Below are 72089 nucleotides of genomic sequence, written 5' to 3'. Positions count from 1 at the left end.
TTTTTACAGTCAAGCTTATCTCTTTTTGATTACAAGATGGCTGCTGCAGCTCCAAACATCACATCTGCATACAAGCAAGAAAGAAGAGACGGGATGAGAAACAGAAGTTATGTTGGTTGCCTTTTATCAAGAAAGCCTACGATTTATTAGACCTCCTCCCACTAGCAAACCTCTACTTAAATCTCATTGGCCAGAACGGTATTACAAAAGAAGAGGGTGGCGGAGAATGAGATGGTTAGATAGTATCACTGACCCAATGGACATGAATTTGAGCAAACTCTGAGAGATAGTGAAGGACAGGGAAGCCTGGTGTGCTGCAGTCCATGGGGTGCCAAAGAGTGGTACACGACTTAATGACTGAACAATAGCAACAACATCACGTGGCCACGTCCTACTGCCAGGGAGTTACAGAAACCTGCAAAAAAAGGGATTGACATCATTATTTAGATCAGTGGTTCTCAACATTAGCTGCGTACTAGAATCTTCTAGGGATATTTTAAGATGTAGTGATGTGTACATGGTCTTACCCTAGTTTAGTGGTTTCCAACCACTCCCCCATGGGACATTTGGCAATGTCTGGTGCTATATCTTATTGTCATGATTAGGGGTGCAGTGTTCCTGATATTTCATGGGGAAAGGCTAGAATACTGCTAAATATCCTACAATTCACAGTGCAGCCCCCCACAGCACAGACTTATTCAGTCCAAAATGTCAGTAGTGTCAAGATAAGAAACTTTACCTTAGGTCAATTAAATTATAACTGGTAGTTCCAGTATGCAACCAGTGTTGGAAGTCATTGCTTTGTGAATGACCCATGGCCTGTGGCTGGGCACACTGACACTGTGAATAAAATTGGTATTCTGTTACTAAGAAGCAGAGGGGAGTAGATATTGGTTGCAGGTCAGGAAGCAACAGTTAGAACTGGACATGGAACAACAGACTGGTTCCAAATAGGAAAAGGAGTTCGTCAAGGCTGTATATTGTCACCCTGTTTATTTAACTTATATGCAGAGTACATCATGAGAAACGCTGGACTGGAAGAAACACAAGCTGGAATCAAGATTGCCGGGAGAAATATCAATAACCTCAGATATGCAGATAACACCACCCTTATGGCAGAAAGTGAAGAGGAACTCAAAAGCCTCTTGATGAAAGTGAAAGTGGAGAGTAAAAAAGTTGGCTTAAAGCTCAACATTCAGAAAACGAAGATCATGGCATCCGGTCCCATCACTTCATGGGAAATAGATGGGGAAACAGTAGAAACAGTGTCAGACTTTATTTTTCTGGGCTCCAAAATCACTGCAGATGGTGATTATAGCCATGAAATTAAAAGACGCTTACTCCTTGGAAGGAAAGTTATGACCAACCTAGATAGCATATTCAAAAGCAGAGACATTACTTTGCCAACAAAGGTTCGTCTAGTCAAGGCTATGGTTTTTCCTGTGGTCATGTATGGATGTGAGAGTTGGACTGTGAAGAAGGCTGAGCGCCGAAGAATTGATGCTTTTGAACTGTGGTGTTGGAGAAGACTCTTGAGAGTCCCTTGGACTGCAAGGAGATCCAATCAGTCCATTCTGAAGGAGATCAGCCCTGGGATTTCTTTGGAAGGAATGATGCTAAAGCTGAAACTCCAGTACTTTGGCCACCTCATGTGAAGAGTTGACTCATTGGAAAAGACTCTGATGCTGGGAGGGATTGGGGGCAGGAGGAGAAGGGGACGACAGAGGATGAGATGGCTGGATGGCATCACTGACTAGATGGACGTGAGTCTGGGTGAACTCCGGGAGTTGGTGATGGACAGGGAGGCCTGGCGTGCTTCGATTCATGGGGTTGCAAAGAGTTGGACACAACTGAGCGACTGATGTGATCTGATCCGATGTCTTCTTTGGCAACTTTTAGTCCTATACTGACACTTTCACCTCTAATTCCATTAGTTACATAGTCACATTAGTTACATATCTTTTGGGTCTTTCTTTGTGAGATGAAGTTAGCCCCCTCACTTTGCATTCTTATTCCCCCTTCTGCCTTTCAAACTTCTATAATTTGTACTTTTACATTGACAGTATTAACAGCATTTATTGTCTTTTCTGTAATCAAATTTATATCTGTATGTTGTCTCTCTGTAGCTTCTAAACATTGAAATTTAATAAACGGGTTTATATTTTGACAATATGAAATTTCACTGAAGAATCAAGAAATGTTTTATAATAACTTTTTTCCTTTATCAGTTTTTGTTTTCCTGGAGTTTGTAGTTTCATTTTCCCCTTGCATCATTTAACTTAGGCTGTTTTAAAGGATTGTTCATATAACCCCATTTCTATCTGGTATTAAAAAAATGATCAAGGAAGAGATAAGCATGAAAACTGATCAAATTCCTTGAGAACAGAAAGATTTCACAATCAATCTCAACTTTCTATTACATGAAAAAAAATGACTTAGAAATCTAATTAATGTGAAGTTGGGGAATACAGAATTGAATGCTAATATGTATTTTATGTATCTTATGTTTAATCTTTAGGATTTGAAATAGCTCAGCTGGAATTCCATCACCTTTGCTAGCTTTGTTTGTAGTGATGCTTCCTAAGGCCCAGTTGACTTCACACTTCAGGATGTCTGGCTCTAGGTGAGTGATCACACCATTGTGGTTATCTGGGTCATTAAGATCTTTTTTGCATAATTCTTTTGTGTATTGTTGCCACCTTTTCTTATTATCTTCTGCTTCTGTTAGGTCCATACCGTTTCTGTCCTTTAGTGTGCCCATCTTTGCATGAAATGTTTCCTTGGTATCTCTAATTTTCTTGAAGAGATCTCTAGTCTTTCCCCTTCTATTGTTGTCTTCTGTTTCTTTGCATTGATCACTTAGGAAGGCTTTCTTATCTCCTTGTTATTCATTGGAACACGGCATTCAGATGGGTATATCTTTCCTTTTCTCCTTTGCCTTTCACTTTTCTTCTTTTCTTAGCCATTTGTAAGGCCTCCTCAGACAACCATTTTGCTTCTTTGCATTTCTTTTTCTTGGGTATGGTTTTGATCACTACCTCCTGTACAATGTTATGAACCTCCATCCATAGCTCTTCAGGTACTCTATCAGATCTAATACCTTGGCCACCTGATGCAAAGAACGAATTCATTGGAAAAGACCCCGTTGCTGGGAAAGATAGAAGGCAGGAGGAGAAGGGGATGACAGAAGATGAGATGATTGGATGGCAAAACTGACTCAATGGACATGAGTTTGAGCAAACTCCGGGGGATGGTGAAGGACAGGGAAGCCTGGTGTGCTGAAGTCCATGGGGTCACAAAGGGTCAGACACAACTGAGTGACTGAACAACAACAAATGTTTAATAAGTATTTGGTGAATGTTGTTAAATATTTGCATCCATTTAGAATGTCATGAATGCTTCTAATTAAATAGAAGGAAAATCTGTTAATGCATTTGTCAGAAATAATAACACATGCTTTTATATATCATGCAGGGTGACCTAAGGATATAGTGATGGATCAGCTAGCAGTGGAACAACCGCAAACATTCTTATCTGCAATGGTTATTTGTCATTACCGACTGCTGTACAGCTGACGAACTTTAAGTGAAATTACGTTCAGACTTCCTGTGGCCAGGAAGCAAGTTCCCTACTATTGTGAGTGTCTGCAGCAGGAACATGCTGTGACCTCCAGGCTGCTGACCGTCTACCCTGATTGCAATTCCACATGTGAATTCCTTCTGGACCTCAGTGGTCATTTAAATAACTTTATGATATACTTCCAAGAGCTCTACACAGCAGTGTAGATGAATATGTGGACTCCCAGAAGCTGTGTAATTTAACTTAGCCTATAGGTAGTGCAATATCACATTTCCATAGATTATTTTAGTATGCAGTACAGTTACATTTTTTTGTTACTACTGATTGGCTAATTTTTATTAAGATAAAGTTTACATACAGTGAAACACAGATATTAAGTACATTCAAGGGATTTTGACAAATGTGTACACTTGTGTTATCGACATCTTAATTGGCTAGTTTTCCCTTTGGTGAATTTAGGGTTATTTTGAAATAATGTCTAAAGATCTCTGAAAAGGATTTTTTTTCCTTTTGCTTTCTAGGACAGTTTTTTTTCAATTGTGTTAAAATATACATAACATAAACTTTATTATTGGTGACATTCAGTGCATTCACAGTGTTGTACAATCATCTCCACTATAAACTTCTAGATCATTTTCATCACCCAAAGAAAAACTGATACACATTAAACAGTTACTTCCTATTTCTCCCTCCCCCGGCCCCTTGTCAACCACTAATCTGCTTTCTGTCTCTATAGATTTGCCTCTTCTGGATATTTCATATGAATGGGATCATACAGTATATAGCCTTTCGTGTCTGGCTTTAAAAAAAATATATTAGTGTAAGTGGAATTCCCTGGTGGTCCAGTGGTTAGCCCTTTGATGTTTCATTGCCAAGGACGCAAGTTTAACCCCTGGTCAGGGAACTAAGACCCCACATGCCATGTGGCATGGCTATAATTAATTAATTAAAATAAAATTAGCATAAGGTTTCTAAGGTCATCCATTTTGTAGCATGTATCAGTGCTTCATTTCTTTTGATGCCTGAATAATATTCCCTTGTGTATATATACACCATAGTTTGTTTACCCGTTCATCTGTTGATGGACATTTGAGTTGTTAACACATTTTGGTTCTTGTGAATGGGACTGCTATAAACATTTGTGTATGAGTTTTGTTTAAACACTTGTTTTCAATTCTGAAAAAGGTATTTTATTTGTCGTCCAAGTAGCCCAGATCCAGTAAGTATCTTTAAGATAAAGAGAGGCACTGGGAGTAGGCTGTTTTGTTCTCTCACTGCCTGTTACTTCCGCTACAACAAAAGAAAACAAAATAAAAAGATCAAATCCGTGGTGAAACCACCAAAGAAGAAAAGGTTGCTGTTTGGTGTGATTTTTGACGACACCCTCGACCAGTGCACAGGAATGTGAGAGTCACAGGAATGTGTGAGTCACAGGAAAGGAGAACAGAAAGGAGGCATTGGTGTGCTTTTAGTTATCAAAGTCACAAGTTTTCCTAACATTTTGTGTGAAAGGTTTTGGTTCCCACACCTGCATCCAAAGGGGATTGCTGTCTGAACCACATGACTTCTTAGCAGCTAATTGTAAACCGAGTTGAAACGTGTGAAAACAGTAAAAGTTATTATTACTCAGCAGGTGGTCCTGGCAGTGGTTGTTAAGCTTGCACTGCAGTGTGGGGACATTAGGAAGGAGGGTGGAATGGGAGAGAACATTTGTTCAACCCTGTAAAAGTGTTACCCAAGGTGGGTGCACCCTGCAGGTTGAGAATACTATTAAGTTTCCCCTGCCCTCCAGCCTTCCAAACCAAAGTGATTCCCCCATCCTTGGCATCCAGGCAATTCTAGAGCCATGAGAAAGGGATAACCCCAAGTGCAATGACCCTGTTGGATCAGTACAGACAGTGGATGGGAGCTGGGGACTAGCTGAAGACCAGTAGCAGCTCAGCCCAGCATGCCCCAGGGTAAAAGTCCCAGGAACCTGATGGAGACCCAGCCAGACATTTTATTCTATTTCCATCAGCCTAGCAATGGCACCCCACTCCAGTACTCTTGCCTGGAAAATCCCATGGACGGAGGAGCCTGGTAGGCTACAGTCCATGGGTCGCTGAGTCGGACACGACTGAGCGACTTCCCTTTCACTTTTCACTTTCACGCACTGGAGAAGGAAATGGCAACCCACTCCAGTGTTCTTGCCTGGAGAATCTCAGGGACGGTGGAGCCTGGTGGGCTGCCATCTATGGGGTCGCACAGAGTTGGACACGACTGAAGCTACTTAGCAGTAGCAGCAGCAACCCACCAGAATTGGTCTGCCTTCCCTTGTCAGTGACTGCCTCGGGGTACATCAATTCCTTTACAACCTGCCTCTGACTCTGCGATCTTGGGTGAGTTAGTTCATACATCTCAGCTTAAGTTTCCTCAGTAAAGTGGTGTCCATCAAAGGGCCTACCATTTAGGATTGAAAGAATTGAATTAATCCAAATAAAGCACTGAGCAGAGTTTCAGGCAGATCACTCGTGGAAAAAAAATTATTCTGCTGACAGAATGAGAAGCACAGGAGCTCATCAGATGTGATACAAACTGCAGGGGCACCTGAGCCCCTCCTTAAGGGCCTAAAAATGGGAACAGGCTGGTAAGACAGAAGAGTATATCCAGATCTCCATATACCATGGACCAAGAGAAGCCAGCTCGGCACCTTGACTGCTGACTGTGACCCACAGCCTGTCCTGAAAACCACTGTGGTTCCGCCCGGGTGAACATGTTCAGCTGATTAAAGGCCTTGTGATTGTACTAATTCTGCAGGTACATTTAAATCTATAAAACTCCCTCTAATACACTCTTTCATTCACTCAGTAGCCATTCACTGATCTCCTCCTGTGTGTCAGCAACTGTCCTAGAACCTGGAGAAACAGCAACAAATAAGACAGATAAACATTTATGCTCTCATGGAGCTCTTGTTCCGGAAGGGCTTTTTGCCACATGATGCCGGCGTCCTTAGCTTCTTGTCAATGGACTTTTCTACGCTTCAATTTCCTAATCTGTAAAATGGAGATAATAATAATAGCTACCTCATAAAGCTGTCATGAGGCTTTTGGTCGGGGGTGGGGTGTTATTTGTCTTTATTGAAGTATACTCGACATATAACATTTTCTTAGTTTCAGATGTACCACATAATGATTCAATATTTGTATATATTGAGGAATGATCACTGCAAGAAGTGCAGTCAACATCTGTCACCAGAGGTAGTTTATATATATATTTTTTTCTTGTGATGAGAACTTTTAAGGTCTATTTGCTTACTAACTTTCAAATACACAATAGAGCACTATTAACTAAGGTCTTCATGCTACAAATTTCATCCCCATAAATTAGTCATTTTATAATTGGAAGTTTGTACCTTTTGATTCCCTTCACGCATTTCATACAAACCCCAACCCCTGCCTCTGGAAACCACTAATCCGTTCTCTGTATCTATGAGTCTGTGTTTTTTGTTGGTTGGTTGGTTAGTAGGTTGGTTTTATAATCCACATATGAATGAGATTGTATAGTATTTATATTTCTTTGTCTGATTTATTTCATTTTTTATAATGCTCTCAAGATTCATCTGTGCTGTTACAAATGACAAACTTTTTCTTTTTTATGGCTAATATTCATATATATCTAGGAGAAGGCAATGGCGACCCACTCCAGTGTTCTTGCCTGGAAAATCCCAGGGACGGAGGAGCCTTGTAGGCTGCTGTCTATGGGGTCACACAGAGTCGAACATGACTGAAGCGACATCGAAGCAGCAGCAGCATATGTATCTATCACATTTTTTTCATCCATTCATCCACAGATGGACAATTAGGTGGTTTTCATTATCATGATTCTTGTAAATAATGCTGCAGTGAACATGGGGATACAGATCTGTTTCAAGTTGGTGCTTTGCTTTCTTTGGATAAATACCCAGACGTACAATTGCTGGATCACATCATAGTTCTAGCTTTGAGTTTTTGAGGACACTCCGTACTGTTTTCTATAATGACTATACCAATTTACAATCTCAGCAACAGTGCACAAAGGTTCACTTGTCTCCACATCCTCACCAACACTTGTTATTCCTTGTCTTTTTGATAGTAGCCATTCTAACAAGTGGTACCTTATTGTGGTTTTGACTGGTATTTCCCTGATGATTAGTGATGTTAAACATCTTTTCATGTAGCTATTGGCCATTTGTATGTCATCTTTAGAAATATATTTATTTAGATCTACTTCCTATTTTTAATCAGGTTATTTGTTTCTCCTAATGGGTTAATATCATAAAGCACTTGGAACAGTGCAAAGCATAGAATAAGCACTGGGTAAGTGCTACCTACTATTATTTGGGTTAAGTTCGAAGGAAAAGCAGGTTTGGGAGAAGATCAGCAGTTTCTTTGGGGTGCTTGTTAATGCTGAGATGCCTGTTAAATATCCAAGAGAAGATTGTTGATCAGGAGCTCAGATATACACATCAAGATGTCAAGGGATGGGTCTGAGTTGAAGATGTAAATCTGGGGATAAGTGGCATAGAATTGATTCAGATCGGCAAAGGAGCAGAGATGAGACATCCCGAGGACCGAGCCATAGAGCACTCAAAGTTTGAGAGTTGAGGATCTGAGGAGGAATTAGCAAAGAATACTGAGAAGGGGCAATCAGAGAGGTAGGGGGAAATTGGGAGAGTGCAGAAACCCAGCACCCCAGTGAAGCAAGCCTTGCAAGCAAGGAAGAGGGAAGGTGTGCTGCGTATGGTCCTGGTGGGTCAGGTGAGATGAGGATTGTGAAGTGGTCATTCAATGGGGCCACGGGAAGGTCACAGGTAACCTTGCAACAGTTCTGTTGGAATGGTGGAGACAGATGTCATTTTAGAGTATGTTTCAGAGAGGATGGGAGGACATGAATTAAAGATCATGAGTATAGGTATTACTTCTGAAGATATTTCTGTAAAGAAGAACAAAGAAATGAGAAGAAAAAGGGAAAATGAGGTCAAGAACATTTTCTTGCTTGTCTTTATTTCTGTAATAGGCACTTTATTTGCAGTGATATGAAAATATATTTGAAGTATTCCTTTGTGATACTTTTTGGCTGCAGTATGTGGCTGTACTGTGTAGCTCCCTGACCAAGGATTGAACCTGGTCCCAGCAGTGAAAACACCAAGTTCTAACCACTGGCTGTTGTTGTTCAGTCAGTAAGTCATGTTCAACTCTTTGAGACCCCATGGACTGCAGCAGGTCATGCTCCTCTGTCCTCACCATCTCCAGAGTTTGCTCAAATTCATGTCCATTGAGTCAGTGATGCTATCTAGCCATCTCCTCCTCTGCCACTCCCTTCCCTTTTGGCCTTCGATCTTTCCCAGCATCAGGACCGTTTCCAATGAGCTGGCTCTTTACATCAAGTAGCCAAAGTAGTGGAGCTTCAGCTTTGGCATCAGTCTTTCCAATGAACATTCAGGCTTCCCTTGGGGCTCAACTGTTAAATAATCTGTCTGCAAGGCGGGAGGCCTGGGTTTGATCCCTCGGTTGGGAAGATCCCCTGGAGAAGGGAAAGGCTACCCACTCCAGTATTCTGGCCTGGAGAATTCCATGGACTGAACAGTCCATGGGGTCACAAAGAGTTAGACACAATTGAATGACTCACTTTTCATTTAGGATTGTCTCATTTAGGTTTGATCTCCTTGCAGTCCAAGGGACTCCAAAGAGTCTTCTCCAGCACCACAATTCAAAAGCCTCAATAATTCAGCACTCGGCCTTCTTTATGGTCCAACTCTCTCATCTGTACATGACTACTGGAAAACCATAGCTTTGAACTTTTTTGGCAAAGTGATGTCTCTGCTTTTTAATACACTGTGTACATTTGTCATAGCTTTCCTTCCAAGGGGCAATCATCTTTTAATTTCATGGTTGCAGTCACCATTTGCAGTGATTTTGGAGACCAAGAAAATTAAATCTGTCACTGCTTCCACTTTTCCCCCTTCTATTTGCCATGACATCATGGGACTGGATCCCATGATCTTAGTTTTTTTAATGTTGAGTTTCAAGCCAGCTTTTTCACTCTGCTCTTTCATTCTCATCAAGAGGCTCTTTAGCTCCTCTTCACTTTCTGCCATTAGAGTGGTATTATTTGCATATCTGAGGTTGTTGATATTTCTCCTGAAAATCTTGATTCCAGCTTGTGATTCACCCAGCCCAGCATTTCACATGATATACTCTGCTTATAAGTTAAACAAGCAGAGTAACAATATACAGCCTTGACGTACTCCTTTCCTGATTTGGAATCAGCCAGTTGTTCCATATCTGGTTCTAACTGTTGCTTTTTGACCTGCATACAGGTTTCTCAGGAGGCAGGTAAGGTGGTATGGTATTCCTATCTATTTCAGAATTTTCCACAGTTTGTTGTGATGCACATAGTCAAAAGCTTTAGTGTAGTCAATGAAATAGAGGTAGATGTTTTTCTGGAATTCCCTTGCTTTCTCCATGATCCAATGAATGTTGACAATTTGATCTCTGGTTTCTCTGCCTTTTCTAAATCCAGTTTGTACGTCTGGAAGTTCTCAGTTCATGTCCTGCTGAAGGCTTGCTTGAAGGGTTTGGGGCATAACCTTACCAGAATGAGAAATGAGTGCAATTGTGCAGTGGATTGAACACTCTTTGGCATTGCCCTTCTTTGGGATTGGAATGAAAACTGACCTTTTCCAGTTCTATGGCCACTGCTGAGTTTTCCAAATTTGCTGACATACTGAGTGCAGCACCTTAACAGCAGCATCTTTTAGGATTTGAAATAACTCAGCTGGAATTCCATCACCTCCACTCCACTAGCTTTGTAGTAATGCTTCCTAAGGCCCACTTGACTTCACACTCCAGTATGTCTAGCTCTAGATGAATGTCCACACTATTGTGGTTATCCAGGTCATTAAGACCTTTTTTCGTATAGATCTTGTATTCTTGCCACCTCTTCTTAATCTATTCTACTTCTGTTACATCCTTACTGTTTCTGTCCTTTATTGTGCCCCTGCTTGAGTGAGATGTTCCCTTGATATCTCCAATTTTCTTAAATATATCTCTAGTCTTTCCCATTCTATTGTTTTCCTCTATTTCTTTACACTGTTCATTGAAGAAGGCCTTCTTATCTTTCCTTGCCATTTGCTGGAATTCTACATTCAGTTGGGTATATCTTTCCCTTACTCCCTAGTCTTTTGCTTCTCTTCTTTCCTCAGCTTTTTTTTTTTAATGATTAATTTATTTTAATTGTAGGATAATTACAATATTGTGGTGGTTTTGGCCATGCATTAACATGAATCAGCCACAGGTGCACATGTGTCCCCCAAGCCTGAACCCCCCTCCCACCTCTCTCCACACCCCATCCCTCTGGGTTGTCCAAGAGCACCGGCTTTGAGTGCCCTGCTTCATGCATTGAACTTCACTGGTCATCTATTTTACATATGGTAATATACATGCTTCAATGTTATTCTCTCAAATCATCCCACCCTTGTCTTCTCTCACATAGTCCAAAAGTCTGTTCTTTATATCTGTGTCTCTTTTGCTGTCTGGCACATAGGTTTGTCATTACCATCTTTCTAAATTCCATATATATGCATTAATATACTGTATTGCTGTTTTTCTTTCTGACTTACTTCACTCTGTGTAATAGGCTCCAGTTTCGTCCACTTCATTAGAACTGACATTCCTTTTTATAGCTTTGTCATCTATTTGTAGAGTCCTCAGACAACCACTTTGCCTTCTTTCATTTCTTATTCTTTGGGATGGTTTTGGTCACTGCCTCCTGTACAATGTTACGAACCTCTGTCCATAGTTCTTCAGGCACTCTGTCTACCAGATCTAATCCCTTGAAGCTATTCATCACCTCCACTGCATAATCATAAGGTTTTTGATTTAGGTCATACCTGAATGGCCCAGTAATTTTCTCTACTTTCTTCAATTTAAGCCTGAATTTTGCAATAAGGAGTTCATGATCTGAGCCACAGTCAGCTCCAGGTCTTGTTTTTGCTGACTGTATAGAACTTCTCTGTCCTTAGTTGCAAAGAACATAGTCAATCTGATTTTGGTATTGACTGTGAAGAGTCATCTCTTGTGTTGCTATGCCAGTGTGTTCTCTTGACAGAATTCTGCTAGCCTTTGCCCTGCTTTGTTTTGTAGTCCTAGGCCAAACTTGTTGTTACTCCAGGTATCTCTTGATTCCTACTTTTGCTTTGTAATGCTCTATGATGAAAAGGACATCTATTTTTGGTGTTAGTTCTAGAAGATGTTGTAGGCCTTCACAGAACTAGTCAACTTCAGTTCTTTGGCATCAGTGGTTGGGGACTTGGATTACTGTGATATTGAATGGTTTGCCTTGGAAATGTACCAAGATCATTCTGTTGTTTTTGAGATTGCACCCAAGTACTGCATTTCAGACTGTTTTGTTGACTATGAGGATTATTCCATTTATTATAAGGAATTCTTGCCCACAGTAGTAGATATTTGAATTAGTAGTCAGCTGAATTAAATTTATCCATTCCATAAATGGACCACCAGGGAATTCCCTGTGAGACATTTTAATAGGATAGTTTTATCAAAGAAAGGCACAAAACCCTAGGAGAAATTGTCACTGTTCTATGTCACTGTTTCATGCATTTCTAATACACTGAGTAAAGTTCAGTTCAGTTCAGTTCAGTAGCTCAGTCGTGTCCGACTCTTTGCGACCCCATGAACCGCAGCACGCCAGGCCTCCCTGTCCATCACCAACTCCCGGAGTTCACTCAGACTCACGTCCATCGAGTCAGTGATGCCATCCAGCCATCTCATCCTCTGTCGTCCCCTTCTCCTCCTGCCCCCAATCCCTCCCAGCATCAGAGTCTTTTCCAATGAGTCAACTCTTCACATGAGGTGGCCAAAGTACTGGAGTTTCAGCTTCAGCATCATTCCCTCCAAAGAAATCCCAGGGCTGATCTCCTTCAGAATGGACTGGTTGGAACTCCTTGCAGTCCAAGAGACTCTCAAGAGTCTTCTCCATCACCACAGTTCAAAAGCATCCATTCTTCGGCGCTCAGCTTTCTTCACAGTCCAACTCTCACATTCATACATGACCACTGGGAAAAACCATGGCCTTAGGGATGTTAATTCAAGAGCTTGATAATAATATAAGCCATATGTGTATAATAACTGATGTTACAGAATCATTGCAGAGCCTTGTAACTAATACCCTGCATACAAGTAATTCAATGTGACATATACCATGGTATCTAAAGAGAAGAAGAAAGCTGGGAACATAGAAGGAAGAAATAAAACCTGAAAAGTTCTTATATAAAGTACAATGGGAAAGGCTTTAGTGAAACTCCTATACTGTCAATGAAATAAAGCTGTGTGGTGGCTCTGGGGTTACCCAGTCAGAGCAGATAACATAAGGTGCACCCCCAGGACCCAGAGTTTAGGCTTATAAACAAAAAACTTTTGCTGTAATTAAACCATCAGCCGCTGCAGCTATCTGCCACAGCATGGCCTGAGGGGAATTCAGGATGGAGAAAAACAGACTACTGGCCCTGAATAGTTATGATGCATATCAAAGCAATAATTTCAAGAAGCCTGGACCCTTGCATAGTGTTTTAGAAAAACACTAAAACTGTTGACTTGATATGTCTGTTTTTTATGATTAGCAATAATATTTTGATGTTCAGCAACATGATTGTTTTTGTTGTTGTTTTTCAGAAAAACTGTATCCTGGCTCCTCCCCTATCTTGTTGGAACAGTTTCTCAGAGCTATCTGAGAGGCTGATTCCCAGACTATAGTCCTCAGTAAGAGCCCTGAATACAACATAACTCTCAAAATTTAGGTTGTGCATTTTTTTAAAGTCCACAGGACTCTGATGCCATCTTTTGCCAAAAGGAATCAGAGCCTTCCTGATGGGAGGTGGGGGTGGATGGGACTTACCAGACAATTAGAAGGCTTGAAGCATCTTGTGGTGAAGAAGCAAGGATGCTTTCAAGACCCGAGGGTTCTGTGGAGCTAGGGAAAGAGGCCAGCCTGGGGGAGGACGCTCACTTGGAAGGGTAACCATGGAGTGAGGAGTTCAGAGGGAAAATTCATAATCTCAGCCTTTCTGAAGAAGCTGAGACTGTAAAAGTTATTGAGTCCTGAAAAGGAAATGTTAGCATGGTATGTTTTATAAGGTAGTTATAATGCCTATGTGAATTTTCAGCATTGTTTACTAGACAAAATGTTATATATTGATTGAACCAAAGTATGTACCCATGGAGATGTTGTCTACTAAGATAGAGGGCAATGGCAACTCACTCCAGTGTTTTTGCCTGGAGAATCCCAGGGACAGAGGAGCCTGGTGGGCTGCCGTCTATGGGGTCACACAGAGTCAGACAAGACTGAAGCGACTTAGCAGCAGCAGCAAGATTTTGTTCAATAAGGAAAGTAACAGACTAATTTATTTTGCCCTATATCATAATCAGTTTGGACTGCTATAACAAAAGCACCGTAGACTGGGTGGCTTATAAACAATAGAATTCGTTTCTCATAGTTCTGAAGGCTGGGAAGTCTGAGATCTAGGTGCCAGAAGATTCAGTGTCTGGTTCATAAATGGCTGTCTTCTCTCTGAGTCCTCACATAGAGAAGGGGAAAGAGAGCTCTATGGTCTCCCTTTAAAGACACTGTTGACTGGGGGGAAAAGGCACAATCTAAAAGTTGAGAGTTATGTTTTATTTGGCGAACCTTCTGAGGACTTAAGCACAGGACACAGCATCTCAGATAGCTCTGAGAGACTGCTCCAAACAGGCAAGGGCTTGAGGGGGAGGGGGTGAGCCAAGATATATAGGAGTTTTTGCAACAAAGACCAGGTAATAGAAACATCAAAAGATTGCTGTTAATCAAAGACAACCAGATATCTCAAGTTAAGGAATTTAGTGCTTTTCTATGAATGGGAAAATGCAAGAATCTGGATTCACTGAGACCATTCATTTGATATGCACCTCAGTTATCTGGGGCCAATATCCTGAGTTTTTCCCAGGGTGTGTCTCAGTGTTTCTCAGGGTGCACTGTCTGGGGCAGCTGCAGCAGATGACTACTAAATGGTGAGCATCTTGTTTCTCTGCTAAGCTCACCATTGGCGAGGCTCTAACGTGATGCCTTGATGGCAGCAATGTCCTTTGTTTACTGATATGGCAGGCACTGTTTTTCACTCACAGTGATAATCCCATTCATGAGGGCTCTGCTATGAGGAACTAATCACCTACCAAAGGCCTCACTTCCAAATACCATTACAATGGAATTAGTTTTCAGCACATGAATTTCGGGGAGAGCATCTTACAAGCCATTTGGTCTGTCCAAGTTGTTTGATTAAGTGGATACTCAGAATTTCTGAAGCTTCTATCTGCTCCAAGTGGTTTTTGATTGGGAGGTAGTGTTGATCAATGTGTTAAAAGGTGTCTATGATAGTCTGTGAGAACTGTTTTAAACTCAGTGTACATACAGGCTTGTGAATTGCCAGTATAGAAACTCAGGATGACATGTCCACTTGCTTTTTTCATGAGGAAAGTAGATCTTGTTCTTACTCTAAAGAATATTGAGGAAGTATTTCAACTAAAGACCAAGGACAGAGATGTCTTATTCCCTTGGTCTACTTGTCTTTTTTTAAACTTCCATTTTAATCACCTACTCCTATGTCTGCTTCTGGTCTCAACCCACATTGCAGAAGCCAAGCTCTACTTGTACATTCTCCCTGCTGTCTGATTCCCACCAAAATTGACTTTGCCATCCACCTCGTGCTTGCTGCAATTAGAGAGAAATTACTCTCACACGCTGGATCATGGAAAAATCAAGAGAGTTCCAGAAAAACATCTATTTCTGCTTTATTGACTATGCCAAAGCCTTTGACTGTGTGGATCACAATAAACTGTGGAAAATTCTGAAAGAGATGGGAATACCAGACCACCTGATTTGCCTCTTGAGAAATTTGTATGCAGGTCAGGAAGAAACAGTTAGAACTGGACATGGAACAACAGACTGGTTCCAAATAGGAAAAGGAGTACGTCCAGGCTGTATACTGTCACCCTGCTTATTTAACTTATATGCAGAGTACATCATGAGAAATGCTGGACTGGAAGAAACACAAGCTGGAATCAAGATTGCCGGGAGAAATATCAATAACCTCAGATATGCAGATGACACCACCCTTATGGCAGAAAGTGAAGAGGAACTCAAAAGCCTCTTGATGCAAGTGAAAGTGGAGAGTGAAAAAGTTGGCTTCAAGCTCAACATTCAGAAAACGAAGATCATGGCATCTGGTCCCACCACTTCATGGGAAATAGATGGGGAAACAGTGGAAACAGTGTCAGACTTTATTTTTGGGGGCTCCAAAATCACTGCAGATGGTGACTGCAGCCATGAAATTAAAAGATGCTTACTCCTTGGAAGAAGAGTTATGACCAATCTAGATAGCATATTCAAAAGCAGAGACATTACTTTGCCAACAAAGGTTCGTCTAGTCAAGGCTATAGTTTTTCCTGTGGTCATGTATGGATGTGAGAGTTGCACTGTGAAGAAGGCTGAGCGCCGAAGTGTTGATGCTTTTGAACTGTGGGGTTGGAGAAGACTCTTGAGAGTCCCTTGGACTGCAAGGAGATCCAACCAGTCCATTCTGAAGGAGATCAGCCCTGGGATTTCTTTGGAGGGAATGATGCTGAAGCTGAAACTCCAGTACTTTGGCCATCTCATGCGAAGAGTTGACTCATTGGAAAAGACTCTGATGCTGGGAGGGATTGGGAGCAGGAGGAGAAGGGGACAACAGAGGATGAGATGGCTGGATGGCATCACTGACTCGATGGATGTGAGTCTGAGTGAACTCCAGGAGTTGGTGATGGACAGGGAGGCCTGGCGTGCTGCAATTCATGGGATCTCAAAGATTCGGACATGACTGAGCGACTGAACTGAACTGAACTCTCACACTTGGATTGATGAATAAGTCACAGGGGACCTTTCTGGAGAAACTAGAAGACTGACACATATAGAGAAGCGTAAGGCAGCTGGAGTCAAGGGCCTAAGCTGCCCAAAGTATCTCACTCTCAGAGCCAGAGCTTCTGCTGCCCTTTGTGGCTGACTGGGAGAATCTAGCTGTGATGTTCCAGGTTCCTGGTGCACAGCTCCTAAGACCCTTGGAAAGTCCAGAGTGATCAATGTCTTTCATATGCTAATGACATGACTAGTGGTTGGGGGGATGGGGGCTGACCATCAGAAAGACCAAGCAATTGGTCAACTGATTCAATTCAATTCAGTTCAGTTGCTCAGTCGTGTCCAACTCTTCGCAACCCCATGGACTGCAGCACGCCAGGCTTCCCTGTCCATCACCAACTCCAGATCTTACTCAAACTCATGTCCATTGAGCCGGTGATGCCATCCAAACATCTCATCCTCTGTCTTCCCCTTCTTCTCCTGCCTTCAATCTTTCCCAGCATCAGGGTCTTTTCAAATGAGTCAGTCCTTCGCATCAGGTGGCCAAAGTATTGGAGTTTCAGGTTCAGCATCAGTCCTTTCAATGAATATTCAAAACTGACTTCCTTTAGGATGCACTAGTTGGATCTCCTTGCAGTCCAAGGGACTCTCAAGAGTCTTCTCCAACACCACAGTTCAAAAGCATCAATTCTTGGGCATTCAACTTTCTTATAGTCCGACTCTCACATCCATACATGATCACTGGAAAAACCATAGCCATGACTAGACAGACCTTTGTTGGCAAAGTAATGTCTTTGCTTTTTAATATACTGTCTAGGTTGGTCATAACTTTTCTTTCAAGGAGCAAGCGTCTTTTAATTTCTTGGCTGTAGTCACCACCTGCAATGATTTTGGACCCCCCAAAAATAAACTCTGTCATTGTTTCCATTGTTTCCCCATCTATTTGCCATGAAATGATGAGACCAGATGCCATGATCTTAGTTTTCTGAATGTTGAGTTTTAAGCCAACTTTTTCACTCTCCTCTTTTACTTTCATCAAGAAGCTCTTTAGTTCGTTTTCTGCCATAAGTGTGGTGTCATCTGCATATCTGAGGTTATTGATATTTCTCCCAGTAATCTTCATTCCAACTTGTGCTTCATCCAGTCCAGCATTTCTCATGTACTCTGTGTAAGGCGAATGCAGAGAAAAAGAGAGCAAGCCGGGCAGTCAGGCAAGGAAAGGAAATTTATTAGAGGGAAAGGAGGGGGTGACTGGCTCTTAAGGAGAACCAGCGTTCTCCCTTTCTGACAGTGTCCTTCTTATACCCCACCAATGAAAAAATTCTCTGAAGAGATGGTCACGTAGCTGGAGGTCTGGAATCTGGTCGTCTTGCAGCTTTGAAAAGACAGGCGCCAGTGAGATAACAGGATCCCATTTGGGCAATTTGGTCAGTCTCACAGATCACTGTGATTTATTCTTTGTTTGTGAAGTTGACATAATGAGCCATCTTATCAATGAGACCCTTTGTGGGCTCTATCATTCCAGCCTTTTTGATATAGGATAAGGGCTGAAGGTCAATCTTCTATAACTGCTTCCTGTGGGACAGGAAGAGGTGAGATAAGAAATGGCTGGAATGTGGGTCAAGGGTATTTGTGTGGGGTCAAAGTTTTTGATAATTTGAGTGAGTCAGAAGTAGCTCGCAGATAGTTTGGTTGGTGAAGACTTGTAAGTGGTCCTGAAGAAATTTTTGAAAAAAGATGCATTAAACATGGGCCAGAAGTTAGAATAAGGGTAAGTAGAAGGAGAGGGCCTAGAAAAGGTATGAACCAAGGCATCCAATTCCAATTGCTTAACCAGTTTTCCCATGAATTACTGAGGTATTGGTGTATTCTCGAGGCCCTGTTTATCAGACTTCTTCCTGTTTCCTTTACAACGCCTAATTTATTGGTGTAGAGACAGCAGGCTTCCTCCAAAAATAGGCATAGGCCTCCTTTTTCTGCTGTGAGGAGGTCTAATCCTCTTCTGTTTTGGAGGACCACGGCTGCCAGGGAATCTAGCTGGTTTTGGATAGTGATAAGGCTGTTAGCTACGTCTTCTAGGCTGTCAAGGAGATCTTTAGAAAGGCTTTGATAGTAATTTAAAGAAGTTGTGAATCCTGTGGTCCCTGTCCCAATCCCAGCAGCTATTCCTAAACCGATTAATAGAGGAACGAATTGAATTGCCCATCTGGTTCGGTTATGAGTTAGTGGGATAGGAAGGGTCTGATTGTTAGGAGCAATAGAAATATCTGGGGCCAGATATAGCAGGGTGCATGTTCCTGTCCAGTTAGTGGGAAGACAAAAATAAGTAGTAGCTCCACATAAGAAAAATATTCCAGGAGTAAGAAGACAACAGCTGAAATCGATAACAAATAGGAGTCTTTCTGGGAACTTGTTAGTGGTCTCTGAAAGTGAACTCTCCAGTGTAGCCCCTACAAGAGGAGTATTTACACCATATGCAGAAGGGAGCCTCCCTGAGAAAGGAAGAGAATGTCCTGCAGTTCCTGAGCCATGATAGACAGATCGGCCTGAAGGAAGGAGAGATGTGAAGTATGATTACAGAGGTGTGGCGGTATAGTTCCTAGTTGGGGGTAAGAATTGTTCGTAGAGTTTTGTCTGGAAAAACAGAAAGGAGCCTGTTGTTATAGATGAACTTCATAAATGGTGGGTATTGAGGAGCAGTAACCAGATCGGAGAGTGGGCTTGGGATAGTAATGCTGCTGCTAAGTCACTTCAGTCGTGTCCGACTCTGTGTGACCCCACAGACGGCAGCCCACCAGGCTCCCCGGTCTCTGGGATTCTCAAGGCAAGAACACTGGAGAGGGTTGCCATTTCCTTCTCCAATGCAGGAAAGTGAAAAGTGAAAGTGAAAATGAAGTCTCTCAGTCGTGTCCAACTCTTAGCGACCCCATGGACTGCAGCCTACCAGGCCCCTCCGTCCGTGGGATTTTCCAGGCGAGAGTACTGGAGTGGGTTGCCATGGCTTTGAATTTTGAGAGAAGGTCTCTCCCAAGAAAAGGATTGGGGCATTTTGGGAGTATGAGAAAAGAATGGGAAAATGGGGTATCTGGAAGTGTTCAAGGTAGAGGCTCAGTTATTTGTGGTGTAGATATTAAACCATCAACCCCCATAACAGAGACCTGAGAGACCTTGGCTTTTCTGGAGTAGGCAGGCACAGCAGAGTAAGTGGCCCCCGTGGCAATGAGAAAGGAGGTCAGCTTACCTGTCACTGTAAGAGTTACCCTGGGCTCTGTAGAGGTGATGAGAGTTGGGGCCTGGAGCCCTGGGCACTTTCAGTCTTCAGCAGCGAGTCCGAGGAGGCTGGGCAGAGCTGGGTCAGAGGACTTCTGCTTGGGACCAGGAGGGGATGTCCAGATCCACGGAGGGGGTTTTGGGCAGTTGACCTTCCAATGTCCCTTTATGCCACAGCTGGGACATGGACATGGAAGGGGCCTTGGCTTTAGGCATGAGTGGGCCCAGTGGCCTTCTTTGCCGCATTTGAAGCAGGGCCCAGGGGGCTTCCTTTCTTTGTTGGTTGATGGAGGCTTGGAGCCATGTAGGGCCGTGGCTAAAAGGTGGTATCTGGCCTAATCTCGTTGGGCCTTCTCTAGCTTTGCCTGTTCTTCCCGGTTATTGAAAATCTTAAAGGTTAAATTTAAAAGGCCTCATTGAGGGGTTTGAGGGCTTTCTTCTGCCTCTTTTAGTTTCTTTGGATATCTGGGGATGACTGGGAGATAAAATGGGTGTTAAGGACAATGGTGCCCTCTGCTGAAGTGAGGTCTAATTTTGTATATTTTTGTAGCGCTTCCGTTAACCAGGCTAGAAACTGTGTTGGGTTTCCGTCTAGTCTTTGAGTTATTTGCTGGAGCTTATCAACATTGATGGCTTTATGCCCTGCCTCTTGAAGGCCCACAATGAGGCAAGCCATCATATGATTATGGGCTGCTCACCCAGGTCTCCCTGCCTGATAATCACAGTTGGGATCATCTCAGGGGACAGCCGTGTGTAGTCCTGTGTATCTCATCAGCGTGCGCCTCAGAGGCTTACCATACCCGTTCCTTCTCTTCTGGGAGAAGAGTGGAGGAAAGTATGATGTAAATATCATGCCAGGTTAAGTCATAAGACTGGGTCAGATACTTGAATTCTTTTAGATAATTATCCGCGTCTGAAGAGAAGGAGCCAAGACACTTTTCAATCTAGATAGATCGGTGAGGGAGAATGGGACATAAACCTGAGCATGCCTTCTGCTCCAGCTACTTCCCATAAAGGGAGGAGTGGAGCTGGGGAAGGAACGGGGTCCTGCAGTGAAGTTTCCAGTTTTAAAGTTGTTTGGACCAGTATGGGGAGGGGATCTAGGGAGGTTGGGGTAAAGCCTTGGGACCCTCAGGATAGAGGGTGGGGCTGAGGTCTCAGAGCTTATCTCAGGCACAGGCTGGGGAGGGATTTGGGAGGTGAGGGATGGAGCCAAAGCAAAAACAATACTCAGTTGTGCATGTTACTGGTGATAGAAGCAAGGTCCAATGCTGTAAAGAGCAATATTGCATAGGAACCTGGAATGTCAGGTCCATGAATCAAGGCAAATTGGAAGTCGTCAAACAAGAGATGGCAAGAGTGAACGTCCACATTTTAGGAATCAGCGAACTAAAATGGACTGGAATGGGTAAATTTAACTCAAATGACCATTCTATCTACTACTGCGGGCAGGGATCCCTTAGAAGAAATGGAGTAGCCATCATGGTCAACAAGAGTACGAAATGCAGTACTTGGATGCAATCTCAAAAATGACAGAATGATCTCTGTTCTTTTGCAAGGCAAACCATTCAATATCACAGTAATCCAAGTCTATGCCCCAACCAGTAACACTGAAGAAGCTGAAGTTGAACGGTTTGATGAAGACCTACAAGACCTTTTAGAACTAACACCCCCAAAAGATGTCCTTTTCATTATAGGGGACTGGAATTCAAAAGTAGGAAGTCAAGAAACACCTGGAGTAACAGGCAAATTTGGCTTTGGAATACAGAATGAAGCAGGGCAAAGGTGAATAGAGTTTTGCCAAGAGAATGCACTGGTCATAGCAAACACTCTCTTCCACCAACACAAGAGAAGACTCTACACATGACCATCACCAGATGGTCAACACCAAAATCAGATTGATTATACTCTTTGCAGCCAAAGAGGGAGAAGCTCTATACAGTCAACAAAAACAAGACCAGGAGCTGACTGTGGCTCAGACCATGAACTCCTTATTGCCAAATTCAGACTGACATTGAAGAAAGTAGGGAAAACCACTAGACCATTCAGGTATGCCCTAAATCAAATCCCTTATGATTATATAGTGGAAGTGAGAAATAGATTTAAGGGTCTAGATCTGATAGATAGAGTGCCTGATGAACTATGGACTGAGGTTCATGACATTGTACAGGAGACAGGGATCAAGACCATCCCTGTGGAAAAGAAATGCAAAAAAGCAAAATGGCTGTCTGGGGAGGCCTTACAAATAGCTGTGAAAAGAAGAGAAGCGAAAAACAAAGGAGAAAAGGAAAGATATAAGCATCTGAATGCAGAGTTCCAAAGAGTAGCAAGAAGAGATAAGAAAGCCTTCCTCAGCGATCAATGCAAAGAAATAGAGGAAAACAACAGAATGGGAAAGACTAGAAATCTCTTCAAGAAAATTAGAGATACCAAGGGGACATTTCATGCAAAGACGGGCTCCATAAAGGACAAAAATGGTATGGACCTAACAGAAGCAGAAGATATTAAGAAGAGGTGGCAAGAATACACAGAAGAACTCTACAAAAAAGATCTTCATGACCAAGATGATCACGATGGTGTGATCACTCATCTAGAGCCAGACATCCTGGGATGTGAAGTCTAGTGGACCTTAGAAAGTATCACTATGAACAAAGCTAGTGGAGGTGATGGAATTCCAGTGGAGCTATTTCAAACCCTGAAAGATGATGCTGTGAAAGTGCTGCACTCAATATGCCAGCAAATTTGGAACACTCAGCAGTGGCCACAGGACTGGAAAAGGTCAGTTTTCACTCCAATCCCAAAGAAAGGCAATGCCAAAGAATGCTCAAACTACCACACAATTGCACTCATCTCACACGCTAGTAAAGTAATGCTCAAAATTTTGCAAGCCAGGCTTCAGCAATATGTGAACCGTGAACTTCCAGATGTTCAAGCTGGATTTAGAAAAGGCAGAGGAACAGAGATCAAATTGCCAACATCCACTGGATCATGGAAAAAGCAATGAAAAAGATCTCTTTCTGCTTTATTGACTATGCCAAAGCCTTTGACTGTGTGGATCACAATAAACTGTGGAAAATTCTGAAAGAGATGGGAATACCAGACCACCTGACCTGCCTCTTGAGAAACCTATATGCGGGTCAGGAAGCAACAGTTAGAACTGGACATGGAACAATAGACTGGTTCCAAATAGGAAAAGGAGTATGTCAAGGCTGTATATTGTCACCCTGCTTATTTAACTTATATGCAGAATACATCATGAGAAACTCTGGGCTGGAAGAAGCACAAGCTAGAATCAAGATTGCTGGGAGAAATATCAATAACCTCAGATATACAGATGACACCACCCTTATGGCAGAAAGTGAAGAGGAACTCAAAAGCCTCTTGATGAAAGTGAAAGTGGAGAGTGAAAAAGTTGGCTCAAAGCTCAACATTCAGAAAACGGAGATCATGGCATCTGGTCCCATCACTTCATGGGAAATAGATGGGGAAACAGTGGAAACAGTGTCAGACTTTATTTTTCTGGGCTCCAAAATCACTGCAAATGGTGATTGCAGCCATGAAATTAAAAGATGCTTACTCCTTGGAAGAAGAGTTATGACCAACCTAGATAGCATATTCAAAGCAGAGACATAAGTTTGCCAACAAATGTCCATCTAGTCAAGGCTGTGGTTTTTCTTGTGGTCATGTATGAATGTGAGAGTTGGACTGTGAAGAAGGCTGAGCGCTGAAGTGTTGATGCTTTTGAACTGTGGTGTTGGAGAAGACTCTTGAGAGTCCCTTGGACTGCAAGGAGATCCAACCAGTCCATTCTGAAGGAGATCAGCCCTGGGATTTCTTTGGAAGGAATGGTGCTAAAGCTGAAACTCCAGTACTTTGGCTACCTCATGCAAAAAGTTGACTCATTGGAAAAGACTCTGATGCTGGGAGGGATTGGGGGCAGGAGGAGAAGGGGGCGATAGAGGATGAGATGGCTGGATGGCATCACTGACTAGATGGACGTGAGTCTGAGTGAACTCCGGGAGTTGGTGATGGACAGGGAGGCCTGGCATGCTGCAATTCATGGGGTTGCAAAGAGTTGGGCGACTGAACTGAACTGAACTGTGCTTGAGAAGGAGGGAGGGAGGAGGGGACGTACAGTGGAGGTTGTGGAACTGGATCTGGAGCGGCTGCAAGGGGATTGGGAGTGATAGTGGATGGGCTGTGGTTGAATGGTCGAAGGAAGAAGAAGAAAAGTCTAAACAGGGATTGAGAGACATTGTTTTAGGAGGATGTGGCCCAGAGTGGGCTAAGAGTATTTGAGAAGTAGAACAGGATTCACACAGAGAGAGGGTCAAGAGCAAACAGCAAAGAAAGCCTGAACATAAGGGATTTCTAACCACTTGCCATTGTGGCAACAGAAGTTATCAAGGTCACGGAGAGTATTATAATCAAGAGTTCCATTTTCTGGCCACTGGGACCTGTTATCAAGTGTGTATTGTAGCCAGATAGTGTCAGAATAGTAAATAAGTCTTTTTGGTCTTATCTCCCCTTGGAAGCCCAAAGCTTTTAGGTTTCCGAGAAGGCATCCTAGAAGAGTATATTTTAAGGGTTGGGATTGAGAATTTCCCCTTGCAGTTGAATAAGGAGATTAGACAAGGGCGAGAGAAAGCGAGGAGAAAGTTCCGAGAGAAAAGGCGTCCCCACTCTCAGGACTTTCTCAGAGAGTAATAGTCTGCTTTGAAATGGGCGTCCCCTATGTCAAAGTCAGACAGGGTGCAAGGCCGAGAGCCATGGGGATCTTCCCGCCTAGGGCTAGTGTTAGGGGAAGCACACTGATTGAAACCGCCCACCCTGGCCAGGCACCATAGTAACTATTTGCATGAGTTGTGTTATGGCAGGGGATCCTGATAAGGAATACGGAACTAATAAGCCACCACCAACCGGAAGAGTTCAGGAAAGGTCTAAAGGAGACACCGCGTGTCCGTCCACCTCCCAGAATCCCTCTCGCTAGCATCCATCTTGGCTGAGCGATGCGTGCACCACCAGGAAAGACTCTGAATTAGAATGATTGGCCAAAGACCACCCGGAAACTAATCCCATCAGCATAAAACCCGAGACTGCGAGCCATGCGGCAGAGCAGTTCTCCTGGGTTCCCTTACGCTACTGCTCTTCACCCGGGTGCCCTTTCCCAATAAAATCTCTTTGCTTTGTCAGCACATGTGTCTCCTTGAACAATTCATTTCCGAGTGTTAGACAAGAGCCCAGTTTTGGGCCCTGGAAGGGGTCTTCCTGCAACACTAGAACTTGGAAACGAGGTGAGAGAGGATCCAAGGGAATGGGATTTCACTCACTCCTTGTAACTGATGGATGAAATGTGGGCTGGTGTGTGCATGTCAGTCCAGCAAGGCAAGTGGAGCATCCCATCCTGGAGCTCGTCTCAGTTTCTCGTCAAGGTCCAAGGGAGGGGACCCCTGGAGGTTGGCTCGTGAGAGGAGCCCACCCAGTTGCAGTGGATCTTCCCTCCAGGATTTTGGGACCAGAAAGTAAGGAGAGTGCACAGAAAAAGAGAGTGAGCTGGGCAGTCAGGCAAAAAAGGAAATTTATTAGAGGGACAAGAGAGGGTGACTGGCTCTTAAGGAGAACCAACATTCTCTCTTTCTGATGGAGTCCTTCTTATACCCCACCAGTGAAAAAATTCTCTGAAGGGATGGTCACATAGCTGAAGCTCTGGAATCTGATGGTCTCGCAGCTTTTTGAAAACAGGCACCAGTGAGATAACAGGGTGCAATTTGGGCAATTTGGTCAGTCTCACAGATCACTGTGATTTATTCTTTGTTTGTGAAGCTGACATAACAAGCCATCTTATCAATGAGATCCCATGTGGCCCTATCACTCTGCATATAAGTTAAATAAACAGGGTGATAATATACAGCCTTGACATACTCCTTTCCTTATTTGGAACCAGTCTCTTGTTCTGTGTCCAGTTCTAACTGTTGCTTCTTGACCTGCATACACATTTCTCAGGAGTCAGGTCAAGTGGTCTGGTATTCCCATCTCTTTAAGAATTTTTCACAGTTTGTTGTGATCCACACAGTTAAAGGCTTTGGTGTAGTCAATAAAGCAGAGGTAGATATTTTTCTGAAACTCTCTCACTTTTTCAATGATCCAACAGATGTTGGCAATTTGATATCTGGTTCCTCTGCCTTTTCTAAATCCAGCTTGAACATCTGGAAGTTCATGGTTCTCGTACTGCTGAAACCTCACTTGGAGAATTTTGAGTATTACTTTGCTAGCGTGTGAAGTGAAGAAGTGAAGTGAAGTCGCTCAGTTGTGTCCGACTCTTTGCAACCGAGTGGACTGTAGCCCGCCAGGATCCTCTGTCCATGGGATTCTCCAGGCAAGAATAGTGGAGTGGGTTGCTGTTTCCTTCTCCAGGGGATCCTGCCAACCCAGGGATCGAACCCAGGTCTCCCACATTGTAGGCAGATGCTTTAACCTCTGAGCCACGTGTGAGATAAGTACAACTGTGCAGTAGTTTGAGCATTCTTTGGCATTGCCTTTCTTTGGGATTGGAATGAAAACTGATCTTTTCCAGTCCTGTGGTCACTTCTGGGTTTTCCAAATTTTCAGCCCCACCTCCAGATCTCCTGGAAGACAGGGTGGGACTAGAGATTGAGTTAATCACCAGTGGTCAAATATAATCATTAATGCCTACATGATGGAACTGTTGCAGGAAGGAGGGGTACCCCTTCCAGGGCCAAAATAAGGCCTTGTCTAACACTAAAAAATGAATCATTAGAGGACACACACATGCTGACAAAGCAAGAGACTTAATTGGGAAGGGGCACCCAGGGCAGAGAGTGGTAGGTTAAGGGAACCCAGGAGAACTGCTCTGCCACATGGCTCAAAGTCTCAGGTTTCATGGTGATGGGGTTAATATCCAGGTTGTCTTTGGCTAATCATTCTGACTCAGGATCCTTCCTGGTGGCACACACATTGCTAAGCCAAGATAGAATTCTCCAGGGAAGAAGGATTCTCGGATGTGTCAGACCCATGGCATCTCCTTATGACCTTTTCTGAACTCTTCCTTACTAGGACCTCCTGTTGTAAAATAACTAATGCAAATGGTTACTATGGTGCCTAGCCAGGGTGGGTGATTTTAGTCAGTGTGCTTCCCCTAATAGAAACCCTATACAAGCCCTAAATAACAGGGTAAAGAGAGGTCCAGCTTGGTAAACATGTCAGTGTGCTGGGAGGGTAGTCCTCCCCACTCCCACCTCCTCCCTGCCCCCCTCTCTCCTCCCGCCACCTCTCCCATGCCTTTCTTGCCCTGTGCACCTCTTCCAACTGTTCAGTTCAGATCAGTTTAGTCACTCAGTCACATCCAAGTCTTTGCGACCCCAGAACCGCAGCATGCCAGGCATCCCTGCCCACCACCAACTCCTGGAGTTTATGCAAACTCATGTCCATTGAGTTGGTGATGCCATCCAACCATCTCATCCTCTGTTGTCCCCTTCTCCTCCCACCTTCAATCTTACGCAGCATCAGGGTCTTATCAAATGAGTCAGCTCTTTGCATGAGGTGGCCAAGGTATTGGAGTTTCAGCTTCAACATCAGTCCTTCCAATGAACCCCCAGGACTGATCTCCTTTAGTATGGACTGGTTGGATCTCTTTGCAGTCCAAGGGACTCTCAAGAGTCTTCTCCAACACCACAGTTCAAAAGCATCAATTCTTCAGCGCTCAGCTTTCTTCATAGTCCAACTCTCACATCCATACATGACCATTGGAAAAACAATAGCCTTGACTAGACGGACCTTTGTTGACAAAGTAATGTCTCTGCTTTTGAATATGCTATCTAGGTTGGTCATAACTTTCCTTCCAAGGAGTAAGCATCTTTTAATTTCATGGCTGCAGTCACCATCTGCAGTGATTTTGGAGCCAAAAAAAAAAAAAAAAGTCTGACACTGTTTCCACTGTTTCCCCATCTATTTCCCATGAAGTGATGGGACCAGATTCCATGATCTCCATTTTCTGAATGTTGAGCTTTAAGCCAACTTTTTCACTCTCCTCTTTCACTTTCATCAAGAGGCTTTTGAGTTCCTCTTCACTTTCTGCCATAAGGGTGGTGTCATTTGCATATCTGAGGTTATTGATATTTCTCCCAGCAATCTTGATTCCAGCTTGTGCTTCTACCAGCCCAGCGTTTCTGACGATGTACTCTGCATAGAAATTAAATAAGCAGGGTGACAATATACAGCCTTGACGTACTCCTTTTCCTATTTGGAACCAGTCTGTTGTTCCATGTCCAGTTCTAACTGTTGCTTCCTGACCTGCATATAGGTTTCTGAAGAGGTAGGTCAGGTGGTCTGGTATTCCCATCTCTTTCAGAATTTTTCACAGTTTGTTGTTATCCACACAGTCAAAGGCTTTGGCATAGTCAATAAAGCAGAGGTAAATATTTTTCTGGAACTCTCTCGCTTTTTTGATGATCCAATGGATGTTGGCAATTTGATCTCTGGTTCCTCTACCTTTTCTAAATCCAGCTTGAACATCTGGAAGTTCATGGTTCTCGTACTGTTGAAACCTTGCTTGGAGAATTTTGAGCATTACTTTGCTAGCATGTGAAGTGAAGAAGTGAAGTGAAGTAGCTCAGTCGTGTCTGACTCTTTGCGACCCTGTGGACTGTAGCCCACCAGGCTCCTCCGTCCATGGGATTCTCCAGGCAAGAATAGTGAACTGGGTTGCCATTTCCTTCTCCAGGGGATCTTCCCAACCCAGGGATCGAACCCAGGTCTCCCACATTGCAGGCAGATGCTTTAACCTCTGAGCCACGTGTGAGATGAGTTCAATTGGGACTGTGAAGAAGGCTGAGCACGGAATAATTGATGCTTTTGAACTGTGGTTTTGGAGAAGACTCTTGAGAGTCCCTTGGACTGCAAGGAGATCCAACCAGTCCATTCTAAAGGAGATCAGCCCTGGGATTTCTTTGGAAGGAATGATGCTAAAGCTGAAACTCCAGTACTTTGGCCACCTCATGCAAAGAGTTGACTCATTGGAAAAGACTCTGATGCTGGGAGGGATTGAGGGCAAGAGGAGAAGCAGACGACAGAGGATGAGATGGCTGGATGGATTCACTGACTCGATGACTGAGTGTCTCCGGGAGTTGGTGATGGACAGGGAGGCCTGGCGTGCTGCGATTCATGGGGTCACAAAGAGTCGGACACACCTGAGCAACTGATCTGATGTGATCTGATCTTGAGCATTATTTGGCATTGCCTTTCTTTGGGATTGGAATGAAAACTGATCTTTTCCAGTCCTGTGGCCACTTCTGGGTTTTCCAAATTTTCAGCCCCACCTCCAGATCTCCTGGAAGACAGGGTGGGACTAGAGATTGAGTTAATCACCAGTGGTCAAATATAATCATTAATGCCTACATGATGGAACTGTTGCAGGAAGGGGAAACCCCTTCCAGGGCCAAAATGAGGCTCTTGTCTAACACTAAGAAATGAATCATTAGAGGAGACACACGTGCTAACAAAGCAAGAGACTTAGTTGGGAAGGGGCAGAGAGTGGTAGGTTAAGGGAACCCAGGAGAACTGCTCTGCCACATGGCTCAAAGTCTTAGGTTTCATGGTGATGGGGTTAATATCCAGGTTGTCTTTGGCCAATCGTTCTGACTCAGGATCCTTTCTGGTGGCACACACATTGCTAAGCCAAGATAGAATTCTCCAGGCAAGAAAGATTCTCAGAAGTGTCAGACCCATGGCATCTCCTTATGACCTTTTCTGAACTCTTCCTTACTAGGACCTCCTGTTGTAAAATAACTAATGCAAATGGTTACTATGGTGCCTAGCCAGGGTGGGTGATTTTAGTCAGTGTGCTTCCCCTAATAGAACCCCTATACAAGCCCTAAATAATAGGGTTAAGAGAGGTTCCAGGTTGGTAAACATGTCAGTGTGCTAGGAGGGTGGTCCTCCCCACTCCCACCTCCTCCCTGCCCCCTCCCTCCTCCCCCTACCTCTTCCATGCCTTTCTTGACCTGTGCACCTCTTCCAACTGTTCAGTTCAGATCAGTTCAGTCACTCAGTCATGTCCAACTCTTTGCGACCCTATGAACCGTAACATGCCAGGCGTCCCTGTCCACCACCAATTCCTGGAGTTTACACAAACTCATGTCCATTGAGTTGGTGATGCCATCCAACCATCTCATCCTCTGTTGTCCCCTTCTCCTCCCACCTTCAATCTTACGCAGCATCAGGGTCTTATCAAATGAGTCAGCTCTTTGCATGAGGTGGCCAAGGTATTGGAGTTTCAGCTTCAACATCAGTCCTTCCAATGAACCCCCAGGACTGATCTCCTTTAGTATGACTGGTTGGATCTCTTTGCAGTCCAAGGGACTCTCAAGAGTCTTCTCCAACACCACAGTTCAAAAGCATCAATTCTTCGGTGCTCAGCTTTCTTTATAGTCCAACTCTCACATCCATACATGACCACTGGAAAAACAATAGCCTTGACTAGATGGACCTTTGTTAGCAAAGTAATGTCTCTGCTTTTTAATATGCTGTCTAGGTTGGTCATAACTTTCCTTCCAAGGAGCAAGCATCCTTTAATTTCATGGCTGCAATCACCATCTGCAGTGATTGTGGAGCCCAAAAAAGTAAAGTCTGCCACTGTTTCCACTGTTTCCCCATCTATTTTCCATGACGTGATGGCACTGGATGCCATGATCTTCGTTTTCTGAACATTAGGCTTTAAGCCAACTTTTCCACTCCTCTCACTTTCATCAAGAAGCTCTTTAGTTCCTCTTCACTTTCTGCCATAAGGGTGGCGTCATCTGCATATCTGAGGTTATTGATATTTCTCCTGGCAATCTTAATTCCAGCTTGTTCTTCATCCAGCCCAGCGTTTCTCATGATGTACTCTGCATATAAGTTAAATAAGCCGGTGACAATATACAGTCCTGACATACTCCTTTTCCTAATTGGAACCAGTCTATTGTTCCATGTCCAGCTCTAACTGTTGCTTCTTGACCTGCATATAGGTTTCTCATGAGGCAGGTTAAGTGGTCTGATATTCTCATCTCTTTCAGAATTTTCCACAGTTTATTGTGATCCACACAGTCAAAGGCTTTGGCATAGTCAATAAAGCAGAAAGAGATCTTTTTCTGGAACTCTCTTGCTTTTTCCATGATCCAGTGGATGTTAGCAATTTGATCTCTGGTTCCTCTGCCTTTTCTAAAACCAGCTTGAACATCAGGAAGTTCATGGTTCACATATTGCTGAAGCCTGGCTTGGAGAATTTTGAGCATTACTTCACTAGCGTGTGAGATGAGTGCCATTGTGCGGTAGTTTGAGCATTCTTTGGCATTGCCTTTCTTTGGGATTGGAATGAAAACTGACCTTTTCCAGTCCTGTGGCCACTGCTGAGTGTTCCAAATTTGCTGCCATATTGAGTACAGCACTTTCACAGCATTATCTTTCAGGATTTGAAATAGCTCAACTGGAATTCCATCACCTCCACTAGCTTTGTTCATAGTGATGCTTCCTAAGGCCCACTTGACTTCACATTCCAGGATGTCTGGCTCTAGGTCAGTGATCACACCATCGTGATTATCTTGGTCGTGAAGATCTTTTTTGTAGAGTTCTTCTGTGTATTCTTGCCACCTCTTCTTAATATCTTCTGCTTCAGTTAGGTCCATACCTTTTCTGTCCTTTATGGAGCCTGTCTTTGCATGAAATGTTCCCTTGGTATCTCTAATTTTCTTGAAGAGATCTCTAGTCTTTCCCATTCTGTTGTTTTCCTCTATTTCTTTGCATTGATCACTGAGGAAGGCTTTCTTATTTTTTCTTGCTACTCTTTAGACCTCTGCATTCAGATGCTTATATCTTTCCTTTTCTCCTTTGCTTTTCGCTTCTCTTCTTTTCACAGCTATTTGTAAGGCCTCCCCAGACAGCCATTTTGCTTTTTTGCATTTCTTTTCCATGGGGATGATCTTGATCCCTGTCTCCTGTACAATGTCATGAACCTTGGTCCATAGTTCATCAGGCACTCTATCTATCAGATCTAGACCCTTAAATCTATTTCTCACTTCCACTGTATAAGCATAAGGGATTTGATTTAGGTCATGCCTGAATGGTCTAGTGGTTTTCCCTACTTTCTTCAATGTCAGTCTGAATTTGGCAATAAGGAGTTCATGATCTGAGCCACAGTCAGCTCCTGGTGTTGTTTTTGCTGACTGTATAGAGCTTCTCCATCTTTGGCTGCAAAGAATATAATCAATCTGATTTTGGTGTTGACCATCTGGTGATGTCCATGTGTAGAGTCTTCTCTTGTGTTGTTGGAAGAGAGTGTTTGCTATGACCAGTGCATTCTCTTGGCAAAACTCTATTCACCTTTGCCCTGCTTCATTCTGTATTCCAAAGCCAAATTTGCCTGTTACTCCAGGTGTTTCTTGACTTCCTACTTTTGAATTCCAGTTCCCTATAATGAAAAGGACATCTTTCCTAGGCACTGTCAAAAGACCAAGGAGTGGGTGGTGGCCCAATTCCTGGAAATCTCCACCCTTCCCCAAAATAGTTGGAATAATCCTCCTACTCATTAGCATATGAAATTACCCAATCCATAAAAAGTAATCATGCCACAGTTTGTGGCCGCAATCACCCTCTGCTATGGCACACACTGTCTATGGAGTGTGCTTCTCTCTGACTCTGAATAAATCTACTTCTTACCTATCATTTTGTCTCTCACTGAATTTTTCCTGCAATAAGACACCAAGAACCTGAGTTTCATTAAGTCCTGAAACCAGGTACTGTGGGTTTTGGCTGGGTTTCAGTCCCAAACGGAGATAAACGGTTTCACAACTGTTTCTGAGTTTAATCTTTTCTGATAAACTGCTCATTGTAAGTAGTGTTTTCCTGAGTTTTGTGAATTGTTCTAGTGAATTATGAAACTTGAGGAAGGGGTTATGGAAACCCTCTAAATTTACAGCTGTTGGTCAAAAGTACTTGTGACTACCTGAGACTTGTAACTGGCATCTGAAGTGGGAACAGTCTTGTGGGACTGAGCCCTTAACTTGAAGAATCTGATGCTGACTCCAAATAGATGGTGTCAGAAATGAACCGATTTGCAGTGGTCTCGGGTGGCCCAGGCCTGCAGGCGCTTGAAGCGGGATTTCGGTTCCTCAGCCAAAGACTGAAGTCAGGCTGTGGCAGTGAGAGCACTGAATCCTGGCCACTAGACCACCAGGGACCAGTGGTCAGTGACAAGACCCTGGCCCATCAGCTGTGTAGAAATGAACTTCCATATAGAGATGGAAAGTAGTGAAACATTAAAGTGACAAGAGATGAGATGGTTGGATGGCATGACCAACTTGATGGATATAAGTTTGAGCAAACTCTGGGAGATAGTGAAGGACAGGGAAGCCTGGTGTGCTGCAGTCCATGGGGTCACAAAGAGTCAGACATGATTTAACAATTGAACAACAACAACAAAAGTACTTACTAGGAGGAATAAAAGTACGGTACATGTGGATGGTGGCTCAGATGGTAAAGAGCCTGCCTGCGATCAAGGAGACCCAGGTTCAATCCCTGGGTCAGGAAGATTCCCTGGAGAAGGGAATGGCTACCCATGCCAGTGTTCTTGCCTGGACAAGAACATGGATACCATGTCCATGGATACCATGGAAAGAGGAGGCTGGTGGGCTATGGTCCATGGAGTTGCAAAGAGTCAGACACGAATTAGTGACTAACACATGCACACACACACATCTGGATAGACATGAGTGGGCTCAGAGAGAAAGCGAGTCAAACCCTTAAGGTAGTTGGAATCACTTATACGGGGCACTTCTTCCAGATTTCCTTTCTGGCCAATCATCTTGCTTTGCCTGGCTTTGAGTCAGTATTTGGTTTACCTCAGGGTCCTCCCCTAGTGTGCACACATCTCTTAGCCAAGAGGGATTCTAGCAAAGAGGCCTATGAGCAGATGGGCATCCCCTACTACGGGGTGATACCCCCTCCCTTTTTGGCCTCCAAGGAGCATTTCTACACATGTGTAGTCAGGAAGGCCACCTTGACTTCTAGAATGAGGAGTATGTGGTCTTTTATCTCTTTTCTGGGCAGAGCTCTGCTCCTCTCTCACTCCTGCTATTATCTTGGAGCATCTGTCCTTAGGGGACAAACTCCAGCTGCTCAGCCAGGAGCCCATCTATCTCCTGCCTCAGTAGGACCCAAGCGGGAAAGGCAGTGTGGTTAAGACACCACACACTTGTTGTCAGAAGTATTGTGAGTAAAAATAGCTCAGAGGACTGAAACGAGAAGAGAAGAGGGAGGAGGAGCAAGGGGAGACCCAGGCAGACCCACTGTGTGGACCAACACAGTGTTGATGCTCAAGAAGCAATCTTTTGGAATAAAAATTTCATACTTAAGAGACAAAGAATTGGCAATTCCTATTTTTACTTTCTGTAAACCCAAAGAGGGAAAGTCAGGAGGGGACAGCAAATATGAAGGCTGGATCCAATCACAGAGCACCCAGGCCCAGGATTAGTACAAAACAATGGTGACCTTGCCAGCTTGTGGGGAAGAGGAAATGAGGTCATGTGTACAAAACTCCTAGCCCAGTGCCTGGAACACAACAGACTTGTCTATAGTCATCACAGGCTGAGGGAGGAAACCTCGTTTCTTTTTTCCGTTCTTTTGGAAGTGAATGAAGCTGTTCGGTTTTCCTTTTGTTTCTCTGCCTGAAAACTGGTTCGTTTGAATGAAATCCTGGGCCTAGAAGCCAACAAGCAGGGAAGGAGTGCTTCAGGAGAATGAGACACTGCTGGGGAAATGGAAAATGATAAAATCTCAACCTACTACTTGGAAATGCAAATATGTTTCATGTATTCATGGTCACTGATGTCTTTATTGGAGCTGGAACATCTAACACATCCAAACAGCACATGATTAGTCTCCATAATAGGAACAAAACAAGCTCCTGGTGAACTAATCAGCTGATCACGTTGCAGCGGGTGTTCAGTGCTTTTCCACAACAAATGTAGCTCTCGGTTGGTCCCCTGGTGCCTCCGCTAATGCGCACATGGGGCATCATCTGTCCCAGCACCTGCTGACTTCAGATGCGTCAGCATCCTCAGTCACCGCAGCCTGACACCTCCAGGTACTGGGCTCAGCTCCAGGCCCTTGGGGGATCAGACCTAGTTCCTGACGAGGAGAGATCGTGGTGAGACTAAAGAGCATTGGCTGCTTGTTTATTTGATTAAAGGAAGAAAAAACTCCACTGTTACAGAACAAAGAGTGCAAAGCAAGTCCCTTGGCCTGGACCTGTTCCTGGCTCCGTTATTTCACTTACATATGTTAGAAAGCTTGGCCAATATGGAAAATTGCACTATTGCTTAGCAACCCAAATTATAGAGAGAATTAGCTCTGAAAGATTCATGACAAAAAGCAGAATTCTAACGGGAAATACAGTAAAGAGAAAGGTCCAGGAAGACTAAGCTCAAAGTTGGCTCCCCTCTGAGTCTCCACTTGGTGCCTAATAATAATCATAGTTAGTGTGAATTAAGCACGCTGTGGGCAAGGCTCTATGCAAAGTGTTATACATTCATTGTCTCATTTATTCCTCACAACAGGAATAAATTTCTCCATTGAGGTGAGTATAATGATTATCTCCTCTTTCTCACAAGGAAACAGAGATATAGAGAAAAACGTTTTAGTCAGAAAGAATGAATCCAGAATTTGAATATCAGACTCCCGGTTTTTTGGCATCATGCATACTGATCCAAAAATACAGTTCCTTGTGCCCCAGACATCCAAAAATGCAACTAATAGGAAAATATGTAAACCAGAGGGCCAAGTAATCCAGACAATAAACGATTATTTTTTCCTTCACTAACACATAGTCATAGATCATTGTAACAAAAATGTTTTTCTCTGTTATCTTTTTTGTTTGGGACTGTACCATGTGGCATGTGGGATTTCAGTTCCCCAAGCAGGGATTGAACCTGCACTCCTTGCCATGGAAGCATGGTGCCCTAACCACTGACCCACTAGGGAAGTCCCTTTTTCTGCCATTTTTGCAAAATGGAGAAACCATTATTGTTTTTTTTAAACTGATTTTAAAATAAAATACACACTTATTATAAAATATGCCAATGTACAGTTCAGTACAGTTCAGTTGCTCAGTCGTGTCCAACTCTTTGCAACCCCATGAATCGCAGCACACCAGGCCTCCCTGTCCATCACCAACTCCCGGAGTTCACACAGACTCACGTCCATCGAGTCAGTGATGCCATCCAGCCATCTCATCCTCTGTCGTCCCCTTCTCCTCCTGCCCCCAATCCCTCCCAGCATCAGAGTCTTTTCCAATGAATCAACTCTTCACATGAGCTGGCCAAAGTACTGGAGTTTCAGCTTTAGCATCATTCCTTCCAAAGAACACCCAGGGCTAATCTCCTTCAGAATGGACTGGTTGGATCTCCTTGCAGTCCAAGGGACTCTCAAGAGTCTTCTCCAACACCACAGTTCAAAAGCATCAATTCTTCAGCGCTCAGCTTTCTTCACAGTCCAACTCTCACATCCATACATGACCATTGGAAAAACCATAGCCTTGACTAGATGGACATTTGTTGGCAAAGTAATGTGTCTGCTTTTTAATATGCTATCTAGGTTGGTCATAACTTTCCTTCCAAGGAGTAAGCGTCTTTTAATTTCATGGCTGCAGTCACCATCTGCAGTGATTTTGGAGCCCCCAAAAATAAAGTCTGACACTGTTTCCACTGTTTCCCCATCTATTTCCCATGAAGTGATGGGACCAGATGCCATGATCTCCATTTTCTGAATGTTGAGCTTTAAGCCAAGTTTTTTACTCTCCTCTTTCACTTTCATCAAGAGGCTTTTTAGTTCCTCTTCACTGTCTGCCATAAGGGGGAGTCATCTGCATATCTGAGGTTATTGATATTTCTCCCAGCAATCTTGATTCCAGCTTGTGCTTCTTCCAGCCCAGCGTTTCTCATGATGTACTCTGCATATGTTAAATAAGCAGGGTGACAATATACAGCCTTGACGTACTCCTTCTCCTATTTGGAACCAGTCTGTTGTTCCATTTCCAGTTCTAACTGTTGCTTCCTGACCTGCATACAAATTTCTCAAGAGACAGGTCAGGTGGTCTGGTATTCCCATCTCTTTCAGAATTTTCCACAGTTTATTGTGATCCACACAGTCAAAGGCTTTGGCATAGTCAATAAAGCAGAAAGAAATGTTTTTCTGGAACTCTCTTGCTTTTTCCATGATCCAGCGGATGTTGGCAATTTGATCTCAGGTTCCTCTGCCTTTTCTAAAACCAGCTTGAACATCTAGGTCACGGTTCATGTATTGCTGAAGCCTGGCTTGCAAAATTTTGAGCATTACTTTACTAGCGTGTGAGATGAATGCAGTTGTGTGGTAGTTTGAGCATTCTTTGGCATTGCCTTTCTTTGGGATTGGAATGAAAACTGACCTTTTCCAGTCCTGTGGCCACTGCTGAGTGTTCCAAATTTGCTGGCATATTGAGTGCAGCACTTTCACAGCATCATCTTTCAGGATTTGAAATAGCTCAACTGGAATTTCATCACCTCCACTAGCTTTGTTCATAGTGATGCTTCCTAAGGCCCACTTGACTTCACATTCCAGGATGTCTGGCTCTAGGTCAGTGATCACACCATCGTGATCATCTTGGTCATGAAGATCTTTTTTGTAGAGTTCTTCTGTGTATTCTTGCCACCTCTTCTTAATATCTTCTGCTTCTGTTAGGTCCATACCATTTCTGTCCTTTATGGAGCCCATCTTTGCATGAAATGTTCCCTTTGTATCTCTCATTTTCTTGAAGAGATCTCTAGTCTTTCCCATTCTGTTGTTTTCCTCTATTTCTTTGCATTGATCGCTGAGGAAGGCTTTCTTATCTCTTCTTGCTATTCTTTGGAACTCTGCATTCAGATGCTTATATCTTTCCTTTTCTCCTTTGCTTTTCGCTTCTCTTCTTTTCACAGCTATTTGTAAAGCCTCCCCAGACAGCCATTTTGCTTTTTTGCATTTCTTTTCATGGGGATGGTCTTGATCCCTGTCTCCTGTACAATGTCACGAACCTCAGTCCACAGTTCATCAGGCACTCTATCAGATCTAGGCCCTTAAATCTGTTTCTCACTTCCACTGTATAATCATAAAGGATTTGATTTAGGTCATACCTGAATGGTCTAGTGGTTTTCCCTACTTTCTTCAATGTCAGTCTGAATTTGGCAATAAGGAGTTCATGGTCTGAGCCACAGTCAGCTCCTGGTCTTGTTTTTGTTGACTGTATAGGGCTTCTCCCTCTTTGGCTGCAAAGAATATAATCAATCTGATTCCAGTGTTGACCATCTGGTGATGTCCATGTGTAGAGTCTTCTCTTGTGTTGGTGGAAGAGGGTGTTTGCTATGACCAGTGCATTCTCTTGGCAAAACTCTATTCACCTTTGCACTGCTTCATTCCGTATACCAAGGCCGAATTTGCCTGTTACTCCAGGTGTTTCTTGACTTCCTACTTTTGCATTCCAGTCCCCTACAATGAAAAGGACAACTTTTTGGGGTGTTAGTTCTAAAAGGTCTTGTAGGTCTTCAGAGAACTGTTCAACTTCAGCTTCTTCAGCATTACTGGTTGGGGCATAGACTTGGATTACTGTGATATTGAATGGTTTGCCTTGGAAACAAACAGAGATCATTCTGTCATTTTTGAGATTGCATCCAAGTACTGCATTTTGGACTCTTTTGTTGGGCATGATGGCTACTCCATTTCTTTTAAGGGATTCCTGCCCACAGTAGTAGATATAATGGTCATTTGAGTTAAATTTACCCATTCCAGTTCACTTTAGTTCGCTGATTCCTAGAATGTCGACGTTCACTCTTGCCATCTCTTGTTTGACCACTTCCAATTTGCCTTGATTCATGGACCTGACATTCCAGGTTCCTATGCAATATTGCTCTTTACAGCATCAGACCTTGCTTCTATCACCAGTAACATGCACAACTGAGTATTGTTTTTGCTTTGGCTCCATCCCTTCATTCTTTCTGGATACATGCCAATGTACAGGACTACAGAAAATGAAAACCTCCCCAGTATATGTATATAATTCCACTTGCCACACATGTCAGACATAATCACTGTTAATAATTGTGGCAAGTAATATTTTAATAATTAGACAAGTAAATATTTTCCCCTAATTCTCCATGAATTTAATGTTCCATGAGTGTGGACTGTTCTTAGAGACACACTTTCAACGAATGTACTACAGAAAGGGAAAAAGCATAACCTTACACTGGAAAAATATGACAGGCCCTCCTTTAACGAAATGATCACAGTTAACATCACTAGTAATAATCATGTTGACATCATGTACTATTGTAATTTAGGCTGATATTAACAACAACAACAACACACAGACTGTGTGGCTTAAATGGACATTTATTTCTCACAGTTCTGGAGGCAGGAAGTCCAAGATCAAGATTTTGATAGATGATGTTCCTATTGAGAGCTGTTTCTGGCTTGTAGATGACCACCTTCTTGCTGGTTCTTCCTGGTAGAGAGAGGGTGAGGAAGCAAAATTTCTTTTGTCTAGTCTTCAGTTCAAATCAGTCGCTCAGTCATGTCCGATTCTTTGCGACCCCATGAATCGCAGCATGTTAGGCCTCCCTGTCCATCACCAACTCCCGGAGTTCACTCAGACTCAAGTCCATCGAGTCAGTGATGCCATCCAGCCATCTTATCCTCTGTCGTCCCCTTCTCCTCCTGCCCCCAATCCCTCCCAGCGTCAGAGTCTTTTCCAATGAGTCAACTCTTCGCATGAGGTAGCCAAAGTACTAGAGTTTCAGCTTTAGCATCATTCCCTCCAAAGAACTCCCAGGGCTGATCTCCTTCAGAATGGACTGATTGGATCTCCTTGCAGTCCAAGGGACTCTCAAGAGTCTTCTCCAACACCACAATCTCATCATGAGGGCCCCTCCCTCATCTAAACCTAATTCCCTCCCAAAGGCCTCACTTCCAAATAATACCATTATATTTGGGGCTAGGCCTTCAGCATATGAATTTAGGGGGATACAAACATTTAGTCCATAACATGTGCCCTCTGATATGATGTAATGATAAGAGTACTTTGAATCTGTGGTATTCTTCCCCCTAAAGCAAGAATCCAGTCTATTCATGAGAAAACACCAGACAAACCCAAGTCTAGAGACCCTTTACAAAATATCTGACTAGTACTCTTCAAAACTATCAAGGTTATGAAAAACAAATAATAAAGTCTGAAAAAATGGTTGCAGACAGTGTTACAGACATGACAACTAGACATAATATAGTATCCTGGATTAGGTATTTAGAACAGAGAAAAACCCATGAAAAACCCAGTGAAATCTTAATAGTATTATATCAATTTTAAATTACCAGTTTTGACAAATGTAGCAAGGTTAGGCAAGACATAATCATCGGGAAAATGGTGAAGGATATATATGAGAACTCTTTACTATTTTGCAGTCTTCTGTAATTAAAATTTTTTTCAAAATAAAAAGTTTATTTACATATTTTTGTTGTTGTTTGAAGACAGCTAGGGCTTAAAGACACTGAGAAAAGGTGGGAGCATTGAAGTGAGCCCAACATTACGCCAAGCTCCTCTTTGAGGCATTAACCATAGAGCTAATAACTGCCACAGGGATAAGAGCCTTTAAAGCTTCCCCTTGGCTTCGTGGCGTCGTGGCTGATTCATAAGTAGTGATGGCCTCCAATTAGCACCCCAGAAGAGAGCCACACCTAGGAACAAAGGTGAAATGGAAATAGGCTGATTCCTCTGAAGACTAAAGAAAGTAGAAAGTGAAGTCACCCAGTCATGTCTGACTCTTTGCGACCCCATGGACTGTAGCTGATGGGATTTTCCAGGCAAGAGTACTGGAGTGGGTTGCCATTTCCTTTTCCAGGGGATCTTCCCAATCCAGGGATTGGACGTAGGTCTGCCACATTGTAGGCAGACACTTTGCCATCTGAGCCAGCAGGGAATATTTCTCTGAAGATTAAAACTTGGTTTCAAACCAACTCAGACTCAGACTGGATTATGGTAATTTGCACATATTCAAACTAACTGCTAGAGGCAAAAGTAAATTCTCTCCGAAGGAAAAGAATGCCATGAGAGCCTCAAATTATCTGTACAATTTCTTATTCACAATGCCTAGCATTCAGTAAAAAATTTAAGAGACACTGGATATGGTTTAAAAAAAAAAAAAAGGCCAACATACATGGGACTGGAATTTCATAATGAGAGAAAAAGGTAAAAAGGGAAAGCAGCACTGTTTGAAGAGTAAATGGATGAGTGATAGAAATCATATCATAGATTCAAAGGGCCCTATGACTGCTATGAAGAATAAATATATAGAAAAGCACATTTGGGAACTTCCTTGATGGCTCAGTGGATAAGAAGCCACCCTTCAATGCAGGGGACATGGATTTGATCCCTGATTCAGGAAGATTTTACATGCTAAGGAACAACTAAGCCCAAATGCCACAACTACTGAGCTTGTGCTCTAAAGCCAATGACCAAGCCTGCGTGTCACACCTACTGAAGCCCATGTGCCTAGAGCCTGTGCTCTGCAAGGAGAGGAGCCACCACAGTAAGAAACCCGTGCACCACAATGAAGGGTAGCCCCTACTCGCTGCAACTAGAGAAAGCCCGCCTAAAGCAATGAAAACCCAGCACAGCCAAAAATAAAATAATTTAACGAATAAAATTAATTTAAAAAAAGAAAAACACATTTAGTTACACTGTATTACAACTGCTGAAAATCAAGGACAAAGAAAACTCTTAAAGAGGAGGGACTTCCCTGGCAGTCCAGTGGTTAAGAATCCACCTTGCAATGCAGGGGATGTGGGTTCGATCCCTGGTCAGGGAACTAAGATCCCACACACAGAAAGAGTCCCTTTGCAAAGACTGAGAGATTTGGTGTGGGTGGGGGCAAGGTGGGGGGGCGGCCTCTGAGATTTTAAGAAAATCTCTAATCATTAGTTGAGCACTAGGCCAATGGAACAGGGATTTCAATGGCTACACATGACAAAGAATACAAGATTAATTCAGAAAAGTCACTAAGGAAACAATAGAAACAACAAATCCTGGAAAAGAAGAGAAATCTGATGTTTACAGTACATTATTTTAAATGTTTAGTTTTCAACAAAAATTAATGAGGCATGCAAAGAAAAAGGAAAGTAAGGCCCATAGACAGGCGGAAATAGCAGTCAAAAGTAACTCTCTCTGAGGAAGTCCAGATGTTGAGCTTACTATACATCTTTAAACAAGCTATTATAAATACGTTCAAAGAACTAAAGGAAACCATGCCTAAAGAATTAAAAGAAAGTATGAAAATGATGTCTTGCCAAATAGAATATGTCACTAAAAAGAAAAAAATTATTTAAAAAAAATGAAATTCTGGAACTGAAAGTATAACTGAGATGAAAAATTCACTAGAGGTGTTCAACGGCAGATGTGAGTTGATAAAAGAAAGAATAAACATACTTAATGATAGGTCAATAAGATCATCCAGCCTGAGGAACAGAAAGAAGCTAAGAATGAAGAAAAATGAATGGAATGTCAGTGACCTGTGGACACAATCAAGTATATCAATATACACATAATGGAACCCACAGGAGGAAGGAATAGAGAGAAAGGGGTGGAAAGAATATTTGGAGAAATTATGGCCAAAAAACTTCCCAAATTTAATTTTAACACATTATTGACCAGGGGATTTTTGCCTAAGCTAACACCTGTGGTGTTACTACATCTCCAGTCAGTAATGTGTTAAAAATTAAAAAATTAAGGAAAGGCTATGGTTTTTCCTGTTGTCATGTATGGATGTGAGAGTTGGACTGTGAAGAAGGCTGAGTGCCGAAGAATTGATGCTTTTGAACTGTGGTGATGGAGAAGACTCTTGAAAGTCCCTTGGACTGCAAGGAGATCCAACCAGTCCATTCTGAAGGAGATCAGCCCTGGGTGTTCTTTGGAAGGAATGATGCTAAAGCTGAAACTCCGTGCTTTGGCCACCTCATGCAAAGAGTTGACTCATTGGAAAAGACTCTGATGCTGGGAGGGATTGGGGGCAGGAGGAGAAGGGGATGACGGAGGATGAGATGGCTGGATGGCATCACTGACTCGATGGACGTGAGTCTGAGTGAACTCCGGGAGTTGGTGATGGACAGGGAGGCCTGGTGTGCTGCGATTCATGGGGTCACAAAGAGTCGGACACAACTGAGCGACTGAACTGAACTGAACTGACTCTAAATAAACTCAAAAAGATCCATACCTAGATATATCACAGCCAAGTTTTCTAAATATAAAGGGAGAATCCTAGAAATAACAAGGCAAAAATAACTCATCCCATACAAGAGATTCACAAAAAGTTTAGCAGCTGACTTATCAGAAGGTGGAAGGCAGATAGTGACACATCCACTATGCTGGAGGTGGAGGGAGACTATCAATCAAGAATTCTATATCCAATTAAACTATACTTCAAAACTTTAGACATTCTCAGAGAACTCATCACTAGTAGACCTGCCCTGTAAGAAATACTAAAGGGAATTTTTCAGGCTGAAATGGAAGAACACTTGCCAACAGCTTGAAAATACACAAAAAATATAGATACCAGTGAAAGCGATTACATACATAAATGTAAAAGACAGTAAAAATGTATTTTGTTTGTAAATTTTGTCTACTCCTCTCTGATACTTTTTGGAAAATCATTATCACTTAGTTCAGTTGCTCAGTCCTGTCCGACTCTTAGCAACTCTCATGCACTGCAGCACACCAGGCTTCCCTGTCCATCACCAACTCCCAGAGCTTGCTCAAATTTGTGTCCATTGAGTCAGTGACGCCATCCAACCATCTCATCCTCTGTCGTCCCCTTTTCCTCTTGCCTTCAGTCTTTCCCAGCATCAAGGTCTTTTCCAATAAGTCAGGTATTAACATCAGGTGATCAGAATATTGGAGTTTCAGCTTCAGCATCAGTCCTTCCAATGAACATTCAGGACTGATTTCCTTTAGGAGGGACTGGTTGGATCTCCTTGCAGTCCAAGGGACTCTCAAGAGTCTTCTCTAACACCACACTTCAAAAGCATCAATTCTTCAGGGCTCAGCTTTCTATATAGTTCAACTCTCACATCCATACATAACTACTGGAAAAGCCATAGCTTTGACTAGACGAACTTTTGTCAGCAAAGTAATGTCTCTGCTCTTGAATATGCTGCCTGAGTTGGTCATGGCTTTTCTTTCAAGGAGCAAGTGTCTTTTAATTTTATGGCCGTAGTCACCATCTGCAGTGATTTTAGAGCCCAAGGAAATAAAGTCTGACACTCTTTCCATTGTTTCCGCATCTATTTGCCATGAAAGGAAAGGACAAAATGACATGATCTTAGTTTTCTGAATGTTGAGCTTTAAGCCAACTTTTTCACTCTCCTCTTTCACTTTCATCAAGAGGCTCTTTAGTTCTTCACTTTCTGCCATAAGGGTGGTATCATCTGCATATCTGAGGTTATTGATATTTCTCCTGGCAATCTTGATTCCAGCTTGTGCTTCATCCAGCCTGGAATTTCACATGGTGTACTCTACTCTGCAAATAAGTTAAATAAACAGGGTGACAATATATAGCCTTGATGTACTCCTTTCCCAATCTGGAACCAGTCTGTTGTTCCATGTCCAGCTCTAACTGTTGCTTCTTGACCTGCATACAGATTCTCAGGAGGCATGTAAGGGGGTCTGATATTCCCAACTCTTTAATAATTTTCCACATTTTGTTGTGATCCACACAGTCATTATAAATTTTATTTATTTTTTAAAAATTTTATTGAAATATAGTTGACTTACTATCTTTTCTTATTTAAATGACAATCACACAAGGCAATAATTACAGAACTATATAGTAAGTGGGCTTATAATTTATAAAAATGTAATTTGTGTGATAACAATAGCACTAAGGAGGGGAAAGATACTTTGCTATATTGCAGCATGTTTTGTGTAAGATTGAAGTGAAGTTAATATTAATCCAAGCTAGATTGTTTTAAATTAAGATGTTAATTGCAATACTCAGAGAAAACACACCAAAAAAATACCTTTAAAAAGAAGAGTAAAAAAACAAGAAGGGAACTAAGATGGTGCCTTATAAAATATTTAATGCCAAAGGCATCAACAATTGCAAAGTAGCAGGAAAAAAGATACAAATATATAGAAAACAAGTAGAAAAATGGCAGTCAGTAATCCTATTTTATTAGTAATTACATTAAATATAAATGGATTAAACATGTCAAGCAAAAGGAAAAGATTGGCATAATAAATTTTTTTTTAATAACCCAACTCAATGCTGTATAAGAGACAAATTTAGATTCAAAGATGTAATAGATTTCAAATAAAAGGATAGGGAAAGATATACCATGTAAATATTACCCAAAGGCTGCTAGAGTGTCTATACTAATATCAGTCAAAATAAACATTAAGAAACAAATTTTACTAGACACAAGGAGGGCATACTTGGTTTCAAAGCAATTCTTTATAATTTCAGAGAATTAGAATCATATAGGATGTGTGTTTCTGACTGCAGCGGAAATAACTAGATGTGAATTACAGAAGAAAAACTAGAAAAGTCCCCAAGGGTGTACAAATTAAGCAGCACAGTTATCAATAGTATATTAGCAGATCAGAAAGGAAATTACAATTAAAATTAGGAAGTATTTTGAAAGGAATTATAAAAACCATGAATCAATACCTCTGGAGTATTGCTTAGGGCCATAGTTAGAGAAAATCATGTAGCTCCAAATACATGTATTTATAAGAAAAAATATTATAAATCAGTTATCTAAGTATCCAGATCAAGTAGTTAGAAAATAACAGATTAAATGCAGAGAAAAGTAGAGGGGAGGAAATGCTAAAGATAACAACAGAGAATTAATGAAGTTGAAAACAAATATACAAAAAAGAATGTTAAGAAATTCACATTTATAAGCCCCTAACAAATAAGCCCTTTATCTAGAATAAAAATAGAAAAGGCACAAAATATTGATACTGGGAACAAATAAGAGCATTGTTACAAATCCCATACATTAGAAATATAGTACATAGAGGAATATTATAAACAAGGTACAATGAACTTGAAAATTTAAATAAAATAGAATATCCTTAGAAAAATACAAGTTTACAAAATTGATGCAAACTAAGAAAAGCAAAGACAACCCTTTGCTGACAAAGGTCCTTATAATCAAAGCTATGGTTTTTCCAGTAGTCATTTACAGATGTGAGAGTTGAACTATAAAAAAGGCTGAATGCCAAAGAATTGATGTTTTGAATTGTACTGGAGAAGATTCTTGAGAGTCCCTTGGACTGCAAGGAGATCATACCAGTCAATCCTTAAGGAAATCAACCCTGAATATTCATTGTAAGGACTGATGCTGAAGCTGAAGATCTAATACTTGGCCACCTGATGTGAAGAGCCCACTCATTGGAAAAGACCCGAACACTGGGAAAGATTGAAGGCAAAAGGAGAAAAGGGCAGCAGAGGATGAGATGATGGGATAGCATCACCTACTCAATGGAGAAGAATTGGGGCAAATTCCAGGAGATAGTGAGGGGCAGGGAGAACTGGTGTAGTCCATGTGGTTGCAAAGAGTTGGACATGACTTAGCAACTGAATGACAACAACAACCAAGAAAAAAGGGACAGGGTCCAAATCAATAATATCAGAAATTTAAAAGGAGAACTTAACCAAATACCACAGAAATACAAAAGATCATCAGATCAGATCAGTCGCTCAGTCATGTCCAACTCTTTGCAACCCCATGAATCGTAGCACGCCAGGCCTCCCTGTCCATCACCAACTCCCGGAGTTCACTCAGACTCACGTCCATCGAGTCAGTGATGCCATCCAGCCATCTCATCCTCTGTCGTCCCCTTCTCCTCTTGCCCCCAATCCCTCCCAGCATCAGAGTCTTTTCCAAAGAGTTAACTCTTCGCATGAGGTGGCCAAAGTACTGGAGTTTCAGCTTTAGCATCATTTCTTCCAAAGAACACCCAGGGCTAATCTCCTTCAGAATGGACTGGTTGGATCTCCTTGCAGTCCAAAGGACTCTCAAGAGTCTTCTCCATCACCACAGTTCAAAAGCATCAATTCTTCGGCACTCAGCCTTCTTCACAGTCCAACTCTCACATCCATACATGACGACAGGAAAAACCATAGCCTTGACTAGACAGACCTTTGTTGGCAAAGTAATGTCTCTGCTTTTGAATATGCTATCTAGGTTGGTCATAACTTTCCTTCCAAGGAGTAAGTGTCTTTTAATTTCATGGCTGCAGTCACCATCTGCAGTGATTTTGGAGCCCAGAAAAATAAAGTCTGACACTGTTTCCACTGTTTCCCCATCTATTTCCCATGAAGTGGTGGGACCGGTTGCCATGATCTTCGTTTTCTGAATGTTGAGCTTGAAGCCAACTTTTTCACTCTCCACTTTCACTTTCATCAAGAGTCTTTTGAGTTCCTCTTCACTTTCTGCCATAAGGGTGGTGTCATCTGCATATCTGAGGTTATTGATATTTCTCCCAGCAATCTTGATTCCAGCTTGTGTTTCTTCCAGTCCAGCATTTCTCATGATGTACTCTGCATATAAGTTAAATAAGCAGGATGACAATATACAGCCTTGACGAACTCCTTTTCCTATTTGGAACCAGTCTGTTGTTCCATGTCCAGTTCTAACTGTTGCTTCCTGACCTGCACACAAATTTCTCAAGAGGCAGATCAGGTGGTCTGGTATTCCCATCTCTTTCAGAATTTTCCACAGTTTATTGTAATCCACACAGTCAAAGGCTTTGGCATAGTCAATAAAGCAAAAATAGATGTTTTTCTGGAACTCTTTTGCTTTTTCCATGATCCAGCGGATGTTGGCACTTTCATCTCAGGTTCCTCTGCCTTTTCTAAAACCAGCTTGAACATCAGGAAGTTCATGGTTCACATATTGCTGAAGCCTGGCTTGGAGAATTTTGAGCATTACTTTACTAGCGTGTGAGATGAGTGCAATTGTGTGGTAGTTTGAGCATTCTTTGGCATTGCCTTTCTTTGGGATTGGAATCATAATAGGCTACTAATAGTAACTATACATCAATAAAATAGACAAGCTAGAAGAAATGGACAAATTCTTAGGTGCAATCTCCTAAGACTGAACCAGGAAGAAATAGAAAATATAAACAAACCAATCATCAGTGATAAAATTGAGTCAATAATTTTAAAACTCCCAGCAAAATGTCCAGGACTAGATGGCCTCACAAGAGAATTCTACCAAACATTAGAAAAGAGTTACATATTCCCTGGTGGCTCAGATGGTAAAGCATGTGCCTACAATGCGGGAAACCTGGGTTCGATCCCTGGGTGGGGAAGATTCTCCAGAGAAGGAAACGGCAACCCACTCCAGTACTCTTGCCTGGAAAATCCCATGGATGGAGGAGCCTGGTAGGCTACAGTCCATGGGGTCGCAAAGAGTCAGACATGACTGAGCAACTTCACTTCATTTCACATCACATATCCTTCTGAAACTATTTCCAAAAAGCTACTGAAAAAGAAACACTTCTGAACTCATTCTATGAGGCCAGCATCACCATTATACCAAAACCAGACAAATAAATCAAAAAGAAAATTGCAGGCCAGTATCACTAATGAACATAGAGGCAAAAATTGTCAACAAAATACTAGCAAACTAAATCCAACAAAATATTTAAAGGATCATATACCATTATTAAGTGGGATTTATCCCAGGGATGTAAGGATTTATCAATATTCAAAAGTCAAACAATGTGACACACCATGTTAACAAATTGAAGGATCATGTCAACAGGTGTGGAAAAAGATTTTGACAAAATTCAATGTCCATTTATAATAATAATTTAAAAAGCTCTCCAGAAAGTGGGCATAGAGAGAGCATACCTCAACATAATAAATGTCATATATAACAAACCAACAGCTTCAGTTCAGTTCAGTCGCTCAGTCGTGTCCAACTCTGTGACCCCATGAATTGCAGCACGTCAGGCCTCCCTGTCCATCACTAACTCCCGGAGTTCACACAGACTCACGTCCATCAAGTCAGTGATGCCATCCAGCCATCTCATCCTCTGTCGTCCCCTTCTCCTGCCCCCAATCCCTCCCAGCATCAGAGTCTTTTCCAATGAGTCAACTCTTCGCATGAGGTGGCCAAAGTATGAAGTTTCAGCTTTAGCATCGTTCCTTCCAAAGAACACCCAGGGCTAATCTCCTTCAGAATGGACTGGTTGGATCTCCTTGCAGTCCAAGGGACTCTCAAGAGTCTTCTCCAACACCACAGTTCAAAAGCATCAACTCTTCGGCGCTCAGCCTTCTTCACAGTCCAACTCTCACATCCATACATGACCACTGGAAAAACCATAGCCTTAACTAGACGGACCTTTGTTGGCAAAGTAATGTCTCTGCTTTTGAATATGCTATCTAGGTTAGTCATAACTTTCCTTCCAAGGAGTAAGCGTCTTTTAATTTCATGGCTATAATCACCATCTGCAGTGATTTTGGAGCCCAGAAAAATAAAGTCATCCACTGTTTCCACTGTTTCCCCATCCATTTCCCATGAAATGATGGGACCGGATGCCATGATCTTTGTTTTCTGAATGTTGAGCTTGAAGCCAACTTTTTCACTCTCCACTTTCACTTTCATCAAGAGGCTTTTGAGTTCCTCTTCACCCTCTGCCATAAGGGTGGTGTCATCTGCATATCTGAGGTTATTGATATTTCTCCCAAAAATCTTGATTCCAGCTTGTGTTTCTTCCAGTCCAGCGTTTCTCATAATGTACTCTGCATATAAGTTAAGTAAGCAGGGTGACAATATACAGCCTTGACGTACTCCTTTTCCTATTTGGAACCAGTCTGTTACATCCTACTAAATGTTGAAAAGCTGACAGCATTTCCTCTAAGATTAGGAACAAGACAAGCATCCCCACTTCCCTCACTTTTATTCACCACAGTTTTGGAAGTCCTAGCCACAGAATCAGAGAAGAAAAAGAAATAAAAGGAATCCAAAAATGCAAGAAAGAAGTAAAGTTGTCACTGTTTGCAAATGACATGAAAATATACACAGAAAAACCCAAAGAAGACACTAGAAAATTACTAGAGCTCATCAGTGAATTCAATAAAGTTGCAGGATACAAAATTCATATACAGAAATCTGTTGTATTTCTATAAAGTAACAACAAACTATCAGAGAAATTAAGGAAATAATCCCATTTATCATCACATCAAAAAGAATAAAATACATAGAAATAAACCTACCCAAGGAGGCAAAAACCTGTACTCTGAAAACTATAAGATGCTGATGAAAGAAATTGAAAATAACACAGATAGTTGGAGAGATATACTTTGTTCTCACATTGGAAGAATCGATATTTTTAAAATGGCCCTACTACTCAATCTGCAGATTCTAGGCAATCCTTGTCAAGATACCAATAGCATTTTTCACAGAACTAGAACAAACAATTTAAAATTTGTATGGAAACACAGAAGACCCCAAATAGCCAAAACAATCTCGAGAGAGAAGAACAGAGCTAGAGGATACAAGCTTCCTGACTTCATACTATACTACAAAGCTATAATATTCAAAACGTTATGGTCCTGGCACAAAACCATTGATCAACAGAACAGGATAGAGAGCCCAGAAATAAACCCAGCCAGTTATGGTCAATTAATCTACAAAGGAGACAAGAATATGCAATGGAGAAAAGACAGTCTCTTCAATAAGTTGTGCTGGGGAAACATGACTTTTAAAAGATGAAATTAGAACATTCTCTAGTACCATACACAAAAATAAACTCAAAATGTATTAAAGACCTAACTGTAAGACTAGATACTATAAAACTCCTAGAGGAAAACATAGCCAGAACACTGTTTGACATAAACTGCAGCAATATTCTTTTGGATCCATCACCTGAAAGTAAAGGAAATAAAAACAAAAATAAACAAATGGGACCCAATTAAAAGCTTATGCACAGCAAAGGAAACCATTAATAAAGTGAAATGACAATGTAGTGAATGGGAGAAGATATTTGCAAATGAGATGATCAGTAAGTGATTAATATCCAATGTATATACACTGCTTATACAACTCAGTATCGAAAAACCAAACAACCAGATTAAAAAATGGGCAAGAGACCTGAATAGACACTTTTCCAAAGAGGAAATGCTGGTAGCCCACAGGCTCATGAAAAGATGCTCAGCGTTACTAATCGTCAGGGAAACGCAAATCAAAACCACAAGGAAAAACCACTTCACACCTGTCAGAACGGCCATCATCAAAAAGAGCACAAATAACAAATGCTGACAGGACGAAGGGAAAAGGGAACTCTCAAACACTGTTGAAGGAAATGTAAATTAGTGTAGCTACTATGGAAAACAGTATGCAGTTTCTCAAAAAGCTAAAAATAGAACTACCATATGACTTGGTAATTTCACTCCTGGGTATATATCTGAAAGAAACAAAAACACTAATGCATCCCAGTGTTCATAGCGCAGCATTATTTACAATTACTAAGATATGGAGCGGCCTGAGTGTCCATTAACAGCTGAATGGATACAGATGTGGCAGACATATACCACAGAATGCTACTCAATAATAACAGAAAGTGAAAATTTTCCATTTGCAGTAACATGGATGGACACGGAGGGCATTATGCTAAGTGAAACAAGTCAGACAGAGAAAGACAAGTACTCAGTGATATCACTGATGTGTGGAATTTTAAAAATACAACCATTCTAGGAAATACAACATAAAAGAAGCAGATCCACAGATACAGAGCACAAGCTGGTGGTTACCAGTGGGTGGGAGGCACCACAGGGTTGGGGAGTGGAAGGTACAAGGTACTGGGTGTAAAATGTTCTGTAAGGTTGTATTGTATAGCAAAGGGAATACAGCCAATATTTTCTGATAAATGTAAATGGAAAGTAATCCTTAAAATTGTATTAATTTTTTTAAATTTCTAAAAAAAACAAAATGAGAAATTCAATTCAGTTACATATAAAAAGAGTAACATATCAAACCAAAGTTGGACTCATTCTAGAAATGAAGGATCGATCTAACAGTTAAAAATCAATCACTGTAACTCAGTACATTAGTAAAATAAAAGAGAAAATTGCATAAAACGTTAATAGATACAGAGAATGTGTTTGCTAAAATTCAATCCCATTCACAATAAACACATACTAAACTAGGAACAAAAGTTTTTTACAAAGAACTATTTTAGACTTACAGAAAAGTTGCAAAAATAGCACAAAAGTTGCAAATAATAGTTTTCATATGCTATTAACCCAATTTCCCCTAATCTTACCGTTTTATATAATCATAGTATAATTACTGAAATCAGAAAATTAACACTGATACAACATGATCTAATTTATAGATCTTATTTAAATGTGGCCCATTTTCCCATTAATGTCCTCTTCTGATCTAGGATCCAACCCGAGATTCCACCTTACATTTATTTGTCATGTCTACTTACTGCCCTTGCTGCTTACTGGACTCTCTCAGGTACGGTAAGCAGTGAGGGCAGTTCCTGAGAGAGTTCCTCGGTGTTTTTGTCTTCCATGACCTTAATGCTTTTGAAAATGAAAGTAAAAGTTGCTCAGTCATGTCCAACTCTTTGCGACTCCATAGATTGTAGTGCACCAGGCTCCTCTGCCCATGGAATTCTCTAGACAAGAATCCTGGAGTGGGAAGCCATTCCCTTCTCCAGGGGATCTTCCAGACCTACGAATCAAGCCAGGGTCTCCTGCACTGCAGGCAGCTTCTTTACCATTTGAGCCACCAGGGAAGCCCTAACACTTTTGAAAAATATTACAAAAAGATGTTATGCCAGACAGGAACTTTCTTAATTTGATAAAGAACATGTTTTTAAAAATCTACAGCACACTTCACACCCAAGAGGATAACTATAATTTAAAAATGAAAAATAACAAGTGTTGATAAGGATATGGAGAAACTGGAACCCTCAGACTTTGCAAGGTGGGAATGTAGAATAGTATAGCCTCTATGAAAAACAGACTGTTGATTCAAACAAACAAAAACCCACATAATTATACATATGTATACATTCAAAAGAAATGAAAGCAAGTACTCAAACTACGACAAACCTAGACAGCGTATTAAAAAGCAGAGATGTTATTTTGCCAACAGAGGTCCATATAGTCAAAGCTATGGTTTTCCAGTAGTCATGTACAGATGTGAGAGTTGGACCATAAAGAAGGTTGAATACAGAACTGAAGCTTTCAAACTGGGATGCTGGAGAAGACTCTTGAGAGTCCCTTGGAGAGCAAGGAGATCAAACCAGTCAATCCTAAAGGAAATCAACCCTGAATATACATTGGTAGGACTGATGCCGAAGCTGAAGCCCCAATACTTTGGCCATCTGATGCGAAGAACCGACTCACTGGAAAAGACCCTGATGCTGGGAAAGACTGAAGGCAGGAGGAGAAGGGAGTGACAGAAGGTGAAATGATTGGATGGCATCACCAACTCAATAGACCTGAGTTTGAGCAAGCTCTGGGAGTTGATGATGGACAGGGACGCCTGGTGTGCTGCAGTCCATGGGGTTGCAAAGAGTTGGACAAGACTTAGTAACTGAACAGCAACAACTCAAACAAATCCTTGTACAATCTGTTCACATCAGCACTCATCACAATAGCCAAAAAGATGAAAGCAACTCAAATGTCCATCAGTTCTGCTGAGAACACACAGTGGAATATTATTCCACCATAAAAAGAAATGAAGTACGACAACACGGTACAACGTGAATGAGTTCTGTAAACTTTATGCTAACTGAAAGAATCAGACACAAAAGATAACATATGGTTCCACTTACATGAAATATTCAGAAAAGGCGGATGCATGGAAACTGAATATAGATTGGCGGTTGCCAGAGGCGGGGGTTTTGGGGTGACAGGGAGTTCTTGCTTAATGGGTATGGGGCTTTATTTTGGAGAAATGGGAATGTTTCAGGACTAGATAGAGGTGGTTGCACAACATTGTGAATTTCTAAATACCACTAAATTTTTCACTTGAAATTAGTTAATTTTATGTTATGTAAACTTTCACCTCAAATTCTATAGCAAATCTGGTACTTAATGGTGACACATTAAAAGCATTCCACTGGGATGAGACCAAAGATGCCCATGATCACCATTTGTATTTAACGCTGTAGTGGAGGTCTTAGCCAGTGCAATAGTTACAAAGAAGAAGAGGAGGGAGAAGAAGAGACAGAAGGAGGAGGTGGAGGAGGGGAGGGTGAGGAAGGAGAGGAGAAATAAAATGCACAGGGATCAGTAAGGAAGGAAAAAAATGGTCATAATGCACAGATGACATAGACGTTCTAAACAAATCTACAGATAAACTATTGCAATCAACAGTGAATTTAGCAAGGTCATTAGGTACAAGGGTAAAAATGTTTTTAATCCATTGCATTTCTATCTGATTAGAAATTGAAGAAAAATTCAAATACCATACACAATAGCATCAAGGATATAAAAAGATACAAAAGAATAAATGTAACAAAACTGTGCAGAATCTCTACAAAGAAAATTACAAGACTGTATTGAGGAACACTAAGAAGAATTTCAAAATTGAAAGGATATATTACGGTCACGGCTTGAAATACTCATTTCTAAGATGTTGGTTCTTCCTAACTTGATCCATAGATTGAAAGTGAAGTCGCTCAGTCATGTCCTTTGCCATCCTGTGGGCTGTCCAGGATCCCCTGTCCATGGGATTCTCCAGGCAAGAATACTGGAATGGGTTGCCATTTTCTTCTCCAGGGGATCTCCCCGACTCAGGGATAGAACCCAGGTCTCCCGCATTGCAGGCAGATGCTTTACCCTCTGAGCCATGGAATGCAACCACAATTAAAATCCCAGTAGGTTTTCTGTTAGTTTGTTTTGATTTGTTTTTAGGGGTGAAGGAGGTTAGAAATTGACATGCCAATTCTAGAATTCATAGGAAATACAAAGGTCTGGAAACAAGACAATCTTGAAGAAAAAGAACACAGCTGGAGAGTTTAAACTACAGTAATAAGTAGCCTGGTATTGACACAAAGATATGGGGGAGAAGAGTCTGGAAACAGCCCGCATGTATATACAGATAGCTAGGACAAAAGGTGACACTGCAGTGGGGAAAAGATGAGCTTTTCAGTAAATGTTACTGGGTGAACAAAATACCCATATAGAAAAAAAAAAAAAAGAATCTGGTTCCTATGTGATAGCATACATAAAAATCAGTCCAGGTAGGACCTGGGGTGTGGACATGCCCGGCCCACCCGGCTTCTGACCCGTCATCAGCCTGCTCTTGCTTGAGGCAGACCCACCCCACAGAAACCCCGACCCACTGGGGTTCCCCTGGTGGGATCGGAGTGGTGGCCTGGCCTGGGCCTCCCTGTGTTCCCTCTGGGCAAATGGCCAAAGGCGTCTGAGGTGAGACCTGACCCGGTGTCTGCAGCGTCAGGAAACACTCTCACTGCGACTTTCCCTGAGGCCTCGGCCACCAGACGCGGGGACACAGCACAATGTCCCTTCCTCCTCTCCAACCAAGTGAGCTTCTCTAGAAGTAGGTGCCTGTTTATCCAGGTTCCAAGTTCTACTGGGCTGTCTTGCCAGGGAAGTGAGGTCACTTCCTGAGGTCTCCTTACACCCGGGTGTCCTTACACAAAGCTCCCCAAAGGTACCTGTGGGCTGAGGACTGCTCACCCCTCACCCCTTGCCATGTCCATGCGTTGTAACAACACAGCTGGCCCCACAGCCTTGGGGAGGCCTGGGTGCAGCCAGGGCCCGAGGTCTGAGGACACAGCTGAGTTCAGACTCGGTTTGTCCTCGTCACCAGGGATGGGCCCTGGACAAGCCATGTACCTCTCAGGGCCTTCCCAGTCTCCCCATCTGCCCAGTGGGGGTCATTCCGGTGTCTGCTTCCTAAGGAGGCCATCAGGTATGTAGTCCTATAAACACATACAGTGCCTGTAAACCCCATGGGCTGGTATCACATGGAGCTCTTGCACAGACTTAACAAGATTCAATAAAGGGTGGAGTAGCACAGACTACAATGGAAACAGGCCTGGGTCTACTCCAGGGTCTGGGGAAAGTCACTCTCCTTCCTATTTCCCAGTACCCCCAATAGGAAAGTTGAAATTCAAGAAAATGCAGACATCATCCCCTCCAGCAAAAAAAAAAAAAAGAATAAATGACATGAAGTTAAAATATTAAGCCAAAGATGCACTTGTGGATAAGGATTTGGAAGTGTTTCCAATTTGTCTCCAGAAAGGCTATAAGCATTTATCCCACCACAGTCTAGCAGAGGATCTTTTCCCCTATAAGCTTGCCAACACTGCTTATAGCCTGTCTTTTTGTTGTTGCTTTTCAGTTGCCCAGTCATGCCTGACTCTTTGCAACCCCACCAGGCTCCTCTGTCCATGGAATTCTCCAGGCAAGAAAACTGGAGTGGGTAGCCATCCCCCCTTCCAGGGGATCTTCCTGACCCGGGGAATGAACCCTTTGCAGGCAGCCTGCACTGCAGGCAGATTCTTTACCCTCTGAGCTACCAGGGAAATCCAGTCTGTCTTTTTAACCCTTGCCAAATCTGATGTATGAAAATACCATCTTGTCATTTTCATTAGCATCTCTTTGTTTATAAGCAAGGCTGAATCGACATTTATCGTCATTTGCAGTTCTTCTTTTGTAAGAATTTCTCATTTTTAGTGAGGTATACGTCTCACTTTTTGACTCTTTCATAGGTGGTAAAGCGATTAACAATGTTTCTATCACATATGAAGCAATTATTATTTCTCAGTTTAACTTTACATTTTTTTTTGTGCTCTGTCATGTCACACAGAAATTTTCCTTTGTTTTGTGTCTTTGATATCAATGCCAAGAAACACTTTCCCTGTCCCAAAGATTATAAAAATATTTTCATCTGTTTTCTAGGCCAAGGTTACATATAAACAGTAAAGCCAGAATTTGAACATGAGTTTGTCTTACTTCATACCTCGTGTGTAACTATTTGCTATATTGTTAGCAATAGTAGCAAGTATCTCTGGATATTAAGAGTACAGGTTATCTTTATTTTTACCTACCTGTATTTTCATACATGTACAATAAGGCTTGATAGTTGTTCAGTCGCTAAGTTGTGTCCAACTCTTTGTGACCCCAGAGCCTGATAGTATAGTGGTCAAAAGAGGGAACTCTGTGGTCACAGCACTGTTACTTCTTAGCCATGTGATTCTGAGAGAGTCGTTTAGCTTCTCTGTGCCTTGATTTACTCATCCATAAAATGGGGACATGATAGCACCTAACCTGTAAAACTGTCGTGCAAACTAAGTGAATAAAGACAAATGTTAGAACAGAGCCTGCTATAGCATAAGCTCAATAGAAGCTTTTTTTTTTTTTTAACAAACATACACTACTTCTATAACAAAAAACTAAACCTTTTTAAAATGAAAGTATGTTGTAAGGGCAAGTAACTGACAAGCCCATCACCCCAGCCCCTTGGAGAGCTGTCCTGGGATTCCAGGGCAACGCCTCACTGTCCAGACCTTGCACTCAGCTGGGTCAGAGCAAGACCCCATGAGGATACAGCAGCCATTATCTCCTGCCCACAGCCCTGGCCTCCCCTCTTATTTCCAAGAGGCAAAGCTTTCTGATCCCAAGTAGCTTTATAGGGAAAGAGCAATGATTTGGAGGACAAAAAGAAAGGGGAAACGTGTTTGATTCAATCTTCTGACATTTCCTAGGTCCCCATTATATGTGATCTATTTCCTTAAGTAACTGCTGGCCTTTATGTGGACCTGCTGCGTGCTGGTTGCTTACTGAAGATTAGCCCATGAGGCAGACATGACTGCAACCCCATTTTACAGAGGAGGAAACTGAAGTCCAGACAGCTAGGTGACTTGCCCCAGATGCCCAGAACTGCTAAGTGGCAGGGCCGGCTTTGTCCAGAGGTGGCCTGGCCCCACTGCACTCTGCTGATGGGGATACCTTGTCTCTCCTGAGGGTCCCCTGAGCTCCAAGCCCTGCTTAAATGTCATTTGGGAAGAAACTGGGGCCTTGAAGAAGCCCCCGCTGGTCAGGCATTTGGGATCACCTGCCAGCCTCCCACCAGCCTTTGGCAGGGCACCCACATATGGCCACAGGAAAGGAAAGGGCTTCCAGGCTATCTGGGGTCTGGGGCCTAGCCAGGACACTGACCGGGGATCCACCATGTCCTGTTCTTCAGAGCCAAGCCCAGGATGCTGGAGCCGATTCCCACTCTAGCCAGGCACAACGCATGCACCAAGGCTTCCTTCCTGAGTCTCTTTCCACATGCCTCTGGGCACCAGCCTCAGCCTACATGGTGCTAACCCAAAGCTGAGGCATGTCAAGACTCTGAAAGGTCTTCACAGCTCCTACAGAGCCCCATCCTCCTCCAAGAAGCCCACACAGATCCTGCACCCAAAGGCAGCTCCTCCTGGCAGGTCCGGCTATCCCCTCCTGCATCTCAGCATCAGTTATGCCTCGGGACCTGTCTTCTCTTTCCCTCTGATCCCCAAGCCCTTCTCCTTCTGAAACTGGAAGTAGGCCTTCTCCACCTTTGACTCCCCGCAGACTCCAGCCAACAAATGCTGGCGATGAATGGATGAATACAGAAATCTAAACACACCAATAATTCTCTTCAAGGAGCTGATAAATGGCCTGATGCTTTGGGAAACATTGGGAAGTCTGCATTTGAGAACAAACTCTGCTCTGACCAGCTTTAGTCCCTGGCTCTGGACAGATCACCCAGAACCTTTCTGAACTTGAGATTCCTCAGCTATAAAAAATGGTCATGACAGAGCAGGTCCACACTCTGCGCTGGCAGGGTGCAGGGTGCGGGGGGAGGTAGGGACAGAGAGAAGGAGGTAGAGGCCCTGGGAAGCTCTCCACTTGAAAAGCAGCCCTGATTGCAGTTTCTCACCCAGTGGGAGGGGTAGTGATAGATCCTGGGAAGAGAGGGCTACCCACCCTCACCTCCCAAACAGGTCTCTTTCTCCTTCCTTTACCCCAGGGGAAAGCTGTTTTCAGACATCGGGGAGCTGGACACTCACAAAAGGGGCTCTGAAATGTCAAGGCTTTGCCTTGTCTCGGAAGCCTGTCTTTCCTCCCAAGAACCCTCAGCTTCCTTTCTGGAAGGTCTGAGGCAGGGGAAGGATATGAAACCGTCCAGCTTGGGTGACAGGTGCCTGCCCGGAGACCTTTAAGCCCAGGCGGTGGCCTGCCAGCCAGGTCCAAAGCTCTGAGGTCATTTCCCCTGATACCAGAGACTTGGCACCTGCTGGAATCCTTGGTGGATTAGAATGCCAGGAGTGCCCCAGATCTGACGCCTCCTGCCCTGGCGCCTGGAGAAGAGGCCTGGGAGGAGCACACAGCCCTCTGCTGCCCAGAGCTCAGGCCCTGCTGCAGGGCAGGGTCCACGAAGGCAGTGAGGAGAGGAGAAGGCGTGAGCTGACAGTCCAAGTCCTACAAGGCTGACCTTAGGCTCAGGGGCACCCATCGGCAAGGGAAAGGGTAGTTCCCTTGCGGAGCCCTCAGAAGCTCTGAAACAGGATCCAGCCTCACTCTGGAAGCCCCTTCAGTGTTGACTCCACCAACAGTTGCTAAGAGACAGCAGGCGTCACAGGAGCTGGCAGGAAGGGTTCCCTGGAGCCCTGCCAACACCCAGCCCCTGGCAGAGGCTGGGGCTCTGCCCACATCCTCAGGCTCTGCAGAGGCCAGAGGTCACTGACAGGAGCCAGAAACTTTGCTGAGAAGTCACTCACTCGGAGCAGGCAAGCTGCACCTTGTGATGTGCAGAGAAGCGGCCGGGGTGCTGGGGAAGACTCGGGGTGGGCACACTAAGCTATGTGTCATCGTGGCGGCTCCCTAGCTAGCAAGTAACGTCACCGCTTTGAACTTGAGGTTCCTTTTCAATAAAACGAGAATAATCAGACAGCATCAACAGACCTCCCAGAGGGATTGTTAGAATTAAAAGAGATAGTGGCTGGAGAGGGCTCAGTAAGTTGTGAAGTGAAGTTCATGCCACTCATCATCATTACAAATAAAGAACTGGGTTCAGGCATCCCCGACTTGGTCAAACTTGAGGTTTACCAAATCATGTCTAGAGTGGGTTCTTATCCCGTTTTGTTTTAAATATATAAATGTGTATGTTATCAAATATACAAAAATTGTAAGGCAGATTTGCTTTAGATGATACATTTATTAAATATAATTTCTGTAAATATAAAAATAAAATCTTTTTTAAAAACAGTGGGTTCTGGCCCACAGCTCTGTAGAGGGGGCTCCTTCAACACTGGAAGATCCGTCTTGTCCAAACTTCTCCCACAGAGTGACTCAGGCTCTGAACACGTAACCTCCTCAGGACTGCTGCTCCAGAGTAAAACTCATTTTTCAAAGAAATTTCACACAGAAGCGGAAGGTGCATACAAGAGCGGGAGGCAGCCTGCACAGTGGATGGGGCCCAGCCTCAGAAATCAGAGAAGCCTGGGGCTGTGGGACCCCCGACAAGCACCCCCACCTCCAGCTCTTCATCAGTAAAATGGGATTCTACCTAACACTTCCCCACAGGGTGGCTGTGAGAATTCAGGGCAATCTCATTGTAATGTACAAAATGTGTTAGCAATTAGTAAGCAAAGGTTTTAAAACAAAAAATATAGTCAGAATTGCCCTGGTTAAGGTAGTGAAGACCTTCCCTGAGCCTCTGTGGTAGCCCGGACGGGACCCCCAGGGAAGGCTGAGCTCCAGAGAGAGGAGGCAGAACCCACTGTGGCTGGAGGGGCACCGGGCTGGGGTCAGGAGGCAGCAGGCCCGGGCCAGGCTGGGCTGCTAGCAAGTTCCTGAGTCATTTTATCTCACTGTGTCCCGGTTTCATTTGCAAAACAAACAAAAACAGTGTGAAAACTTTTGTTGGGCCTGAGATCAAGTTTTGCTTTGTCACAGTGACTGTGAAATAGTCAGTCTCTCCTCTGATCAAACTTTGAATTGCCCCTTCACACAGCCTGGTATTGTGTTGGCCAAAAAGTTGGTCAAAGATTTTTCTGTAAGATGTTATAGAAAGCCCAAACGAACATTTTGGCCAACACAACAGATGAAACGGCTGTTAATAATCCTGTTTATAAATTCATTTTACATATGATTTACATGTTTACATATAAACAGCAAGTATTTTTGCAGTTTTAACCCATATTGAGTTTTCTGGGATTGCAACACCTGCATAAATCAAGGCGAGGTGTATTGTTTTGTGCATTAATTTACCAAGGCGGTTCAGAAATTCCCATCACCATAGCAGCACAGCTCAGGGTGTTTGACACATCAAAATATCACACCACAAAACATCACAAACACTCATGCTGATTTCACACAGCGGGGCAAGCATCCACTTCACTAATTCTACTGACTTAGTTTGCCCAGGACAATTGAAAGCCTTTTTTTTCCCTATGCCTCAATTTTTTATTTTTTATACTATTTTTAAAGGTTATACTCTGTGTACAGTTATGACAAAATATTCGCTGAATTCCCCATGTTGTACAATACATCCTTGTAGCCTGCCTTACACACAATAGCTTGTACCTCCCGCTTCCCATCCCTATAGTGCCCCTCTCCTCCCACCACTGGTAACCACTAATTTGTTCTCTTTATCTGTGAGTCTGCTTTTTTATTGTTGTTACATTCACTGGTTTGTTGTAGTTTTAAAATTCCACATATAAGTGATGTCATTCAGTATTTTTCTTTCTCTGACTTATTTCACTTAACATAATATCCTCCAATTCCATCCATATTACTGTGGATGGCAAAATTTTATTCTTTTTTATGGCTGAATAGTACTTCTTCTTTATCCATGCAGCTGTTTATGGATACTTATGTTGCTTCCATATCTTGGCAATTGTAAATAATGCCACTGTAAATCCTGGCATCTGTGGGTCTTTTTGAATTAGTGTTTCGTTTCTTTTGAATATGTAGCCAGGAGTGGAACTGCTGGGTCATATAGTAGTTCTGTTTTTAGTTTTTTGAGAAACCTCCTTATGTTTTCCACAGTGGCTGCACCAATGTGCATTCCCACCAGCCACGTGTGAGGGTTCACTTTCTCCCTCAGCCTGACCAGCGTTTGCTGTTTGCCCTCTTTGATGATAGTCATTCTGACAGGTGTGTGATGATTTCTCCTTACGGTTTTGATTTGCATTCCCCTGACTAGTAATATTGAGTATCTTTTCATGAACCTGTAGGCCATCTGCATTTCCTCTTTGGAAAAACGTCTATTCAGGTCTCTTGCCCATTTTTTAATCAGGCTGTTTTTTTTTTTAATGTTTAGTTGTATAAACTGTTAATATACATTGGATATTAATCCCTTATCAATCATATCATTTGCAAATATCTTCTCCCATTCAGTAGGTTATCTTTTTGTCCTGTTGATGGTTTCCTTTGTTGTATAAAAGCTTTTGAGTTTAATTAGGTCCCATTTGTTTATTTTTGCATTTATTTCCTTTACTTTCAAGAGATGGATCCAAAAGAATATTGCTGCAATTTATGTCAGAGTGTTCTGCCTATGTTTTCTTCTAGGAGTTTTATAGTATCCAGTCTTACATTTAGGTCTTTATTTTGAGTTCATTTTTGTAGATGGTGTTAGAGAATGTTGCAATTTCGTTCTTTTCCATGCAGCTGTCCTGTTTTCCCAGCACCACTTATTGAAGAGACTGTCTTTTCTCCGTTGTATATTCTTGCCTCCTTTGTTGTAGATTAATTAATCATAAGTGGCTGGGTTTATTTCTGGGCTCTCTACCCTGTTCCATTGGCTGATGGCTTTGTGCCAGAACCATGATGTTTTGATTCCTGTGGCTTTATAGTATAGCATGAAGTCAGGGAGCATGATTTCCCTAGCTCTGTTCTTCTACTGCACACACAGGCACAAGCATCCGTTTCATTCATTCTACTAGCATAGTTTGGCCAGAGCATTTACCTGTTTGAAAGCTTATTGTTTTATTTTACTATAAAGTGCCATTATTTTAATATATGTAATACATATAGGCCACTTATATATACATTTCAGAACAATAAGGGATTTTACAAAATATTTCAACCAAGTAATTGTTATAAGAGAGGGACTTCAACAGCTGTATGAAATCTTGGGAAGAGACTAGGAAAAGGAGCATAGGTGTTGGGACTCTAAGTTGGGAACCTGCAGTCAGTTCAGTTGCTCAGTCATGTCCGACTTTTTGCGACCCCATGGACTGCAGCACACCAGGCTTCCCTGTTCATCACCAACTCCCAGAGTTTACTCAAACTCATGTCCATTGAGTCAGTGATGCCATCCAACCATGTCATCATCTGTCCCCTTCTCTTCCTGCCTTTAATCTTTCCCATTATCAGGATCTTTTCCAATGAGTCAGTTCTTCACATCAGGTGGCCAAAGTATTTGGGGACCTTGGCTGACAGTAAACTATAGATTTCAGACAATGATTCCCATACTGCCTTCCCTGGCTATTGAGCAGAGTTCAGGAGACCACTTCAGGGCTCCTGTTGTTGGGGCTGGGGAAGCCATATCAGATCCAACGGTCCTGCCCTGGAGCCATTCTCAGACTGAGGCTCCCAATCCAAGTGGCATTTATCAGTTGAGAAAATCCCTGATTAAATGGAATTCAGTACAAAACACCAGGCATCTCCTGATGTTATTCTCAGCTTCCAGTCAGCTGCACTCATCAACTGGAACTGAGGCAAGGGGGCAGGATGTCTCAGGCAACATCTGGAGGACGTCCCTAGGGTTCTGGTTGCCAGGGAAACTGCAGCAGCTGGAGCTATGAGCTCACAGGTTGCTAGGCACCCTGCTAGGGCTCACACTCTAGAAGATGTCAAAAGTTGGTCCCCACCCTGGGGCCTAAGTACAAATAAGAAATATAAAGACAACATGTGTATATAAATGTAGAAGTTGTCAAGACTCCTTTCTCTGAAGCACTGTCCTTGAATCTGAGGTCATGACCTTCCAATTGCCTTTTGTATGAATATTGCCTTGCTTTTATGAAATCTTGGTGATGATAGGGGAGCTGGGGTATTTTCATAAACACACAAACACTGCACAATAGTAAGCAACCCTCTTTGTTGGCCTGTTTATCTCTCTCTCCCCACTCCCCTCCTTGCTCTTTCCTTCTCTCTATCTCCTTCTAAAAGCCTTGGAATGGAAGGAAACTGCTTGAAAACTGACAAGTTCACTATGATGGTGCAGGATGGAGCCATCCCTGGTAGCCATCTGGAGCAGGCACAGTGAGGTCACCACAAAAGGGCGTGGCTAGCTTTACCTGGGGAAACTTCACAAAGGAGGTGGTATTTGGGCTTGGTTTGAAATTTCAGGAGCTGCTTGCCAAGGGATAGATAGAAGGATGGTGGCCAACAGGGGAGGAAAGATGGGGGCAGAGACATGCGGGAGAGCATGCCTGAGAGCCTTTTGTCTGCAATATTGCCATCAGAGTGTCTAGTCCAAGATGGGGGCCAGTCAATCCATGAAGCTGGAGCAGTCGGTGGAGGCCAGGTAACTGCAAGCCCTGGAGAACAAGCTGAGACTCGTGGACTCTAGCCTCTTAATTGATATCCCCAGCATCGAACATTTACTGTCTAGGATTGAAATTCCAAACTGAATATAAGTGAAGTGAGTTGGGAGGCAAGGAGGTGCAAAGGGCATTCTGGAGGAAGCCGCGTCTCTCTACTGCAAGATGTCAGCAGGCCTTCCCAGACCACAGGGGGATTCTGAGTCACTGGGCTCCCCAAAGTGACAAGAAACCTGTTGTTGTGTAGACCACTCCCCAGGGACCTTCATGAAGATACAAAACCAGCAAATGTTGCTGAGAATGATGATGTCTGCAGTCTGTGAGAACAATATGCCTTCAAAATAGGATGTGGCAGGCCAGCCTTAGTCTCCAAACTGGGGGTGGACGGGAGGAAGAGGGTGTTTAGGGGATCCCCAATTGGAAAAAAATTGGACTTCATTTTTCATCCTGTATTATTTTGCATTTTTTTCCAGTTTAATAAGAATAATTGACATATGTCACTGTATGAGTTAAATATACAGCATGATGATTTAATTTACATATATTGTAAAATTATTGCAAGAGGTTCAGCTAACATCCATCTTCTCATAGAGATAGGATAAAAACTTTTATTTTTTTATACAGTATAGTTTTGTTCTGAGCCTCTGTTTTGTTAGGTGGCAGAAATGTCATCTCAAGCAACTTGGAGTGCTTGCCTTTTTGTTCAGTGTCATCTCTAATTTCTGGGGGAATTACCGAGGACCTCGTATTATCGAGGGCCCGTGTTCCATCTTTCCTCAGGGCTGCAGTGGGGGGACACGCGCTCTTCAGTGCTCTGGGTCCAGGCCTCTTTCAGTGCTGGGGGGCCCAGCATCATTTCTCAGCCCCCTACTCTAGGAAGCTGCCCGTGGCCACAGTCCTTTCTTTGAGTGTCATTTCCTCCCCCGAACTCTTCCCAGGAAGTGGCACTGGGTGCTCTGGTCACCGCTGGGAGTCTTGCCTCCAACCCAAGGTCAAGGCCCCCATGGAGACCATTAGTATCTACTGCAGGCCTTCCCTGCCCCTGTCCCCTCCCTCAACCTGTGACATTCCATCTGCCTGGGGTGGGGGGTTGATGATCTTACTTATCATGCACCCACTTCCATCTTTAAACATCAGATTTATTCTATTTGTCTAAAGGCATATAGGCTTTTGAAACTCAAACGTCAGGGAAAGAACATTTTTCTCCTCCACTTTCATCACATCTTTTCCCCAAGGCATCCAGCAAGTCTGGGCTTAGCTGCCTGAATGGGGCAAGAGGGCCATGGGTGGGTCTGGATTCTTGGCTGTTGGGGCCCCGGGATCCTCTTTGTACTGCTCTGTGCCAGACATTTGTCTCTTCATTTGGTTCCCTCTCTAATTATGAAAACAAAGCAAAGTGAAACCTCTCCGGCCCTTGGCTGCAGCCCTTGCCTAGAGCAATCTCCGGCATCAGTGCTCTCTGCAGGTGGCCTCGCCACACCCAGGCTGCTGTGCCGAGGGTGATGAGTGACGGATAATGGGACAGGGCATGGATGCGACCAAACTGTTGGGGCAACTGGCAGTCAGCTAACTTGCAAGTCCATCACTGGCTCCTCTGGCTCTCAGTCCGGTGGTCAGAGATTTCGTTTCCTTGGCCACCTTACTATGCCTTGAGATGATGGAAGATCACCAACAAGGAAGAGTTATCTTGCTTGTGATTATTGCTAAAAATGAAGCCATGTTTCAGGACTATGTTTCATATTAAAAAAACATTTCCTCCAACTGTTAAGGGAAGCACACTGACTGAAACCACCCACCCTGGCCAGGCACCATAGTAATTATTTTCGTGAGTTGTTTTACCACAGGAGGTCCTGGTAAGGAATACGGAACTAGTAAGTCACCACTAACCAGGAGAGTTCAGGAAAGGTCAAAGGGAGATACCACGTGTCCGACCACCTCCCAGAATCCCCCTCATTGGCATCCATCCTGGCTGAGCAATGCCTGCATCACTAGGAAGGCCCCTGAGTGATAAAGACTGGCCAAAGACAACCTGGAAACTAATCCCATCACCATAAAACCCGAGACCGTGAGCCGCGAGGCAGAGCAGGTCTCCTGATTTCCCTTACCCTACTGCTCTCCGCCTGGACACCCCTTCCCAATAAAATCTCTTGCTTTATCAGCACGTGTGTCTCCTCAGACAATTCATTTCCGAGTGTTAGACAAGGGCCCCATTTGGGCCCTGGAAAGGGTCCCACTTCCTGCAACACAGCCACCAACAAACATCCTCTAATTAGCTGTCCCAAGCAAAGTGACAGCTTTTTTTGTCTTCTTTACTTTTCTTTCAATCCAATATCCAGAAGAAACAGGAGCTGCCTTTTTTGGAGATTTAAATGTTCGTCCTGATGAGATTGGGCTCTATTTTGGCCATTTACCACATAATAACTGGTAAGAGATGATTTGCATACACTGAGCCTCCGCTTCCTCGTCTGTAAAGGGAGAATGCTAATCGTATAATAGTAGCTGCCTCAAAGAACTGTTGTGAGGATTAGGAACACATATAAAAATGCTTTAGACTCATGCCTGTCACACAGTCAGACCTCAATAAGCGTCAGCTTGAATTATGATGTGACCAAATGACTTTCCTGGGGCTTCTGGAAATTTATGAGGAAATTGACATCAGGAGTTCAAGGTTTAAACTAAAGGAAGTCTGTGCACAAGAAGGAAGTGAGAAAGGGAAATGCTAGAGACTTTAGGCCGCATGATATCATTTCAACTATAAATAGCAGCAGAGCCAGGAATTCCTCCATCATCTTGCAGAGCAAGGAGCTCCTTCCTTTAAGTCACTTGAAGGACAAGTAGAGCCCCACCCCCACCACCCCCCATCATAGGCATAGAGAGAAGTAACTTGAGAACCACATCCACTAACAGAGAGAGAACTGGGAAGTGCCCTACTTCTAGAAGTGCCGGCCCCGAAGCTCTGCCCCATCAGTGGCCACTGCCCTCCAGCCTTCCTCGGCAGCCAGGCAACCTGGAACCCCACCACGAGCTTCCAGGGAAGTCCCACCTCCACAAGCTCTTGGATAATCCTTTGTGTGAGCTTCCAGGATAGGGTACCTGCAAGAGAAAAGCAGAGAAACATCTTCGTGCGTGGATTTCAGAAGCATCCCTTAGGAGTCCAGAGCTGGATGCCTCCTTTGGAGCCCACTGGCCCCAGCGTCTGTCTGCTTCGGGCAGCCCACCTCTTAGCTGCTTGCAGCTGATCACCATCATTGGCACTGTCTGCTTCAGGCAGCCCACCTCTTAGCTGCTTGCAGCTGATCACCGTCATCGGCACTGTCACGGCCATCATCACAGACGCTTCTTTTGAGCATTTGTTGCAACCTGGCAGTTTTCTAAATAGTGTCTCCTAGTACCAGGACACCAAGGCCCCTCAGACTCCCTCAAAAACCTTGCCCCAAAGCCCCCCTCCTCCAGGAAGCCTCTGTTGCTCTGTGAAGGTGGGAGAGGTCAAGCTACAAATATCTATTGAGCACTTCCTGCGTATCAGACACTGTTCTGGAAAATACTCAATGCACGTTGCTGTCATTAGACAACCAATTGCAAACACGACTAAGATGAGTAAGGGGGAAATAATACAAGGGGCCCCTGGGAAATAGCCACCGCTGAGAGCTGACCTCTTCCACGATCCCCGGAGCCAGAACCCCGGCCAGTCCAGGTGCCGAGCACCTCACAGATCAGTTGCACATCTTCTCAGCCACTGTTTCACACCACACTGTGTGTGCCCCTCATTCCCCTTGGTGGGTGGAAGGTTGAGCGACTTCATGAAGACAGAGCTGGGGAGAGATTCTAGGATGTGTCCAGGCTGTGAGCTTGTCCAGGACAGGAGGTACTTCACCCCTGCATTTTAGTGCCCAGAGTAGATACAGAGGAACAAATGTGGCTCAGCAAAGAAAAATATCAGTAAAACGAAAAGACAGCCTACTGAATGGGAGAAAATATTTGTAAATCATATATCTGATAAAGGGTTAATACCCAAAATATGTTAAAAAAAAAAAAAAAAAAAAACTCTTACAACTCAATAGCAAAAATACATACAATTTACTTTTAAAATGGATAGAAGATCTGAATAGACATTTTCCCAAAAACATGCAGATGGCCAACAGGCACATAAAAAGATGCTCAATGTCACTAATCATTAGAGAAAAACAAATCAAAACCACCATGAAATATCATCTCACACTTGTTGGAATGGCTGTTATCAGAAAGACCAGATGTCAGTGCTGATGAGGGTGTGGAGAAAAGAAAACCCAAAACCCTAGGGCACTGTTGATGGGCTTGTAAATTGATGCAACCATTATAGAAAACAGTGCACAGCTTCCTCAAAAACTTAAAAATAGAACCACCACGTGATTCAGTGTTTCCATTTCTGGGTATTTATCTTCAAAAAATCATGAAAATGCTAACTCTCAAAGATATCCACATCCCAGTGTTCATAGCATCGTTATTCACAATAGCCAAGACATGGGAACAACCTGTGTCTATCAATGGAAAAGTGGATGAAGAAAATGTGTATACGTATGCACACCAGATCTTCATTCAACAATAAAAAAGAAGGCAATCTTGCTGTATGGGACAACATAAATGAAACTTGAGGGCATTATGCTAAGTGAAATAAGTCAGATAGGAAAAAAGCAATATCGTATGATTTCACTTACATGTGGAATTTAAAGAAACAACCACAAAGCTCAGAGAAAAGAGAACTGATCGACAGTCGCCAGAGGCGCGGGATGGGGCAGTGAATGAGCTGGGCTAAAGGGCACAAACTTCCAGTTATAAAATAAATAAGTTTTTGGGAATATAATCTATAGCATGGTGACTATAGTTAATACTGTATTGCATATCTGAAAGTTTCTAAGAGTAGATCTTAAAAGGTCTCATCACAGGGAAAAAATCTGAAACTGTCTATGGTGACCTGTTAGCTAGACTTAATTGTGCCACTCATTTTGCCATATATACAGATAAAAAGTGAATGTTAGTTGCTCAGTCATGTCCAACCCTTTGCAACCCAATGGACTATAGACTACCAGGCTCCTCTGTCCCTGGAATTCTCCAGGCAAGAATACTAGAGTGGGTTGCATTCCCTTCTCCAGGGGATCTTCCCAGCTCAGGGTTTGAAACGGGGTCTCCATCATTGCAGACACATTCTTTACCATCTGAGCCCATATATATAGATATCAAACCATTATATTGTACACCTGAAGCTAATATGTTATATCAATTATACTCCAATTTTTTAAAAGACCATAAAATAATGTTTTATAAAAGAAAAAATATGGAGTGAATTAACATAGGAAGGAACAACAGAATAGATGAAGCCTTCCTTGTCGCTTTTTTTTTTTTTTTTTTTGGCTACAACTCGACACGCAGCATCTTAGTTCCTCAACCAGGGATGAACCCATGCCCCCTGTGGTGGAATTCCCCATCATTGCCTCTTTTAAGATAAAGTTGTACAGGACTTGAGCTATTTCCCCTTCTTCTCTACCCAACGACTGCCTCAGTGCAGTAATAGTAAACAGTACTATTTATTGAATGAATAAAGGGATGCATACCTGAAAAAGTATATCCGTGGTATTTATATTAGAAAGTATAGTGTACAGTGTGTACACTCTGTGAATGTCTGACAAACTAATACAGGAAATTATTAGCATTATGCATATCCCTTAGAAAACTACCAAAATTATTTTCATATTATCTTCTATTAATATTTACTGGCAACAGATTTCCTATAGTCACACAAGTGTTTATACTCCCTTTTCTGGAATTTCTTAGCAAATTAAAAAAAAAAAAACAACCCATTGGGTGAAAAATGAGCTGAGTCTACTTAAAATCTCTCCATCCAAATAGACTATGGAGTCTGCCCTTGGCCTGTTACTGGGGGAAGAGGGGAGGGGGTGCGCGGTGGGGATGCCTCAGAGTGAGGGTTAGAGACCAGGGTGGACAAGGAGGTTCCCAGAGCCAGACAGGCTACACAGGAAAGCACAACCATCTCAGTCATATTCTCCCTGGAAATTCACTTTTTCTATTTTCAACATCATTATCTGATTTCCATATGATTTTACAAGATGCAGGGTAAATATTTGTACAAGTCCTTCTTTGCGAAAAGAAGCCATTTAATCCAATGAAATATGGCTCACAGTGATGGATGATGTTTGGACAAGCTGACTTTGTACAAAGTCAACATTTACGGGACTCTCAGAGCAGCCTCCTCTGCTTGAGTAAAGCCGTCCCACCCCTGCTCAGCTTGATCTTCCATCAGAGAAAGCCAGAACAGAAAGGGGAGACAGAGAAGGGCCATCTTTACAAAACTCGGAGGTTAAAAGACCAAGGCTGAGAGCAGAGACTCCTGGCTGAGTAACCTGGGGGCTGTCCCATCGTCCATCAGATTCTCCAAGGTGGTCACTTGCATTCACTTCCATTGCCACTAACCACTCTTTTTTTAAAAAAGTTTTTGTTTTTTAATTTATTTTTGGCTGGGCTTGGTCTTCATTGCTGTGCAAGGGCTTTCTCTAGCTGTGGCAGGCGAGCGCGATGCTCTAGCTGTGGTTCTTGGGCTTCTCATTGCAGCGGCTTCCCTTGCTGCGGAGCGCCGGCTGTTGGGAACGTGGGTTTCCGTACTTTCATCTCAGGCTCGGTAGTTTGAGCTCCAGGGCGCTAGAGCTCAGGTTCGGTAGTCGTGGCACACAGACCTAGTTGGTCCATGGCATGTGGGATCTTCCCCGACCAGGATTCCGACCTTTATCCCTTGTATTGCAAGGAGGATTCTTAAGCACTGGACCACCAGGCAAGCCCTTAACCCCTCTCCTTGTTCTCCACCTCATCTCAAAGCCTGAGCAGGAGAAGACCTTTCTTCGTCACCATTCTTAGGAACCTCTTCCTTCCTCTCCTGCTAGGGATATTTGCTTAAAACAAAACAACAATGGAAGGATCAAAAAAGGTATGACTCTGCGGAGGCAGGGGTGCCTTGCTTTTTCCTCTACCTGTTCATGGGGGAAGGAGAGAGAAAGAACCAAGGCTCTGCCCACCACTCTCCCCCAGCTGTCTGCACCCATCACAAGCATCAAGCCTGCGGTCGAGGGTCAGAGAGTATGGTGAGGCAGCTCCTCTGTCCCAACCAACAGACCCTTCCAGGCCTGTTTACCAGCCAGGGAGTGACACGGTGAAGACTGGGATTACTCCCTCTGAAACACTGCCATCTTCATCCACTTCAGCTCTTCTCCTACAATCGTCACGATTTCTCCTGTGCCCATATTCAACCTGTTCTAATTTTTAAATTGACTTAATTAAGGTTTAATTTCTATTAAAATTCATGTATTTAAGTAAGCTTCATAAGTTTTGATAAATGGAAACAGTATGTAACCACTGCTAGAATCATGATACATGGAACATTTTCATCACCCCCAAAAGTTCCCACATGCTCCTTTGCAGACACTCTCCACCCCTCACCCCTAACACCTAGCAACTACTAATATGCTATTTTTTTTTTTGCCTTTTCAAAGTTTCATACAAGGAGAAATCATAGAGTACCAGTGTTTTGTAATTTTTTCTTGAAGTTATTTGACTGCACCAGGTCTTATTTGCCACGCATAGGATCTTTAATTGTGGCATTCGGAATCTTAGT

The sequence above is a fragment of the Bos grunniens genome, chromosome 18 (genome assembly GCF_055505025.1).
Source record: "Bos grunniens cultivar Pamir isolate PY7600 chromosome 18, Bosgru_T2T1.0, whole genome shotgun sequence".
Classification (NCBI taxonomy): domain Eukaryota; kingdom Metazoa; phylum Chordata; class Mammalia; order Artiodactyla; family Bovidae; genus Bos; species Bos grunniens.
Note: the sequence above shows the minus strand (reverse complement) of the source record.